The 72,089-nt window shown below is 43.4% G+C and overlaps 2 protein-coding genes across 2 annotated transcripts; one reads left to right on the plus strand and one right to left on the minus strand.

Annotated features, from left to right (window-relative positions):
- Nucleotides 1-17,149: 17,149 nt before the first annotated feature.
- Nucleotides 17,150-31,178, plus strand: SMAD5 (SMAD family member 5). Its single transcript, XM_028718095.2, has 7 exons — nt 17,150-17,306; nt 19,685-20,214; nt 21,206-21,457; nt 24,716-24,835; nt 25,636-25,857; nt 26,398-26,654; nt 27,532-31,178. Exons 2-7 carry the CDS (start codon nt 19,812-19,814, stop codon nt 27,673-27,675), a joined length of 1,398 nt encoding a protein of 465 aa, XP_028573928.1. The 5' UTR covers nt 17,150-17,306; nt 19,685-19,811; the 3' UTR covers nt 27,676-31,178.
- Nucleotides 31,179-48,118: 16,940 nt separating this feature from the next.
- SMIM32 (small integral membrane protein 32) lies at nt 48,119-49,912 on the minus strand. Its single transcript, XM_028718096.2, has one exon. The coding sequence runs from the start codon at nt 48,711-48,713 to the stop codon at nt 48,393-48,395; it is 321 nt and encodes a 106-aa protein (XP_028573929.1). The 5' UTR covers nt 48,714-49,912; the 3' UTR covers nt 48,119-48,392.
- Between the last annotated feature and the right edge of the window lie 22,177 nt (nt 49,913-72,089).

Raw genomic sequence — 72,089 nt, forward strand, 5'->3', positions numbered from 1 at the left:
ACCACTTTAGCTAATGGGGCCTCCCGCTGCCGCCACGTGGTTTCTGTTCTCCTCCTGAAGCAAAGTTCTTAACCTGAGGTACTATTTCTGGGTTAGCAGAGTCTGTAACCTGAAGTGTCTGTAACCTGAAGTGTCTGTAACCCGAGGTACCACTGTACCTACTTTGCCTCTGTCTTCACCCAAAATGAAAGCAATGCCCAACCTGGTGATAACAGAATAAATGGTGCATGGAATCAGCTGCAGTCCAAGATAGGAAAACAAGTGGAAAGATATTTTAAATGAATGCAAATTTCCAGAGCCTGATCAGATGCACTCAGGGGTACTTAAGGAGCTTGCCATAGGAGCCAGCTCCTAGGGGCCAAGATCCCTTCATGTCCCTCCCCAAAATATTCAAATATTCATTGCCATTCAAATGCTTGCAACCAATACCAGGAAAGGGCCTAAAGGTAAAGGTAAAGGTACCCCTGCCCGTATGGGCCAGTCTTGACAGACTCTAGGGTTGTGCGCCCATCTCACTCAAGAGGCCGGGGGCCAGCGCTGTCCGGAGACACTTCCGGGTCACGTGGCCAGCATGACATCGCTGCTCTGGCGAGCCAGAGCCGCACACGGAAACGCTGTTTACCTTCCCGCTAGTAAGCGGTCCCTATTTATCTACTTGCACCTGGGGGTGCTTTCGAACTGCTAGGTTGGCAGGCGCTGGGACCGAACAATGGGAGCGCACCCCGCCACGGGGATTCGAACCGCCAACCTTTTGATCAGCAAGCCCTAGGCGCTGAGGCTTTTACCCACAGCGCCACCCGTGTCCCAGGAAAGGGCCTAGAACTCATAATTAAACAGCTGATCTGTGAGCACTTAGAAAAGGATGCTGTGATTATTAGGACTCAGTCTGGGTTTCTCCAGAACAAATCACACCATACAAATCTCATTTCTTTTTGGGGGGAATAGAATTACAAGCTTGGTGGATTGGGGGAGTGCTCTGGACATAGAGTATATTTTGATTGTGTAAGGCTTTTGACAAGTCCCCCATGATCTTCTTCCAGAGAAGCTGGTAAAATGTGAGCTGGACGAGGTAACTGTTGGGTAGATTTGTAGCTGGTTGACTGACTGAACTCAAGAGTGCTCACTTATGGTTCCTTGCCATCCTGGAAAAAAGAATTTGGATTCAATATGGCTTTAATATTCAATATATTAATATGGCTTTAATATTCAATTTCAATTTCGATTCAATTTCGCCTGCCAACCTAGCAGTTCGAAAGCACCCCCGGGTGCAAGTAGATAAATAGGGACCGCTTACTAGCGGGAAGGTAAACGGCGTTCCGTGTGCTGCGCTGGCTCGCCAGATGCAGCTTTGTCACGCTGGCCACGTGACCCAGAAGTGTCTGCGGACAGCGCTGGCTCCCGGCCTATAGAGTGAGATGAGCGCACAACCCTAGAGTCTGGCAAGACTGGCCTGAATGGGCAGGGGTACCTTTACCTTTACCTTATGGCTTTAACAAATTGGAGAAACTAACAATATGAACTTCAACAGAGTCAAATGTAAGGTTCTGCACTTAGGCAGGAAGAACCAGATGCAGAAATATAAGATGGGGGATGCCTGGCTTGCCAGTAGCACATGTGAAAAGGATCTAGGTAACTTAATAGACCACAAGCTTAACGTGAGTCAACAGTGTGATGCAGCAGCAAAAAAGGCCAATGTTTTCCAGGCTGCATCAACAGAAGTCTAGTGTCCAGGTCAAGAGAAGTAATAATACTGATTAATTCTGCCTTGGTCAGACCACACCTGGAGTATTGTGTCCAGTTCTGGGGGCACCACAATTTTAAAAGTTGGAATGTGTGCTGAGGAGGGTGACCCAGATGATCAAGGGTTTGGAAACCAAGCCTTATGAGCAACAGTTGAGGGAACTGGGTATGCTTCGCCTGGATCAGAGGAGATGGAGAGGAGAAATGATAGCCATTTTCAAATATCCAAGGGTGTCATATGGAAGATACAGCAAGCTTCTTTTCTCCTGTTCTGGAGGCTAGGACCTGAACCGATGGCTTCCAGGTACAAGAAAGGAGATTCCAACAAAACATCAAGAAAAACTTTCTGGCAATAAGAGCTGTACAACAGTGAAATGGACTTCCTTGGAAGATGGTGGACTCTCCTTCACTGGAGGTTTTTAAGCAGAAGTTGGATGGCCATCTGTCATGGATGCTTTAGCTGAGATTCCTGCAGTGCAGGGGGCTAGACCAATGACCCGTGGGGCCCCTTTGAACCCTACAATTCTATGATTCTATGAACACGATATGATTAGCCCATGGGGGCACTTTCCATAATTGCTGTTGCTAGGTGAACTTTAAAGTACCTTTCCTTAAATGAAACTCATTATAGCAACAATTCTGGCTTGTCTGCCTCCCGAAGATGTAACTGAATGCAATTATGGGACTAATATTGAAATCTGAGAAATAGAAAACCATGTTCATTAAACCTGCAAGTTTAACAGTTCTAAGCCTTGGATAGACTTCTAATTGATTGTCAGCTCACAAAAAGAACAAAGCAAGCTGGGATAACCAATTTCTCTGATTCTACAGATCATAACTTACAGGAGTTAAGGACAACTTGTGCAGTTGTACAATACAGGTTCCAGTCTTTGTTAGAGATTTTATTTTTTCCCCAGAGTCAGTGTTGACTTCAAGATTTGCTGATTATTTATTTATTTATTTATTTGCTTATAGCAGAGGGTATAGGCCCCTTTTCAGCCCGAGCATCACATTCCTTCCCGGGCAACCTTCCAAGAGCCACATACCAGGAGGTGATGCAACAAATCAGAACCTAAGAAGAGCCCTGCTGGATCAGGCAATAGGACCATCTACTTCCAGCATCCTGTTCTCTCCAAAGGCCAGCCAGGTGCCTCTGGTGGGCCCCAAAACAGGAGCTGAGTGCAACAGCGCTCTCCCCACTTGTGATTCCCTCCACTGATATTCAGAGGCATGCTGCCTCCGACAGTGGAGGAAGGATGTAGTCATTTGGCTATTAGCCCATGACAGCCTTATCCTCCATGCATTTGTCTTGTTTTTCAAAGCCTTCCAAGTTGATGGCCATCTTAGAACATGTGCATGATCAGCCCCGATGCTGTCAAAACAGAGCAGTTGACATCTAACAGATTGGGGATCCAGCAAGTCCCGTGCTGGCTCAGACACTCTCTGGAATGCCCATTTTGGGGTACTCCAAGGACTGCCACCAGCAGGGACCCTTCTGGCAACCAGGCAGTTAGCAGAAGGGGAAGTTCCACACTGGGCACCTCCACCCAGCCCATCAAGTCTTGAGCCAGCCTGGTGCCAAGGGGGGGGGGGATTGAATTATATCCTAATTTGCATATACAGTTTGTTTAATTCTTAAAGCTTTATTGATTTTGTTGGATAAAAGTGACGATTCATAGGGAAACAATCCAAAAAGAGCCACCTACCTGGCAAATTTCACACATTTTACTTCTTTCTGCGAAAAAGCAGCAGGATCTGATACTAGGCTTTCATACCACTTTTCCTATAATGGCATCAAAGTGAGCTACGTTGTTATTCATGCTTGGTTGTTAATAATTTCACCCTAAGAAATCCCAGCCACCAACACCATTTTCTGTTGCAGGAGAGGACTAGGTTAAGTGTGCATCTGCTGACAAGCATGAACCAGCCAACTCTGCAAACATTTTTTCCATGTATCTATGATTTTAAGATAATTAGGTGGAACTCTATTGCCTTGGGAAAACCAATCCTAGTACATCATTTTCCAGATAGCAGGGCTTCTGTCATCTTCCTTCTTAAAATACCCTTCATTCTCACATATTCTGTCATCTGGTTCATAGCTCAATAAATATAGTATTTTTGTGCTTTTGGACTGAATCTGAAGAGAATCACCTCTGTTCTCTAACATGATCTGTCACTAAACCCTTGCGGAATGGAATTAGTCATCAACTGGTATATAAACGTTGTGTGCTGTTTACATCACGGATCCTTCCCCTCCCTTCACCCCACATTCATTTCCATTCCAACTTGTCCTCATCACACTCAGTGCTGTTTCTGTCCATCGTGGTAGAATTTACATAAGTAGTTGTGTAATTAACGAATTGTGTTATTATGCTATTCCACATCATTTATTTCAGTGCAAAAGAAACACAGTGGGAATTATGGTGGACTGAGCATATTTGCTGCATTGATTTTCATTCCAAGCGTGGAACAAATCAGCAAACATGAGCAATTTCTGCTTCTGTTGGAATTCTCCTGCATCCCCAGCTCCTCATCCCCCAAAGCCTCTGTAAAGGGTCAGGAGCTGTGTCTTATGGGCTGCTGTATGATGATAGAGAGGATGGGGAAGTTATGCAAAATCAGGTAGAAGTACCTTGTGTGGATGCAGCTTCGCTTGCTCAATGTGATTTCTTTCTCCCCCAGCAGCTCCTGTGTCAGAGGCCACTTTGTTCAGGAGAGGCCATGGGCTATGGTGGTGGTGGGGCAGGGAAAAATGCATTGTACAAATGGCCTTCTGATAATAACACAACCTTTGGATACCGCCCATTATGCCTAGATGCCTTTTTCAGATTTCCTCCCAGCACAAAATAAAGCCACAGAAAATACAGTTTTAAATGGAAGGAGGGTGTGTGTGTGTGTGTGTGTGTGTGTGTGTACAAAGGAGCTTCTTAACACCTTCTTTATGTCACTATATATCAAATGCCCTCCCCCAAATGCTTTGCATTCTGACAGTGAAAAGATACAGGTATGCAACATGTTTTAAATCCTGCCAACCTGAGATTATGAATCCCATATCTTCTCTCTTGCCAACAAGAAGAGCACTCAACCTAAGCCCTAAGCATTTTGGAGTGCTGGAGCGCACATGTTTCGCAGATGAAATAACTTCATTCCAGGACACTTCGTTAAAAAAAGGGAAAGCAATCATGAAGTAACAAGCAAAGCGAGGAGTTAACAAGAGCAGAGGGTAACTGAATTTGGGCAACTGGGTTAACAAGACATATCCTTCAGGTGAGGCAGACTCACTGGTGAGAGAAACATAAACAGATGTGGAATCTGGCACTTGAAACCGAAAGGCAGTTCGTAATTAAGTAATGTTGGCACAAAAACCATGGCTGAGGATGTTGCTTCTGAACATGAAAGAACAACTGTTCTGTTCTGGTGCCACACCCAGTACAGGCCTTAATGAGCCCAAGCATCAGAAAAATTCTTCTCAGGTATTTGTGGTTCCTAAAAAGAATTGTTATTTCTAATATTTATAGGAATAAAAACTCTTTACATGCCATATCATATAAATTAATTACACCATCATATCTGAGCTCTTGAGGACCACCTAAAACCTAGATTGAGCCACTCAAGATTTCCTGGGCTTTGGTCAATGGCATTTCATAGAGCAGCCGTTGACTCATAAGCCCTAAAATGGTAGCAATATCAGTTAGGCCCACTGATTTAGAAATATTAATAGCATTTGAAATATTCTCGCCTATTCCAAAGTCCATGATTGCAAATTAGCTTGTTCAGCAGAGTTGCTACATAACCAGCCTTTGATAACGTTGACCATCTTCCAGTCTCTAAGGCTATGTACATGTTAGCAGCTAGGTTGTTCTTTTTCTCAATTCAGATCAAAGCTGGTTTGAGGGGGAATGCAGCATTTCATAAGAAATGACAGGATAGATATAGGTTGTGGTTAATGTCACGTACACACAGCTTCCCCAACCAGCGATGGGAGTACACCGGGTGCAAAGTAAATGGACATGTGTACCCAGCTGAAGTCTGCAATCCTACAGTATACTTACTTACCTAGGAGTAAGCCGCATTGAACTCAAGACTTACTGATGAATAAACATGTTTGGGACTGAGGGATTTTCAACATGACTGGCAGCAAAGTATCCAGGATTTTAGCCCTACCTAGACGCGGGTGGCACTGTGGGTTAAACCACTGAGCCTCTTGGGCTTGCCAATCAGAAGGTCAGCGGTTCAAATTCCCATGACGGGGTGAGCTCCCGTTCCTCGGTCCCTGCTCCTGCCAACCTGGCAGTTCGAAAGCACATCAAAGTGCAAGTAGATAAATAGGTACCGCTCCGGCGGGAAGGTAAACGGCGTTTCCGTGCGCTGCTCTGGTTCGCCAGAAGCGGCTTAGTCATGCTGGCCACATGACCCGGAAGCTGTACGCCGGCTCCCTCAGCCAATAAAGCGAGATGAGCGCCACAATCCCAGAGTCGGTCATGACTGGACCTAATGGTCAGGGGTCCCTTTACCTTTAGAGACACCAAAAATTAAACCTGGGACCTTGTGCATGCAAATCACGTGCTCTGTCACTGAGCTCAGGGGTGTAGGAAGGAGGGTGTGGGGGGTGCGGTCGGCCCCGGGTGTCTTCCTTGAGGGGGGTGACAAAATGGCACACCACAGGGGTGGCACTTTCCGCGGGGCCTAGCCTGCAGTGTGCCCAAGCCATGCTTCTGTCCTGGGAGTGACGCCGTGGCTCAGGGTCCAGCACTTCCCAAAATGACAGCGTGGGGCTAGTGTCCACCAGGCAGACTCCGTGCGCAGCTCACCGTGCCGCCTCCCGGGCACATCACCCCGCCCATATGGGCTGCCCCACTTCTACCACTCTGGGTGCCAGAGCAGCTAGCTATGCCCCTGAGTTACAGCCTTCATGCCTAAGCAGCAGCGCTGGGGAAGAGCAGTGTCCATGGGGGTAGGTAGAGCTGTAGAGAGGAAGAGAATACAACCTTATACCTTGCTGCAGGGTCAACAGCAGACAGGATCTGCGAGGAAATAATAAATATGTTATTAAGATATTTTATAAGCAATTCTTTAAAAGGCCATCTTTATGTGACCCATCTACCAGCCTTGAGCAAAGCCCAGAAACAGGCTTGGAGGACGGTATTCTACGCAGTTTGGTGCATCAGCAACGTGCAGGAAAATCTAATGAGTGTTATTGAGTTCTCTGCATACACACACAACAACAAAATCCAACATTGCATGTTTGTCTACAAGTACAAACACCCAAACCCCACCCACATTCCACTCTGGAACTGCTGAAATGGCATGCATAGAAGTGCTGCAATAATTATAGTTTATAACTCTTCTGTATATTAATCTGGCACCTGAGATCTAATCACATGGTTTCGAAGGCTATATTTTTCCCAGGGTGTTTGAACATGGTGCAGCATTCCGGAATGAACTCTTGTGTTGGGCCTGCTTGTGGTTTGCAATACTTATGGGCCAACATGATGCTGTCTTTTTATCAAATCTTTAAGAGCGCCCTACTTCTTCTTCTTCTTTTTGGAAATCATTTTTATTTGATTTTGCAAATACAATTTTGTAACAATCCAAATGCATATCCATATATAGAGATTATTCTGAATCTCGAGACACCCCCTCCATCCCCTTCATGGATCCTATTGTCAACATTTACAACTGCATATTATTCCATAGTCTATATTTTATATCAATCCATATTGTCCATAATGTTTGTTACATTGCAAGTGAGATTAAAATCCTGCTGATGTTTTCATCTGCTTGCAGTGGTCTCTTAAATAAATATAAATTCCCCCCACTCTGTTTTACAGTTTTTGTCCTCTTGGTCCCTGAGCTTTCCAGACAGCTTTGCCATCTTGGCGTAGTCCATCAGCTTCACTTGCCATTCCTATCTGGTAGGGACTTACAGTGGTGCCTCGCAAGACGAAATTAATTCGTTCCACGAGTTTTGTCGTCTTGCGATTTTTTTCGTCTTGCGAAGCACGGTGTCGGGAAAGTTTTGGAAAAGCTTCAAAAATCACCAAAGTCTTTAAAAACCTCAAAAAAGGCTACCACACCGCGTTCTATGAGTTGCTCCTCGAAGTCAAGTCGCAACTATATTAACGGTGTTAAGAAAAAGGAAACAAACTTGCAAGACGTTTCCGTCTTGCGAAGCAAGCCCATAGGGAAAATCGTCTTGCGAAGCAGCTCAAAAAACAAAAAACCCTTTCGTCTTGCGAGTTTTCCGTCTTGCGAGGCATTCGTCTTGCGAGGTACCACTGTATTCTTTCCATCTCTGGGCTAGTAGCATCTGAGTGGCTATTGTCACATACATAAAATGTCTTTTCTGCTCCTTTGAATGTTGGTACCTATAATTCCTAATAAAAAAAGCTTCTGGTTTTTTAAAACAAAAGTTATTTTGAATATTTTTTTCATTTCATTACAGTGGTACCTCGGGTTAAGAACTCAATTTGTTCTGGAGGTCCGTTCTTAACCTGAAACTGTTCTTAACCTGAGGTACCACTTTAGCTAATGGGGCCTCCCGCTGCCTCCGCGCCGCCACTGCGCAATTTCTGTTCTCATCCTGAAGAAAGTTCTTAATCCAAGGTACTATTTCTGGGTGAGCGGAGCCTGTAACCAGAAGCGTTTGTAACCTAAAGCGTCTTTAACCCGAGGTACCACTGTATATATGATCTCCCAGAAAGCTTTAGTTACCTTACATGACCACTCTAAGAGTGCCCTACTAACTTTCTCCAACTGTTGTTGCTTCATGAACTTGCGCAGAAAGGAGCATATCAGAGTAGCAGATTCTCTGCTGTTGTTGTCTCAGCAATTCCATGTGCAAACTCCCATTGAATTTACTTCTTAGGATTTCCTTCTAAGTGAACATGCATGAGACTGCACTGCCGGTGGCTATTTTAAAAAGTGATACAAGAACACGATCTTTCATTCTTACAAAGCATCAGCTGTCTTGAATAATCCAGGATTTTATTAATAGGGCATTATCCGGCATTTTGCTGGTGTCTTTTTGGGCTCCTGTCATTTCTTTTTGCACTCTTCCATCCCTGAGTGGAGAAAACTTTAAGAAAATGTTTCCTTGTGAGAGGAAGGCTAGAAAGCATGTCTTGATTTCATGTTAATTGTTTACAGAATGATCAGGTTGAACACAAATTATAATGTCACAAATGCAAGGCTGCCTCCAGACTGTCAGTGTTTTCTGGGAGGGATTCAAGTGCATATTGGAAATTTAAATTTGAGAAATTCAAGTGGATTAAAGTGCTCTGACACCCTGACACAACAAATCCCCATTTTTGAAACATGGACTTTTCGCAGTCAGGAAAGTGACAGGGAAACGCATTGAAGTGGAGGATGAACAAAAAATTAATGGGAAGATGTATAATGGCCCAGCAAGTAGCACTGTGGAGATGGATCCTGCTCTACAAAGTTCCTGAGTAATTAATAAATTAATTTAAAAGTTTTTTTCTGGATTTTTTCTTATGTCAAATTTATTTTTCTGTAGAATATAGAAATAACAGCATCTTTAAGGACACCATGTGAGTCAACAGGAAAACTGTTTCCTATGAATTCAGGATATAAAATGTTATGTTCATAAGGAAATGCCCTTTCCACCCCAACTCTCCATGTGTAAAAAATGAATTGCCTTTCTCCATATGTGACATTCAACTGTGTTAGATCATCTCACCCTTTACATACCCAACCAATCACTACATTCTGCAGGAGGAGGCACCCTGCAGACACCATCCTATAAGAAGGTCCATTCTGCACAATGTTGGAATAGGGCTTTTAATGTGATGGCCCCTACGCTTTGGAACTCCCTCCCATTGTATAACAGACAGGCACCTTCTCTATTGTATTTTTGGCACCTGTTAAAGATGTTCCTTTTGAAGACAAAGAAGAAGAAGAAGAAGAAGAAGAAGAAGAAGAAGAAGAAGAAGAAGAAGAAGAAGAAGATATCTAAATGGAGATCTTTATTCCACTTGGATTTGAAATAATTTTATGTATGCTATATGCAATTGTTTTAACTATTTTTATATATTTAACTGTTTTATATATTCTCTCAAAAGAAAACTTTGTAAAGGCTACCCTCAAAACCCAAGAACACAGAGAATTACCGGGGGGGGGGGGATAAAGACATTTATTAAAATATTGAGTTATCAAAGAAAACTTATGTTTTATCATTATGAAAGATGGTTTAGTTGCATCACTTTATCATCTCACTCAAAGCACCTGGAATCTTCCATTGAGCTTATTGTTTTGTTTGTTACAAAGTTAAGTACTTTTGTTTTTTATACTGATCCTAGGATGAAGGGCAGTATAAAAATACAGTGGTACAGTACCTCAGTTACCGAACGTAATCTGTTCCGGAAGACCGTTTGGCTTCTGAAACATTTGACAACTGAGGCGCAAAGGGGGGTCTGCAAAGACAATGGAGAAAACTGGGGGGAAAACAAAACACAGCGGAAGCCATTTGACCTCCGGGGCGCGTTCAAAAATGGAAGCATTTACTTCCGGGTTTTCGGCATTCGGAAGCTGAAACGTTCAGCTTCTGAGATGCTTGAAAACTGAGGTACCACTGTATAATAATAATAATAATAATAATAATAATAATAATAATAATAGACAATACTATGGCTGCATGCTACCGCATGAGGCATTGGCCTGCCTCAATCCCAAACTGTGGACAGCACAGAAAAAAGGAATTTAATTTCTGCTTTATAAAAAAAGGCATATCAGCAGAATTAAAACAAGTCAAGATGCAGTCCAAACTTATAAGGTACTTCCAAGGAATTACCTTGGCAAGATTCCACATTCATTTTAATCTAATTGTTACTGTTGTCAGAGCAAATAAAACAAATTTATGCAATCACCCTATCTATTCCATTCTGCAAGTAATCTGACAGATAGCCCTATGCTTAACTCAGTGCAAAACAGACTGTAGGTTTTGTCTGTCCTTTTGAGAAGATTATAAGGACTTGTTAAATCCTCTCTCCTCTACAGAGGTAAACTTGTCTCATAACCTGCCTTACAATAGTGTCTGTCTATGACTATGGCTGCTATAATTTGGAATCAGAGGGTTGTGAAGTGTACATTTAATTTAATGAAGTTAAGTAACTTTCCAGACAGTGGTTCTATTTTATAAATCTAAACTGGGGGAAGTCTTGCCAATAAATCCCAAGGTGTGTCCATATCTTAAATTCTGTATTTAGTCTGAGTTTTGGCAGACGAGGGCCTCAGCTAGATTAAACAGAAAACCACAATGCTGATTAAACCTAGTGACTACGTACTACAGCCAAAAACTTTGTCTAAGCTTCTTTAAAACAGACATGTTCCCCAAGACAGATGGGAATTTGCTGTTTTCTGTAAACTGTAGCTTGATCCAAAAAATGTATAATGCAAAGGTTCTTAAAAAGCAACAGAACATTCTTGAGTCTCCACCCTAAGGGGAGGAGGTTGTTTTTTTGCAGAAAGATCCCAGAAATGTCGCTTGGACAATTTCAAGCTCTTTTGTATTGTCCAAACACAATATTCTGGTACATCAAGCAAGGGTTGACCACTTATTCTTTAACTGATTGCATGCTAAAGTGAGGGATGATTTTGGCACTGGCTGGGAACCAGTTCTCATCTAATTTGAGGACATTCTGCTTTGAGCTGTCCCTGAAAGGTGTGAGAGGGCTGAGGTAGGTTGCTGAATTACCTTGCGAGTGACAATTTGTTGAGAATGATGTATATGAAGACCACAATGTGTCTTCAGTTTTAAAATAGAGGTGGCTCATTAGAGCAGGGGTCCTCAAACTAAGGTCTGAGGGCTGTATAAGGCCCGAGGGACTCGTTTATCCAGCCCGCGGCAACCCCCACAGTCCGCTGCCTCCACCTGCTCTTACCGGCGCTGCTCTGCGCAGCTGCCCACTTCCAGGTCGGAGGAGCACTGGAAATAGCTTGTACGCATGCGCAAGCGTTATTTCCAGTGCTCATCTGGGTCGGAGGAGGCCTGTGCACATGCGCACAAGCTATTTCCGGTGCTCCTCCGACCCGGATGTGCGCCAGAAATAGCATGTGCGCATGCATATGGGCACGTGCTCCCCCGCCTTCTGGCCCGCGGCGTGATTGGCGCTGGAGACACCGGCCCAAGGCGCGGTAAGTTTGCCAACCCCTGCATTAGAGGGAAGGATGCAATAGCATCTTCTCAGCAGTGGCAGGTGTTAAATAGTGGGTAGACATGGCAGACGACACAGCGGTTTCTCCAAAGCAGCTCTTTATTTTGTAACCTGGAACAGAAACTGAACAGCAAACAGCTCAGCCGGCCTGCTTTTATAGGCAGCCAGCTGTCAACATTGTAGCAACAACAACCCAGGGTTTCCTGCCTAAAATAACTGACGTGGACCTGAGTGAAAACTATCTACAGTATCCCCCCTGCTGGCCCAGGGTGAGAACTTCAGTACATAACAGCAGGTTTCTTTGCTTTTACAACTGTGCCATATGTACATTTCTTACAACTACACGGCCTGGGAAAGTAATGCCTCCCTTTCTGCCCCTTTCACCTCAGCCAACCAAAGGAGTGAAACATGAATACTAGATGAATTATTGGAGAACTTTGGTCAACTCCTCCATTCTCTTCTACACCAGAGGCATTTTGGAACAATCTTCCATCATTTCCACGAGAGAAAAAGAAAGCTCTATCCCTCAGATAACTTTTCATTTTGTAATATAATTACGGCTTCCCTAGCCATCACAAACAGAATGAGGTTGGCTGTACTGTGTAGGGTGTATGCATGCTCAGAAAAATAACTTAGCCACAAACACACAGATTAACGAATGCCACATTGCATTAAAAGAGCAGGATATAAATGTTCTGAAATAAATAACCAGATGTTCATAATATGCTTGCGTCCACATATCACTGTCCATGCAACAAATATGTAGAAAAGTCAACATTTTTGCATGAGGTGGGAAGCCAGTGTGATGTTGGGCTGTGGTTAGGGAGTCTTGAATTAAATCCTCATGCAGACACGAGGTTCACACTTAATGGTCTTCAGCAAATTCAGCTTAAAATACCATGTAAAGGTACCCCTGCCCGTACAGGCCAGTCGTGTCCGACTCTAGGGTTGTGCGCCCATCTCACTTAAGAGGCTGGGGGCCAGCGCTGTCCGGAGACACTTCCGGGTCACGTGGCCAGCATGACGAAGCTGCTCTGGCGAGCCAGCGCAGCACACGGAAACGCTGTTTACCTTCCCGCTAGTAAGCGGTCCCTATTTATTTACTTGCACTTAGGGGTGCTTTCAAACTGCTAGGTGGGCAGGAGCTGGGACCGAAAGACAGGAGCTCACCCCGCCGCGGGGATTCGAACCGCCGACCGTGCGATCGGCAAGTCCTAGGCACTGAGGTTTTACCCACAGCGCCACCCGCGTCCCTAAAATACCATGTAGGAGGTGTTTAAGGATAAAATGGGATAGCCCATGTATCCAATCTTGAGCTCTTTGCAGCAATGGTAGGGTCAACTGTGATTCATTTTTAAAAGGCAGGGGTTCAAAGGCATGCACACCAAGTCCTTCTGTGTGCACACTGGGGATGGCTGTTCTTTCTTTCTGGCAGCAGTGTACCCCATTTAGGCATTGAAAAGGAGGAGTTAAAAAGCCCCTGTGTATGTCTAGAACAGCATATGCAACACTCTGGATTCCAGATTACATATTGCAAAGCTTCTTGTTTATTCCCAAGCACTAATAGAAACTGATATGTAATGAAAAGAAGCAACAAGTTGGGTACAACCACATAGTGACCTTCTTATAGCTTCAAACACATAAAAAACTTGGAAAATCGTTGATGGGTTTTTGTGTTATGAACATTATAGTTCAGATTCTCCTCCCCCATTGCCATGCTGAAGATTGACACACATTGACACTGTTTGTGATCAGTGCTGATAACTGAGCTGTACAGACGTTTATATGTGGTTTATAGCTCAGTCCAAGAACATAGAAAGAGATTTATGGTATTAAGGCTAAAGTAAAAGTGGAACTACATTCAAAGTGATAGGAATAATTCCCCCCGTTTTTTCATTTTGTAATCTCCAGTAAACCAATCATTTCCCCTATATCTATCTAGTAAGTGAAAATGCCTCCTAGAGTTATAATTCACAACTTGCAAAGTGTTCAAATATCACTTGATTAACACACTTGAAAAAATGCTTCATTATGATAATGCATTCAGCACATTAGTGGCAGAAGTCTGGCCTGTAACAGGATTTGTATTGGAAATCACGCTTGCAAAACTTAGGTGGGTTTCCCATCTCTCTCCCCCCCCCCCCGCCCCCATTTTCCATTACATTGACAATCTGCTTCCTCTTAAAGCACAAGTAATGTGATGTAGCACTTAGAAGCAAAAATGTCAATGTAAGCATTCTCCAACACAATATTTTAATAAACTCATGGCATTCTGGTTAAAATTAAATTAATTTAATATTTTTTAATACAGAACTTTCATCTAGTCACTTCAATGATATTTAAATAAAAAATGTTGCCACATAGGGGAAATGAATGTTATTAAGAGTACAGAGGAGCGAGCAAACAAGTACACAAACAATGATCAGATGGGCTGGGAGGAGAAACCCTCTTTGCTAATATGTGCTGGATGCTGCAACAAATGCCATACCTTTCAATCTTCTTAATCAACTCATATGCATTTACAGTCCCCAAAAAACGAAGCATAGCTTGGGTTCCCATCTCAGATTAGTTTCCATTTCAATATTTATCTGTGGCATATAACATGAGCCTATAATTTTATCACTCTGCTTCAGCTAGTTTTATCAGGAATATTTGTGCGGGTTTTTTTTTTAATCAAAACCTTCTTGTGACAATGCAGTTATATACTGTTAGCACTTCCTCTGCTTGGCCAGTGATTATTGGCAAGGTTGAAGGCTTTGTCTGCCAAATTTGTATCCCTGTTGATGGACCAGCAAGCTTGAGCCTGCTGGGAACTGTCATCCTTAACAGAGGGTTTTGTTTTTTTCTCATCAGACAATGGTCTCTACGTATGAGGCAGTGTCTCTGTGTTCTGGGTCAATGGATTTTGCACGCTGACAAATCCAGAATGTCTTTTTTCATTCTTTATATTGCTGGTCTTCTCTGAGGTATGTTAGAAGGCTTACCTTTTGCTAACAATCTCTGCATTTCCTCAGCTTTAAAATGTGGAAGTGCTTGTGTCTGATCAGCAGCCAGCTCTGCTGTGTGTTCCTCACAATTCTGGGAAAATGTTTAGAAATACAGTCATACCTCGGGTTGAATGTGCTTCAGGTTAAGCGCGTTCGGGTTGTGCTCCGCGGCAACCCGGAAGTAACGGAGCACATTACTTCTGGTTTTTGCCGCTTGCGCATGCGCAGATGCTCAAAATGACGTTACACACATGCGTGGAAGCGCCAAAACGCGCTGTCGTTTCTTGCGTTCCATTCGGGATGTGAACAAGGCTCCGGAACGGATCCCGTTCACATCCTGAGGTACCACTGTAATGATTTGTTTTGGTCTTTGCTGGCTTGACATATTTTGCAAATGTATCCATTTTACAGTGGTACCTCTGGTCACCTACTTAATTTGTTCTGGAGGTCCGTCCTTAACCTGAAACTGTTCTTAACCTGAAGCACCACTTTAGCTAATGGGGCCTCCTGCTGCTGCCGCACGATTTCTGTTCTCATCCTGAAGCAAAGTTCTTAACCCAAGGCACTATTTCTGGGTTAGCAGAGTCTGTAATCTGAAGCGTCTATAACCTGAAGCATATGTAACCCGAGGTACCACCGTATTTCAAAGATCCTAATACCTTTCAAATGTATTGTTGCGTGCCACCCAAATCTCTGAGTGGTTGTGAGATTCCAGGGGTTCCAGGGCGTGCTTTACCCAGGATTCATGGTTCCTTTTGGAAATGAGGCCCAGTGGAGACAGTGGTATCTTTATGATCACAGATATATACAAACTGAGCCTGCGATAGTGGGGTTCACAGCATTAACCCCCCCCAAAAGGGTCTCGTTTCTTCCATAGCCATAGCCTTGCATTCAAACAGAAATCAACCATTGCTCTGCCTCTCTGCTTTCCAGCTTTTCCTCTCAGTGACATCACACTCCTTTACTCTAAATAACAATGTAAACAGTACATAAAATTCAAAACCACATGGCATGTGATATGGCTAAACTTCTAAGTAAGATGTATGGAGTTCATATTGTCTGAAAATCATACTTGGGGCCTCTTCCATTGGAGCTATTTCCATGTTCATACAGGTAGAGAGAATAACTGATTTCTTTTAGAAAGAGAGGAATCAATGCACTCTGCATAATTGCACACTTTCCTAAATAAGAGGCTGTACAAGCACCTACTGCAACGGCAACTTCCAAACAAACTGCAGCCATACCATGTAAAAAATATTACCAGCCACCACTGTCTGGCAGTTGTTGCTGACTTTCACAAGCCAGGGATCCAGTTACAGATGGGTAGCCGTGTTGGTCTGCCATAGTCAAAACAAAAAAAAATCCTTCCAGTAGCACCTTAAAGACCAACTAAGTTAGTTCTTGGTATGAGCTTTCGTGTGCATGCACACTTCTTCAGATACACACTCAAGCCTGTGTATCTGAAGAAGTGTGCATGCACACGAAAGCTCATACCAAGAACTAACTTAGTTGGTCTTTAAGCCAGGGTTGTTATGCCTGTGCAGCTGTGCCACACACAGTGCTATTTTCCTAGAAAAAGAGATGCCAGAAATATAAATGTACATGTAGGTGCCAAAATCCCAAGGGAGCAGAAAATATTATTTATGTATGCGACCAGTTGCACAGATGTTATTGGCCCAGAGATTGAAAACGGACGAAGTCCCAGCCAGAGAAGAATGGCAGATTAAATTGATGGACTACGCCAAAATGGCAAAAATGACCGGAAGAATCATAAATCAGGAAGACCAAAATTTTAATAAGGGAATAGAGAAAAGTTATCATTTACCTTAAAACCCATTGTAAACCGTTAAAATCGTTAGAAGGATCTGAATAACACTTGTAGTTCAATGGTGAATTTTGGAGATAATGGAAATGTAAAAGATTTGGATTATTATAAAAGACGCAGGAGGAAATGATTAATACAAGGACCCACAAAGGGGAGGAGGGAAGTCTACGTTTGTGATTGTAAAACTTTAATTAAAAACCTAAATAAATAAATTACTTCAGTAATTAAGTACTGATCTAAACAACGTGCTAGTAAGTATCCTCAGGTGAAAGCAATTCAAACGTTATCCACCCAAAAGCATGCAGCTGCGCAAGCGACCCGCTTTTACACGCTGCCTCTCCTTTTGCCCCCGCCCAACTACAGAGAGCTCCCGCCCTCCCCTCCTCGCACGCCACTGGCCGAAGGCGGCTGAGTGGCAGCGCAGGCCGAGCCAGCCAGCGCTTGCCTCTTGCTGGTCACGTGAGCTCTTTGCTCTCGTGAGCCTGCTCGGCTCCTCCTCCTCTTCTCCCCCCCCTCCGATCGGACCGTGGTCCCCTTGGCTTGGGGCTTCTCCTGCCCTCCTTCGCCGCTCGTCGGGCGGTAAGTAGGTTCTTTGGGTTGGGGGGGGGGGGGAGGCAGAAGGAGCCTCCGTTCGTTCCTTCCGCTCTCTCTCTCTCTCTCTCTTCCCTCCCCCCTGAACTCTGCTTCCGCGGAGGGTTCTCCTCGCTTCAAGCGCGGCGGGCTGGGGAGCCGCAGTTGGCTTGGGGAGAAGGCGCAGAGCCCGGCCTCGCGCCGCGGCGGAGGCTCCCTTTGTGTGTGTGTGCGCGCGCGCAAGGGAAGCAAGAGAGGAAGAGCCTCCTCGTGAGTAAGCAAGCAAGCGGCTGGCAGATTCTAAGCCCCCCTCCCACGGGTGGGACTCCAGCCTGGCTGCGCGGCCTGCGCTAGTACCAAACAGGAGTACGTTATGTGGGGCTGCTGCAACGTACAAAATGCTTTTTTTGGGGGGGGGGGAATGCATTGGCCGGAGCTTTTTTCTGCAGCAAATGGGGTGCAAAGCATGCTCCAGGCCCGTGCTGGGAAGTTTAGGTGGGGACTCTTATCTCTCGCGACTGAATGGATTTCCGTTCTCTTTCCTCCAGACAAACACATACCCCACGTTTTTCTACATGCAATGGGTTTTTTTGCTTGTGTGTTGAGGCCTGTGAGCCCCCAAGGTGCACCCCTAGGACAGAGGCATCTTGTTCAGGAAGGCTGGATGTTGGCTGGGGAAATTGCCGCGTCCCTTTCCCCCTTGGGTCCTGCATTTGGTTTGTTGTGGTAATGCGATAGGAGGAGCAGCCAATATGGTGTCCTCCAGATGTTGGGACTCCAACTCCCAGCAGTCCCAGCCAGCGTGGCCCGTGTTCAGAGATGGTGGGAGGTGTGTACTCCAGCAACGCCTGGAGGGCATATTGCTCATACGCAGTGTATATTTGGGATTGGCAGCAACCGTGGCGCCCATATCAGTTTTCTTAACTAGGGAAGCATGGTGAGCGATACAGGTGAGTGCTGCTCCTAGGTGCACTTTGTGTGCATCTTGTCTAGGCATGCAAACTGCAGTCCCACTTCTGGAGAGATGAAGGTGACAGACTGCAGATGTTGGAAAGTGGCTTCCTTCTGATGAGGAAGGGAGCACAATGCTCTGCTGTGTTCCCTTGCCTAGCAGAACAGGTAGCTGCTGTTCCTACGTGTGTTTTCATATGTAACAAGGTAGGTAACAGGGAAGCACCTAGCTTTCCTTTGCTGAGTATTACAGATTTGGAGGGGGGACTGAAAATGTTCCAGAGCAAGCTAGCTGTTTTGACTTGCTATGGTTTATCAGAAGTCCCAAAGACAATATTTGGCAGTTTCTGTAGCAGAACCGGAACTCACTTTGTTATTGACATCCTTTTTCTTTGTTTAGGGCTTGCTTTTTGCCAGCTGCCTATTGTCTGTGTCTGTACTTGTTGAGTATTCTTCTGGGATTTTATGAGGTCTTATCAACATGTTGCCACAGCACACTAGTTCCGTTTGTCATCATTACTCCCCTTTTATTTTTAATTTATTTTTAAGTTGCAGTTGGTCCTTGTTGGTAATATAAAAGGAGCAATTCGTTACTGTTACCTGTGTTGTTTTAATATATAATATAACTGTTTTGAAGCAACGAGCGATTGGTATTTATTCCAACACAGCTCTTAATATGCATTTCTTTGGTTTTGACACAGGAATTAAAACACATAAGGAGAACAGAAGTGACTTTTAAACTGGTTCTTTCACATTGCACTGCACTAGTTCTGTTACATAGTGCTTAGTTATTAATGGCAAGTGTTCTTCTGAACCACCAATGTATTGAAGCTTTCCTCCTAATAGATGTAACTGTCCTAATAAGGGACATCAATCTTTGGGTTGGTTTCAGACTTACAGCACAGTCTTGATCATGACTACAGTGGTACCTCTGGTTGCGAACGGGATCCGTTCCGGAGGCCCGTTTGCAACATGAAAAGAACACGCGTCTGCGCGTGTGCGGGTTGCGATTCGCCGCTTCTGCGCATGCACGTGACATCGTTTTGTGCGTCTGCGCATGCACGGGCAGCGAAACACGGAAGTAACCCGGACGTAACATGAGGTATGACTGTACTCAGAACTAAGATATGCTGAATTTAGTGGACTCACTCCCACCTAAGTGTGGTTAGGACTGCAGTCTTCTTCATGCTTAGAGAAATCATGACTTAACTTGATTTCAGTGGGTCTGCTGTAAGCATGACTGAAGTAGATACAACCCTTTTGGCTTGTATGTAGTGTGAAAATGGGAAATATTAAAAAACCAGTTACTGAATCTACTTTATAGTGTGTGATATAAATGGAATAGCCTTTATAAGTTCCTGGTTAGCCTATATCTCTTTGTCTTAGTCTCTCTGGTAAGATGGCAAAAACTAATGGACTGTAATTATTTCTAACAGGCCTAAGAAGAAACTTCACTGGATTAAAGAAAAAACCCAGTTGCTGCTGTACAGCAGCAGCTACCCAGCTGCTGTTGTGCCTGAGAATCTTCAGTTCAGTTCCAAAACTTGCTTGAACACTTGTCAAATGACGTCAATGGCCAGCCTGTTCTCTTTTACTAGCCCAGCTGTAAAGCGTCTTTTGGGCTGGAAACAAGGCGATGAAGAGGAAAAATGGGCAGAAAAAGCAGTCGATGCTCTGGTTAAAAAACTGAAAAAGAAAAAAGGAGCCATGGAGGAGCTGGAGAAAGCACTGAGCAGTCCTGGACAACCCAGTAAATGCGTTACTATTCCTCGTTCGTTAGATGGGCGACTTCAAGTTTCTCACCGCAAGGGCCTTCCTCATGTTATTTACTGTCGTGTTTGGCGTTGGCCTGACCTGCAGAGTCATCACGAGCTGAAGCCGTTGGACGTTTGTGAATTTCCTTTTGGATCTAAGCAGAAGGAAGTCTGCATCAATCCATATCATTACAAAAGGGTAGAGAGCCCAGGTGCGTTTGAATATTATGGCATTGCTTTCATCACAAAGTATTCAAACTGTAATGTGATTTACAGTGCATGGCTACTTGGAAGATAGTGCCATTGTGTTGAGTGAGACTTGACTCCCAGGAAAGCACGTATAGGTTTGCTGTCAGGTGAAGATTGGTGTATCTGAACTTTCTTTTACAAAGTGAAATTATTATTTATTAAATTTGTATACCCCTCGTCATCTGAAGATCTCAGGGTGGTTCACAGCATAAAAATACAAGTTCAAAATACACAGTAAAACCAAGAACAAACCAAACAAATACCCCTTCCCCAAAAACCCCACATTTAAACGGATAAAGGATGTTGAAGAGGAATGTTCTATTCTGGCACCTAATGGTGTATAATGAGGGCGCCAGGTGAGCCACCCTGGGGACGAGCGTTCCACAAATAGGGAACCACTGCAGAAAAGGCCTGTTCTTGTGTTTCCACCTTCTGGACCTCTTGTGGAGGAGGCACACAAAGAAGGGCATCATGATGATTGCAGGGTCCTGGTAGGCCCACATGGGGAGAGGCGGTCCTTGAGGTTTCTTTTGTCTTGGGGAACATTGATGCTATATGTCTACCTTGCATTGTCCCATCTGTTAAACTTTATGCTTTTTGAAATGTGATTTCTGATACTAAACATAGAAGCAAGCTTTTTTGCTCTGACCCTATCCACCACTGGCATGTGGTCCCCCAAAAGTTGCTCAGAATGCAGTGTACCCCATGGCCTGGAAATGTTTCCCCACCCCTGACATTCACCATTTGTTAGTGAGAGGCACCTCTTACCTTGTTGGATTGCTATGGGACATGCAACCAGATTTTTCCAGTGTTTTGACAGTGTGTGCTTACGGCATGTTCTTCTGTCTGTGTCTTCAGCACTTAGCACTTCTACTTCTATAGGCAAATGGATGTCTTCAGGGCTGTTAACTAAAACCACTAATCTTAGGTTTATATTGTTTTCTTCCTTTTCAGTTCTGCCTCCAGTATTGGTGCCAAGGCATAGTGAATTCAACCCACAGCACAGCCTTCTGGTTCAGTTCAGGAACCTGAGTCACAATGAACCGCACATGCCACACAATGCTACTTTTCCAGATTCGTTCCAGCAGCCTAACAGCACTCCATTTCCCATTTCTCCAAGTAGTCCGTATCCACCTTCTCCAGGCGGCAGTACTTACCCAAATTCGCCAGCCAGTTCTGGACCTTCTAGTCCATTTCAGCTACCAGGTAAAAGCCTATCTGTGTGACGCTAATTGAAAAGTAAAACTTGTAGTATGAAGCCAGAGGGAGGTAGAATTACATTTCAGAGTTCCTGCTATGCATTTTGTCATATTTATTATGGACACATCATTTGAAGCTTTGGAATTACCGTAGATTCCAGCGTATTAGGCGACTGGGCATATTAGATGACCCCCCAAATTGGCAGCTGCAATTTGGGGATTTGTCTTATAAGCCAAGTCACCTAATACACTGGGCAGCAACAGGGGACAGGCTCAGCTCTGCGCTGGGCGGCTTTCTCCCAGCGTGGAGCTGAGCCCACTGCTGCTGCTTCGGAACCACCGCAGCAGCAGTGGGGGGCGGGCGCTGCTCCGCGCCGCCCATACCCGGCTTATAAGGCAACCCCTGACTTTGGATAAGATTCTCCGGGGTTCAAAAGTCGCCTTATATGCTGGAATCTATGGTAATCTTGTGAAGGAATTAAAGAAAATTAAAGAGAACAAATAATTCAGCCATTTGAGAATTTTGCTGTTTTATGTATTTCTGCATACACTTCTGATTTGAATGGGTAGTGGGACAGAAGACACAAGACTAAGAGTTTGGAGAAAGCATAAACCATTCTACTGTTATTTATTTAGTGTGACCCATATGCATGGTGCTACACAAACAATGAGAGGAAAGGTCTCTGTCCCGGCTTAATGTAGACAGCGACACTAGGGAGACAATTGAGGAAAAAGAGGGGAATGGAAGTGAGGCATGCAGGAGAAGATTGTATGGTTATTGCAGTTGCATGTACTTTTATTTTAGTTATGGAGAACATAGGAGCTAGGAGGTTGTGCCCAAAGTCTTCAAGGAAAAGGTGGGGTTTCTGAGAGTGTGTTGTGTTTTGAATGTAGTAAAATAGGTGAATGTAGTAAAATAGGGAGAAAAAGTTGTGTTGCTTCCTAGGTTGGCCAAGCATGGTGAAGCTGAATGAGTGGGTATCATATGTTTGTTGGGATATAAAAGCAAAAAGATCAGGTTGTGCAAGGCTTTGGTGAGGTTTGAAAATAAGGGTGAGAAATTTATGCTGGCTCTAGGAATAAACAGGAAGGGAGTGTAGAAGTTCAAGGAAGGGCATCACATGGTCAGAGTGGTGAGAGAGGTGAATGTTTTTGATAACAGTTCTGGATAAAGGTGAGAGGACAAAGTCGAGGCAATAGAAAGTCAGGAAGTAGTAGATTTCCATAGTCTAGGCAAAACTAGAGCCTGGACCCACTCTGCACATTAGTTGAGGATTCCCATGAATGGTTCCTCCACAAACGCATGGGTGCCTTTGAAATTAGTTAGTGTTAGTATTGAAGACCAGTGGATATGAACTGCTAAAACTGGTGTGGGGAACCTTTCAGCCTCCAGGTGTCAGTGAACTACAAGTCCCATCATCCCTGGCCATTGTCCATGTTGTGGGGGATTGATGGGAATTGTAATTCAGTAACATCTGAAGGGTGAAAGGTTCCCCACACCTGTGCTGCAACTTGATGATCGCTTCGGTCTGCCATGTTATTGTATTGGCCCGGGGTTTGTTGTACAGTGGTACCTCGGGTTACAGACGCTGCAGACTCCGCTAACCCAGAAATAGTGCTTCAGGTTAAGAACTTTGCTTTATGATAAGAACAGAAATCGGGCTCCGGCGGCGCAGTGGCAGCAGGAGGCCCCATTAGCTAAAGTGGTGCTTCAGGTTAAGAACAGTTTCAGGTTAAGAACGGACCTCCGGAACGAATTAAGTACTTTACCCGAGGTACCACTGTATATGCACTGTAATGTATGTCTCTTGGAAGCACCCAAAAAACATTTCAGATAATAAGATAAAGACCAAGGTATGGACCAGAATTTTTGCTGAGGTGACAGAGAAGGACGACTTTTATTTGTTTGTTTGTTTGTTTTCTGTAACGTTACAAAGGGAGCACTAACATTACACAGCAGTGATACACTAAATTGCGGATTATGTGGTAAAGCAAGAGAAGTCAAAGAGAAAGCCAAGGCTATGTGCCTACTCAGCAGGGTAGGTGGCGATAATGTCACTGGACATGGAAAGTGAGGTGATAAAAGAAGGGCTTGAGAGGAAAGACAAGAAGCTTGCCCTCCACATATTGAACTTGAGATGTTGACAAAACATCCAAACCAAAATATGAAAAGTACTTGGAGATGGGAGATTGGATGAAGGGAGGAAATTCAGGGTAAAGATGAAGAACGCTATCAGAAGCCTATAGATTGTACTGAAACTCATGGAATGGGATACACCTGGTGAGAGGGTGTTGGGGACAGCAAGAGAGCTAAAAACAGATCCACGAGGAAGTGTCTCCCCATATGTAGAGATCAAAAGAATGATTATACAGGTGAAGAGCTAAGTGGGGACTTAGGGCAAGAGTCATCAGCTATATATCACATGCCTCACAGATGACTAAGATTACAGAGATAATTGAATTGGTAGGCTATTTTTTTTGGTAAGGGCAGTTTTAGGAAAGTGCTGGGAGGAAAAGCCAAGTTTGAGAGCAGAATTGGAGATAAATTTTTGTTTGTTTTAGAATAGGAGAAACAGGGAAGTTACCACAATTGGGAGTTATAGCAGTGATGGAGATACAACAATCTGGGAACAGTGCTGCCACTTCAGACTGCGAAATGGGGATCGGAAGCTTAAATGATCCTCCACATTAAACTCCAAGCACGCACTCACACACATGAAGCACATAGGGAGGGGAAGACCAGGTGGCTTTACAGAAAAGAGAAGGGCAGGGAACTAGGGAGTGGTAAATCACTGCAATGGCAAAATTGGAAGCAACATCTTATAGGTTGTTCTAAATATACTGAATTTTGTTTGATCCCATTGATGTTGGTGACACTGCTTCCAAACATTTTTAGTTAATAGTCTCAGTGTGAGAACCTGACCAAGACTGCCCTCCTGATGATGATCACTGGAGCAGGAAGAATGAGATGGGCAAAACTTATTGGTTAGGTTGTGGCCCAGAGGGCTGTAGAGTGGGGAAAGTACATGTGCACATAGGGGAAAGAAACACAGACAATCTGGTCAACCAAGTATTTAGAAAGCAGTTTATTTATAGAGAAAGATTTCAAAGGAAGTAGAAAAATTGAAGGTGGAGAGTGAGGAGGTAGTAAGGAAGGATGACCCTGAAGTGGGAGGAACAATTGATTTTGTAGGGGTAACAGGAGCTGTGATTAGGCTGGATTAAATGTTCTCACTTTGCTCAAATTCCTTATTTTTCTTTATAGCAGATACACCACCACCAGCATATATGCCTCCTGAAGATCAAATGGGGCAAGATAATTCACAGTCTATGGACACAAGCAATAATATGATCTCTCAGATAATGCCAAATATTTCCAGTAGAGGTGAGGTGAACAATGCATTTTGTAGACTTGTCAATATTTTGCAGTTGAAATTCTATAGAGAAGAGAATAGCCTACCAAGCAAAAGTGCCTTTTCCCCCAGCTGCCACTTATCCCTGCCCCTTAAAAGCACATTGGCACTGAAGGCTTTGGATGGGCAGCATCCAATTTTGCTTTTCAGCCATGGGTAATTGTGTTATGGGTTGAGGATGTTAGTGTTTGAGGGTTGGATAGGTAGTGAGTTTGCAGGGATGTGGACAGAGCAGCACCAGAGGGACCTTTATAGGGGGAGCAAAAAATATTTGTAGCCTGCCCTTCCTCCCAAAGGAGCCCAGGGTTGGACCAAGTTATCAGCATTTCAGAATAAACTGCTGCATGTATTGAATATTTCAGTATTAAGTGAACAACCAGTCAGCCAAACTAATAACTTTTAATTGTGTATATATAAAGACTGTCTTTGTTTCTAAGTGTGGGCGCTTTAAATGGCCACGTTCTTGAAACTCCATTTTTTATGGACTTGAGCTGTGGCCTAAAGAAATAAGTAATTCAGCATGATTAAAACAAATTATTTTTCATGGTCCCAAGTTGGCGTAATGTACTGCTTGTGAACATGAACTATGCCATGCCACTGTCATCAGAGACTTGGTTACTTTGCAGAGCTGTTGGAATATTTTGGAGGGGGTATCCATGAAACTCTTTGAGCTCCTAGGAATAAAGGCATTAATAACTATTACTGTATGGGAGAGACTATTGCTTTAGGTGTTGGAAATACTGAAATCCGTATGTTTTGCTTTTGTTCATAGATGTTCACCCTGTGGCCTATGAAGAGCCCAAGCACTGGTGTTCAATTGTGTATTATGAATTAAACAATCGAGTTGGGGAGGCATTTCTTGCATCTTCCACTAGTATTTTAGTAGACGGTTTTACAGATCCTTCTAATAACAAGAACAGGTTCTGCTTAGGTTTGCTCTCCAATGTCAATCGCAACTCAACAATTGAGAACACCAGGAGACACATTGGAAAAGGTAATATGGAAATGCGCTTTGTATGATCATAAGAAACCTTCCTTCACCTAACTTTGTCGTGTTCATTAATCTCAGTGGGTCTACTATGAGTAAAAAGTAGCTGAATACCACTTAATGTTTCTAAGAGAAGCATTTTCAGTGAACAAATCTCCACACCCACGTATAGTGTGATTCTACAGATTGCACACCAAAGACAAATCTTGCAGCCTTCTGATCAGATGCTTTGATCTAACCTGCCAAATGGCTCATGATTCTGAATAACAGTTTCCTAGCAATAGAATACCAGCAATATTTAGGTAATCTCGGTTAAAAACATTATTTGTTGGAGAATCTTATTCTTTGATTCATGGAAGGAGGACATCTAGTGGCTGATATTCAGTGGCAGAAATGCAAGTATACTCTGATGTGTTAGAATAACTGGAAACCATTCCTACTGGAGCCTTTTAAAAATAGGAACTCGGCTAGACTTTCTGACATCTGTAACATTTCTGCAAATAACCCTGTTAAATGTTTGGGTTTCTCTCACTCCCCTGACTCCAGGTGTTCATCTCTACTATGTTGGTGGTGAAGTCTATGCCGAATGCCTGAGTGACAGCAGCATATTTGTACAGAGTCGGAATTGCAACTACCATCATGGATTTCACCCTACAACTGTCTGCAAAATTCCTAGCGGCTGCAGCCTGAAGATTTTTAACAACCAGGAGTTCGCTCAGCTTCTAGCCCAGTCGGTCAATCATGGATTTGAGGCAGTATACGAGCTCACCAAAATGTGCACAATTCGGATGAGTTTTGTGAAGGTAAGGGGTGTGAACCAGCCATAACTTGTGCATTTGAGTGATTTTTGAAGTATATTCCCCAGGACAATAACTTTAATGGGAAATCTTCTGTGGCTTTGAGGGCTTCTTCCCCATATGTAATCTAGAAAAGTCACAGAAGTAACCCATCGTCCCTCAGAATGGGGAATGACGCAGAGGGAGTGACCCTGTTTCTGGGTACTGCTTCTGGTTGCATGCAAATAGAGTGCGCATAAATGGGGAGATGCCTGTATTTCAAACAAGCACGTCCTCCTTATCGATGTAACAGGCTCTGAAGCAGGTGTCAATTGGACAGATGCATTCTCTCAATCGTCATTTGCAGGCCTTTCCAATAGGATGAGGCTTCGTTTGAATAAACCGTCATTCTTCTCCATCTGCAAAACCTAGTAGACAACGTATACTGGGAATCCTACTGAACAGTAGGATTTTTTCTGTGGGAGGAATAGAAGCATATGGTATCCTGCCATCCCTCCATAAACCTATATAGTGGTGCCTCGGGTTAAGAACTTAATTCATTCTGGAGGTCCGTTCTTAACCTGAAACCATTCTTAACCTGAGGCACCACTTTAGCTAATGGGGCCTCCCGCTGACGTGGGAACACGATTTCTGTTCTCATCCTGAAGCAAAGTTCTTAACCCGAGGTACTATTTCTGGGTTGGCGGAGTCTGTAACCTGAAGCGTCTGTAACCCGAGGTACCACTGTATTCCCTTTTCTCTGACGTGTCACACTTTGTTTGAGGGGTGTGTGTGTGTGTGTTACTCATTTTTTAATTTCTAATGAATTTACTAGACTAATCAACACTGGCTGTTTTAAGAGTGATTCTTGGATATACACTAAATGTCTGCCCATTTTTTGTAGGGATGGGGAGCAGAATATCATCGGCAAGATGTCACAAGCACTCCATGCTGGATAGAAATCCATCTTCATGGGCCTCTGCAGTGGCTGGATAAAGTACTCACCCAGATGGGATCCCCTCTTAATCCCATCTCTTCTGTTTCATAGTGCCAAAGAAGTTTTTTCAACCATAACTTTAGTGACCATTTTCTAATTCTACAGACACTTCCAGTGTGGATACTGTAAGAACATACTACACATTAGCTTTCTTCTAGCAATGACCAATTCCATTGTTTTTTATCGCTCTTCGTTTGATTTTTTGATATTAAGGAAACAGCCAAGTTGGGAAGAAAACTGAGAATTCAGGATTTTATTTTTCCTTGATACACATATTTAATAATCATCAACTCCACTGAAAATATTTTTATGTGTCTTCTAGGAACACATTTTGAACTGGTTCTTTTTTTTCGGAGGGGGGAGGGAATAACATTTATCTTTTTCCTAAATTTGTTTATTTCCAGTTTACAAGTTTTTAATGTTGTATAATGGATAATGTCCGTAAACAAAGCTAGCTTTATTACACCCAAGATTGCCTTTAGCTTGAGTAAATAATGTGACTTAAGTATATACATGTTAAAAACACGTTACAGATAGTGGTATTAGAATGCATTACTGCAAGTTCTGTGGTAAATAGTGGTTTTATCTATACCCCAGTTCAATTTAATACTGCCTCTACAGTGCAATTGTATGCATGTATACTCAATGGAACATTGAGCTACTGGAACTTACTCCCAGACAAGTGTAAATAGGATGCTGTCTTTAGTCAATTGTTCTTAAACATTTGATTCAAGACACTCTGTTTTGCTTAGACTAGTCAGTATTTTCCCTTGACTTACATTCATGCTGTGGGCTAGGCCTTGACAAAGTGTAGCTTTTTAGGAAATCCACGCCTTTTATAGTGCAAAACAGTGCCATTTTGTAGATAACATTATGAGGCATTGCTCACCTTTCCATTTTATTTTGCCTCTCTGTAGCTGATATCCTGGAGGCTTCCTAATGTCACACTTGGTTTTAATAATCACACACACACACAGTATTAATGAATGTCCTTCCTAATGTTACTGCTGGTTTTAATAATTCCCCTCCTCCAGTATTAATTACAACCGTGGTGTACTTTACATTTATAACCAGAATATCAGGACTCTCACTTTGCTAAGTGATGCAGAATGTTTGCCTTTTAAATTACTGAGGCAGACTAGGCCTTCGATAACAAAAAGATCATTGCCATTTGGTGGCTGGAGCCTAATAGAAGAAGTCAAGGATCTTAAGCCCTCATATAACACAGCAGCTCTTCAGCATCATCTGTCAAATGAATTGTCAGTTTTATGGCCTTTTGTTAATAAACCTACTAAAGGGCTCTAACTGATGCAGAGATGAATGGTAGGATTTTGGTGAATATGGATGTGAATGTGGAAGTCCTCCTGTCTTAAGAGGCTACTGATGGTGTCCATTCAGGCATATTTCTTTATCAGTACAAGCGGCGGGGGGAGGGGGGGATGTATGCCTAAGTATCCAGCAATTACCAGTGCAGTTAAATCTGATAAAGTTTCTGGAAGTTCTCCCTTCCCTCAGCAACCCAAGAAGGCCTGTATTCTTTTGCCATGTATTTTCGTTTGCTTTAGGATGCTAAAGCCAACGCTAAGTACCATACTAAATGCATTGGCTTCTGAAGATGTGGTCCACCAAAAATAGTTCTCAGTGAGCCTTTCCCCAGTAACAGCAGTTAAAGCTACGCTTTCTCTATGGGACCACCTGTTTCTAGTCCTATGTGGATTCTATCCAGACTACAGGTGGTGGTGGTTGCCTTCATTTTAAAGCTTAGCATTCTGAGGATGCTGAAGCCTTTACCCAGAATTGGTGGTGGCAGAACGCAATTTCTAGTCCCTATGGCTTTGAAGATAGCCTTCTAGCTTACAGAGCTGTGTAGGATTTCCAGTGATGGTCGAGGCTTTGATGCCCTGTGTAGCAACTTGGCTTCCCACTGAAACAGAATAAAAGGATGCAAATCCGAAGTCTGGCTTTACTGGGATGGGATATGTTTTTCCCTAGCCAGCTTTGATCAATAGCTGTTCCCTGCCCTCTTACCAAGATGTGATGTCTGGCTGTGCCTTTAGCTATAGCTGGTGGAGGGGATTTCTCAGGGGAACGAAATCTAGAGAGAGTAAATGGAGCAGGAATGGCCAGAAGGGTAGGCTGTGGTCTGCTTGTTGATACTGGGATTCTTGCAGAAAATGTCGATTGGCTGTGATCTAATCCAGCAAAGCACTTCTTATGTTAAGTGAGTGTATACTTGAGATCACTGAACACAGGTGAAACAGTTGAGACATCAGAGTATGTATTTGTGCTTTATAAATTTTAAAACCAATTCGTGGTGGGGAAAATAGGCCACACAAGACTGAAGTTGACTTCTCCCAAATTTAAAAGATCAGCTACTTTAAAGACTCCTGGAATTGCTTTGCTGATCACACAGAGCTAGCTATCTGTAGTCTCTGGTTAGATGGTGAGAGGAGTGTTAATCATGTTCCCACAACTCCTTAAATGCTGGTAAGCTCAGTATTGGCCGTAGTCACTGCCATACTTTATTGCAGGAAGTGAACTCTTAATTGTGTATTCTATGGTGACATGTTTGTGAAGAAACTTTCAAAACTCTAGAAGACTATGAAAAGGCTACTTGGTTATTAGCAAATGTGATCGTGTGGAACATCTGGACATAGTCATGTTTGTAAATTTTAATGGATCTACTCCAAGTCAAACTTAGTTGAATGCCACCCATCAGTGCCACGGAAGTTGTGTTGTGCTTATATGGTAGTCCTGCCAGGGTCTTCAAGAGTTTACATATTATAATAAATACTTTGAAATTGCCTTAAAGGGAAAACAAATATGACTTTCACAAAGTTGTACCATTCTTTTGTATACATACTAGTTTCTACTTGATTTTAGAAGCAAAAAAACCCACCCTTTCCCAGTCTTTCTTTTTTTTAAAAAGAGAAGTAGATGGTCTTATTTTGTTGCCTTATATTTTAGTCAACTCCTTACTTAAAACTACAGCCAATATTTGCCTTTGCTGGGCATGCTGCTAGCTAAGCAAGATCTGCTGGGGTGTTCTCCTGTGCAAACCTCACGGAAATTACCAGGAGCTGCACAGGGGGAATTGCTCCCCAGAAGTTGTAGTGGCTCCAGATGTTCTGTGTTTGCACTTGACCACCTTGCCTATATAACACTAAAGATGATACCATCTTTTAACACATTTCATTGAATTAAAAACAATAAATGATTTGCAAGTTAATTCTGCCGTGTTAAAAGATTTGGCCTTTGTAACTAACTTCCTGAAGATTCCTACTCTTTAAGCCATCTAAAAGCCTTAAGAGTGTTTGCCAGGTACCAGTACTAACCAGACCTCCTCACTTTGCATGCAGTCTGAGCAATATTACTCTGTGTATGCAGTCAAAAAATATATGTATTGCACTTTTCAAGAGCAAGAATAGTACATAAATTGCTAGTGCATTTTTTTTGGGGGGGGGAGACTATTACCAGCAATGATATGAGTAAACTTGCTCCTGGTTTTCCCTTTATCCTTTGGAGGGAGAAACTTATTAAATGCTGATACATCAGCTTGTCTTTTTGTTGTGATTCTCCATCTCTAAGATTTACTTGTATATTCAGACTGAGTTGCCAATTATTTAGTTCTGTTTCAGTGGATGTGTAGGCATCTGACATAGGTTTCACTACAAGCTTGCATTATGGTGTATGTAAGAATGGAAGGAGACTTATTTGTTTCCAGATTTAGCTTGAGTCACGGTGTTCTCATTTTTGTAGAAACTGAGTAGACTATCTCATTCTTGCAGTTTACAACTTTTTATGCCTATCGCTGGCCTCTTTTGGCCATCTCTCTTTTGGGGGAGAGTAAATGGCAGTGGATACCATCCAACCACCCATGGAGGATATGTGCTTTGACTTTGTTCTCAATAATACTTCTGGTGGGTATTAAGAGGTACTAGACAAATTAACTTCAGCGTAAATTGCAAGTTTTCATTGGAAAATTGATTTAACTATATTGTGCAAGATTCTTGTTGCATCTGGCTAGATTGCTGACTTGCTGAAGGGACCAAAATGTGCCTCTGGATTAATTTATTTTAAAAAATTCTAAAATGCCCTACTTTCTTTCTACTTCGTCTTCACAATAACTAAAGTTGGTTCTACAGCAAGCATGGATGAATTCAGGTTTGAATCTTCTGGCTGAATTAAGAATTCAAACATCTCACATCCAAAATTTCTGTTCTCTTGCGGCATCACACTTTCTACTCCTACAGATAATCTATGTAAAATGCTGTTTCACAAAAGTAACTATGTAACAGCCTTGTAATTTGAATATTTTTTTAAAAACCATGCATTTATTTCACAGTATTACTAATGTTTACCTGATAAAAACAGACGGTCTTGTAGTCTGTGCCTGGAAAACATCTAAATATGTCAAACACTTTCTCCCTCAAGCTAATAAAGAGTTATTATTGCCTGAATTGTTGCTAGATAGCAGTATTTTAAAATAAAAACAACCTTTTTGGGCAGCACAATGTTTTGACCTGTCTCTGCCTGCATTGCAAATAATTCCTGAACTCTCTGGAATGGTGAGATGTGGTGGGATAATGGCAGGATCACTCCCGAGGGCCCTCTTCAGTTAAGTAGAGTTCAGAAGGCACCGTTGTTTTCCAAATTGCTCTGGGCAATGAAATGGGACTGGGTGATGACCATTGCATCATTAGTGAACTGCCCAATGGAGCTTTTTCACATGGCAATGGGGCTGGTTAGTAGCCATCATCCATGGGTATTAGACATCCCAGCCTGCTGTGTCCATTCCAAACTCAGTGCCATGTTGGAGCAGACCTTGGAAAAGCTATTGGAGCATTGTCTGTTCTACATTTGTGGGATCAGTTGCAGTTCTTGCAGCCTGAGAACATGGGCAGGATGCTGGCAGGAATTCGGCTAACCAACCATGTGGTCTCTTGACCCTGCCCATACTGCGTAGTGGGAAGCTGCTGATTTGGGTGGGTGCAGGAGTAGTTGTTCCCTCCCTAGGAGGGTGTGATGCCCACCACTTTGAAGAAAGGGGTGGTATAGCTGCTGAAGAAGCTCTTCCTGGGCATGTTGGATAGCTATCGTCCAGTGGTCAGTGTCCCTTTTGGGGGGCAAGGTGGTTGCAGTGGTTGTGGTTGACCAACTGCAGATGTATTTGGATTTAGTGGGCTATCCAGACCCATTTCAGTCACAGCTGGGGGTGTGATGGAGAAACAGTCCTGGTTGTCCTGCTCCTTTGCTTCAGAAAGAATTGCGGGGAGTGTACCCTCTTGATTCCTTTTAATTTCTCTGCAACATTTGGTGATGTTGATCATGGTATCTTCCTGGAATGACTCTGTGTTGGAGGCACTGTATTGCATTGGTTCTTCTACTGCCTGCAGTGTTATTTCCAAAGAGTAGCATTAAAGGACTACTACTTGGACCCATGGCATTTACGCTGTAGTGCCCCTCTTGTCCCCCAAGTAAGTGGTGTACAGAATTAAAACAAGCCATAAAGCAATACCAGTGTAAAACTCAAATCAGCAATCACTGCAAAGTGTCTCCAATCACAGTTTTCTGCTGCATTTGGTGTCCAGCATAAAAGTCCTGGGAGTTGGGCCCGCCTGCTAACAGCACCTCTGGCTGTGGAAGAATAAATGTGTGAGCTTTAGTGAGCTTGTTTTCCTCCCCACCAGCACCCATTGGATGCTCTGGGGCATCTCAGTTTTGGCCAACGCTCGCTTGTTTGAAGGAGGGGAGGGGGATAATTTAAGCTGGAATTTCTGACGTGTGACAGCAAGACCCTTTGCACCTCACAGTGAGTGCTAACTCCTCATCACCCAGGTGGCAGTGCCATCAATCGACAGGCGCTTTGTGTGGATTTAGTAAGTACAGCAAATCTAGAACGATTCCTACAGGAAGAGCGTTTTGCGTGGGTCTAAAATATTGAATTTCGCCTTTTAATGTGCCAGCTTCAGTAAGCTTTGGAGCTGATTTGACAAAATATTTACAGAGCTTCGTATTCATCTTGCTTAAGCCACGGTTGGCATATAAAACATTTTTAAAACACAGCCCGTCGGTGAAACTGGCCTTGCTAGCAAATCAGTTTAATTGGGTTCTTAAATCATCGAACTTCAAGCTTTATCCAAGGCATTTCAACTGTCTGGCAGTGCATGTTTTTAAATCTGTGAGGGTTTCAAATGCAATATTTATCTGAATTGTGAAGGGGAGGAGAGCAGGTGTTTTATGAAGCACCAGACTCAACATTTTTGCTTAATTGGAATCTTTAGTCTTTGGAGTACTCTTTTTATTGAGATAGCTTTTGTTACATATTTCTATCCCATAATAATTAGTCAAAATAACGCCCAGCCCTAGAGCAGCTAAAGTGAGTATATAATACCATGCATGTAAATAAGTCAATGAGTGAGACCATCTCTCTCCCCTCCTCTACCTATTCTATTGACTTGGGGCGGATGAGATATAAAATGATCACTGGAATCTCTGAATAACCCATGCTTTAGTTTCAATGGTCTTATTGAACTGTGAAAGATACGTTTTAAATCCAACCCAAAGTTTTAATGCAGAGACACCTGGAATTAAATTCCATTGAAATGAACGTGTTCAGGCTTGACTGACACTTGGATGTTTGATAGTCCACAGCAGTCACTTGCATGCATGAATGGACCATCACATACAGCATGTGCACATTGCCTCATTCTTCCACGCTTTTCAATTGATACAGTTCACACGTTCAGTTACCATTGATTAAAAGACTTCTATACTGCCCTTTGTCAATAATACCAGGGTGGTTGACAATGCGGTACAATGCCAATATAATCAACACATTATAGTATAAGAAAATGCATCACAATCCACCCAGGTACCACCCAGGCTCAATTATTTACTGCCCATAAATGTATGTATTGTACTTGTGTGTATAAAGTAGCCGAATGTAGCAGACTCCATTGAAACTTTTATTACATAAAATTTATGCACTGCTTGATTGTAAAACAGACAAAAAACAAACAAACCTCAAAGTGGTTTAGAAAAAAGATGAAATGATGAAATTGTCACTAAGGAAAATCAACGATAAATGTTTTTCGCAGGCGCCAAAATGAGTACAGTGAAGGTGCCTGCCTGATATCAATAGGCAGCGAGTTCCAAAGTACAGATGCTGCCATTTTCCTTTTGTGAAGAGAGAGAGGCACTCATATGCAGGTCATATACCGTATTTTTCGCTCTAGAAGACGCACCAGACCACAAGAGGCACCTAGTTTTTGGAGGAGGAAAACAAGGGAAAAAAAATTCTGAATCTCAGAAGCCAGAACAGCAAGAGGGATCGCTGCGCAGTGAAAGCAGCAATCCCTCTTGCTGTTCTGGCTTCTGGGATAGCTGTGCAGCCTGCATTCGCTCCATAAGACGCACACACATTTCCCCTTACTTTTTAGGAGGGAAAAAGTGAGTCCGAGCAAAAAATATGGTATCTGCTGATGGCAGAGCAGGGCTACACTTTTAGCCCCATCAGCTCTTCATATACTATTCAAGGGTGTCTGCAGAGGAATCCGAAAGCTGAAGCACCTACTCATCAGTTGTATATATGGAACTGGTTTTGCATGGTGCTTTGTGTTTTATAACAGTATTGTTTGTGTTTGTAACTGCAGCCAGCCCTGGGACCTTATGGTAAAGGGGTAGGTAAGAAATTGAATAAATTAACAAATAGATAAGTAACACCTGAACAGGCTACAGTGTCACACTGCATTTATAAACCAGCACTTATTTTCATGTACATACATCCAGGAGTGCATCCGCTTTGTTGCTTGGGAAGGTTATGGAGCTTTCTCTGTTTGGCTTGCTTACAAGCTCTGAAATTTTTTTGTTTCAAAAATAGCATGTTTATCTGTGGAAGAAATGTCCTGGCATGTGTTCTTCAGAAACTGTTGGCATGAGTAATCAGCAAGCAGGGCTCTACTTATAGCACTGGGCTCTAATTTTAAGGAAGAAATGAAAATCTCCCAATTCTGTGAGGTGTCTTCTCCATCCATTTGCAAAAATAGAATCCTAAAAATTACTCAGGCTCTTTCAATTCCTCTTGGCAATATTATTGAACATTGTGTTAGACTAACATTTGTATGTGGTGACGTTTGTCTGTGGAATTGCTGTAGGGTTGAGTCCTGTTGTTATTAGATTCCCCCCTCAACATGAGTTCCCAGGGAAAATTAAAAGAATTTAAACATAGAAGATGTTTCAGAAGCAATCAAGAGGGTAAGGTGGGTGTCTATAGCTATATCCTTGGGATCAATAGTTACCTCTTCTGCAGACAATGAATTTACAGTACAGTGGTACCTTGGTTGTCGAACTTAATCCGCTCGAAAACTAAGGCGCGGCTTCCGATTGGCTGCAGGAACTTCCTGACCTCAAGCAGAAGCCGCATCAGACGTTCAGCTTCCAAAAAAGTTCGCAAATGGGAACACTTACTTCTGGGTTTGTGGTGTTCAGGAGCCGATTTGTTCAGGCGCAAAGCCATTCGACAACCAAGGTCCCACTGTACTTCCTGTTGTATGTCTGTCAACATAAAGATCTTGGGTGGTTTCTAGAGTTGCCTTTCTGCAGATGGGAGGGTTCCTTCTGCTCTTACCAGAGATTGCACTCCAGTGGAGGCTCCTGAGGGAGAAAGGGATAGGAAGCGATAATGCCCTACAACCACCACCCTTTCACCACTGTTGGAATGAGCAGAAATGCCGCCCACTTCAGTGTGGGTGTCCCATGAATGGAGTTGCACTCAGCTGAACTCTGGAATGAGGACCAATAGTTGGAGCACTGAACAGAACTGGAAATGGTAAGAAAGGAGGACCCTGATTCAGCTTCTGAAGATGACTCAGGACTAGGGCTAAACTAGTGTATAGGGCCAGCTCATCCATGAGGCGGCCACCTCAAACAGTGGAATCCCGTGGGGTGGTGCTCCTGTGGGTGTCCCTGCCACCGCTGCCAGGGTTGTGTGGTGGCAGCTTCCGGAATTATCTCAACTCTCACAAGATCTCATGGAACTCTCGAGATACTACCAGAAGTCACAGCTTCACAACTCTGGTAAGCGAGGCTTCGGTGAGGGAGGTGGCATCTTCCTGTTCTGCTTCAGGTGGCTAAACAGGTCAGGTCGCCTCTGCTAGTGTACCTCTCAGTTTACCCACTTCAGAACTGAGAAATAAGAGCAGTGAGTACAAGCCAAGGTAGCAATAAGTGCTCAATTCTCCTTTGCATTGAGGGTAGAGGAACATTTGCCAGCCTAAGGTTGGGTTAAGCTAGGCTGATTTGGACCGGCAAATCCCATCAAACCTTGACCTGCATATGGTTCACACAGGGTAACTGTCTCCATTCTACCCTCTCAGCTCCCTCAAATAGGTTTGCTTATTTTGATCATGCATGCCCCATCCTTTCAATGCATTTGCATCACTCACGGTGACTCACAGTGATTAAAAACAAAGCAATCCAATAAAAGGAGAACAAAAGTGTAAGAACAGAGATCAGTTTGGTAAACAGCATTCTAAAATGATAGCCTACGAACATCATATCAAAAGCATGACAAATCTTTATCAGGCGTGTTTTAATCAGTTAACAGAAACCGTGGAAGAGCAGGGTTCAATGGATCTCATGGGGAAGGCATGCCACAATCTGAGAGTGGCTGCTGAGAGGGTCCTCTTAGCATGTTTCAGCCAGTGATGAGTGATGGAAAAGAAAGACCTTTCCAATAGATCTCAGGGAGTGGGCAGGCTGATAGAGGAGATGGACTCTCAAGTATCCTGCATGAGTCAAATAGTTGTTTTTTAATTTGTATAATCTTAGCAGGGGCTTCTCATGAAGAGTAACTGCACTTGAGAATTTACCCTACACCACTGAGAACAGCTGCAGTATGAACCTCAGAATGGGTATAATACATACTTTGGACCAACCATAGCCAGCAAGATTTCTCTCTCTCTCTCTCTCTCTCTCCCTCTCCCTCTCCCTCCCCCCCCCTCTCTCTCTCCAGGTAAATGAGGAAAGTGGGTGATGGAGATAACTCAGGGACATGACAGAATGCACAACAACTCCACCCTGCCTTAGGGTTGGGCATCTAAACTTAAATGCATGAGTGGCACGTCCGATTGAAAACCTTGCAGTCTTTTTTAAAAAATCAACAATTTGGCTCACAAATCTGTTGTAGCAAGATAACATTAATGATTGATTCTGGCTAAATAATATGAATATGTGTGGGATTAAATTAGCTTAGTCCACTTTTTTGCTTTAAATTTTTATCTACATTTTAATATATCCGTATATATAAAAAATAAAATGCAACAAAGAAATTTATCATCCTCAATGCAGAATGACGGCTATGCGGGGGTTACTCTATTTCTTATTACATGTACTCTGGCCACCCTTTTTATTTTAAACATATTTTATGGGCTGAAGGAGACAGATTATATCTTTACTCTCCAAGATAAGCTATTTTTTAAAAAACAAAAAAACAAAAAGCCTATGCTCCACTTTTTAGCTTTGAAATAAATATTCATCTCATTTTAAATCACTTTCTTTCACTTAAGCAAAAGAAATATCCTCAAATAGGTAATTATTGCTGAGAAATGGGTGGATGAGGACATGCTTTTCATCTCTCTCCCTCTCTCCACTGTGGGTATTTTAACCAACCAACCAACCATAAAAAAAAAAAAAAAAAAAAAAAACAATTTCTAAAATAGGCTTAACCAAGTAATTGAAACTCAATGGAGTAAATGGCTTTAATTAGTAGACTGGCACCTATCCAAACTAGGGAGCTCTTTTCACAGCCTTTACATATTTACTCAGAAGCCTCACTAAGTTCAGTGACGCCTTCTCCTAGGCAGGTGGGAGCAGGATTGCAGCCTTGATAACTATAGCCCTGGTAAGCATTAGCTACCGGTGCAGGTTCTTATGTGCAGGTGTGGGTCATCAGTGGGGATAAACACACTAGCCCGTGGAGGGTGGTGCCCATTGGCAATGATAGGGCAGAAGCCTAGAAGGCCAAACGTAGGTGGAGCCAGAGCCAATTAATTCAACTTTTGTCTCCATTGTCCTCTGCTGAGTCCTACAAGGGCAAAAGAGACTAAAGGAGGGAGCAGACAGAGTCTCCCTCTGGGCTGGTTGCAAGTAAGAAGGCAAGTGGACTAGGAGGAATCAAAGACTGAGGTTGGTGGGGTAGTGACGCATTTGCCCTAAAGGATTAGCCTCCACTGGCCCAAACTCTGTCCACCTTACATGCCAATTTTTGTCTCCTCCCAAGGAGTTGGAAGTCTGCACTGAGAATTGCTTGTATATATGGAGGTTCCCCATGCATTTTGAAATTTTCAGTGTGTTCCTCCCCACTGACCCTCCTTCACACTATAGTTTCCATGTTTAGTAACACCTGATGAGGGCAGCAGTGGATTGTAGCTTGGTCTTACTAAATTCACTAGCCTACATATAGTATATAACGCTGTCTGCGTCTGCATTGGAATTGTTTTCATTGCTTTTGAACCTTTTTTAAAAAATATTTTTTTAATTAAATTTTCCATTTTAACAATCCAATCAAATCACATTAAATATTCCAAATTATACAAATACATATCATATACAGTGGTGCCTCGCAAGACGAAAGTAATTCGTTCCGCGAGTTTTGTCATCTTGCGATTTTTTTCGTCTTGCGAAGCACGGTGTCGGAAAAGTTTTACAAAAGCTTCAAAAATCACCAAAGTCTTCAAAAACCTCAAAACAGGCTACCACACCGCGTGCTATGAGTTGCTCCTCGAAGTCAAGTCGCAACTGTATTAACGGTGTTAAGAAAAAGGAAACAAACTTGCAAGACGTTTCCGTCTTGCGAAGCAAGCCCATAGGGAAAATCGTCTTGCGAAGCAGCTCAAAAAACAAAAAACCCTTTCGTCTTGCGAGTTTTCTGTCTTGCGAGGCATTCGTCTTGCGAGGTACCACTGTAGTCCAAATATTCTGCCAAATTATAAATTTTTGCTTTTGAACTGTTTCATTTGTTATATCGCTTGTCTTTTCTCCACTTGGGGCATCTTTGGGAGGAAGAGCAGGATATAAATTTAATCCATCATAAATAATAGTAAAATGAATGTTACGATGTGTGCCAGAAACTCAGATGCTGTACCCTAGATATAAAGAGCTGGCAAGTCAAAGCCATTTGATCTATCCAAGTGCTTGTGTCTATGGCTCAGAAGAAGCCTCTGAGCAAGATCTGAGAACATGACTTGGTCACGGTGCACTTGAAGAGCACAGGCTGTGTGTGCACCAATTCCATGGTGTGAATCCGTAGAGAGTTCTGAGAGTGCTTAGCTTCATTGTCACAGCCCATTCAGATGTGTGAGTCATTACTTAATGTTGCTGTACTGTTCAAGGAATGAGCCAATCTCCTCTGATTGATCAGTCTGGCTCCTGGAGCCATATGCTTATGCAGGGATGTTAAGTGCCAAGAATCCTGGATCTGATAAAAGCATTTAAGGATAGAAGCAACAGGTAAATTGGCTGGGAAGGTAAGGTATAAGGAGATGGTAGTTCGAGCAGCAGGATTTCGGAACTTCATCATTGGTACTTAACGCCCATTACTAAGACAGGAATTCATACCTTTTTCTGAGTAACGGTGATTTATGCTTAGGAGTGTAGGAGTAGAATAGAAGAGGGCAAAGCTGTTTTGGTGCAGATTATTCTGAACTTTCAAACAATGCAGCCTTTGGGATTCAATGAAATGGGAATCTCAATCATGATGAGGGCTGGCCCTACCGTTAGGTAGAGGGAGGCAGCAGATGTTGGGGTTGAGGAGCTGCAGTGAGCTGGTGGAGGGCAAAGCTGTCTGGAGGACAAAGCCTTCTTCCATTCACCCTCTAAGCTAATATGCTGTCTTCAGGAGGATGTTTTCCTGCCACCAATATTGAAATAAGATTTAACCATCCTACTGGTTGGCTTCTGTGGAGCGGGGATTGTGGCAATTTGAGGTTTGCTTCAGGCAACCCAATATCTTGGGCTGGTCCTGATCATGAAAATAAAAAGCCAATGGGCTACTGCTGGGTCCCATTGATTTCAATGGGTCTGCTCTAAGCATGCGCTACGACTCAGCCCAATCCATTCTTTCACTTTCTGTGCTATAATGATAATGAGACTAATGTGATCATTTTTTTAAATACTGTAAAAATGTTCGTATATAGATGACTATTAACTTCGTTAATGAAAAGAAATTGCCATTCAAATCAATGGGATTAAAGCAGGTTTTAATGACAGTTGTTTCCTATTAAGCAGGCTTAAAATTGCCAGCAGACAATATATCCTTGACTTATTAGGGGTTAAATATATAGTAACTGTTAGCAAAGGATTCTGTTTTCTGTGTCTCCATTTGAATTTGCTTAAAATCACCACCTTGCACTGAGATGGGGGACTGCAGTACGGGCTCTTCTTAGTCTAATAAAAATGGTTCTGTTAGAATGGAGAGGTGATGCACAGAAACCCCGATGAAATAATTCAATGGATTTGTTATGGTTCCACACTGTGATCTCATCATCTCTTAAGATAATTGCATTTGTACCAAAGGATGCATAAAAGTATTGCTCTAGATATTGGTAGAACAAACAAAAGGTTATAAGCACCAAATTTACACAGCTAATTTGCATTATGGGTTTGAGGAAAGCAATAACTGAAACTGTACTGGAAACTTAAGTGCTTAATCCAGCTTTATACATTAATCTAGCTCCAACGACTATTGGCCACAGGAAATGGCTATTAAATATTACCAAACCAAAGCTTGCGCCAAATAATGCAGTTTCTGATGCATACATGGCTTACAATACCAACAGCCATTCAGAGCTGAAAGTTTTGCCTTCTGTACTAGCTAGTCATGCTGTTCTTGGTTTTCAGGGCTATGTGGGGAGGCAAGAAACAGGTAGCCAGGAATCACATCTATTTGGTTACTTTTGGAGGGCAAGAACACTGGAGACTGAGCATGCTTATGCAAGCTGAGTGGAGGCATGCAGCTTAGCACTTCTACAGACAGAAGATCCAAAATCCTTTATCTCCAGCAAAGCACCCAGCTATGGCTTATTGTCTTGCTTTACCTGGGACAGTCCTTTGTTTGAAGGCATCCTCTGAAGAGCTGTCTGGTCCAAGTATGGCTTAAAGGGAAGAGAGAGGTTTAGGGCCTTGAAGGCACCGGTCAGCAGTTCATGCCTGGACAGCAGACCCCCTAAATTCACGGTACCTTGCCAAATAAACTCACAAGTAAAATACAATTATCTTTGCTTCCCATTCCCAAACAATGCAAAATCATGCTATAAGTGAGGCTTAAGTAAGACATACAAAAACCAACAAATTTTAGGTCAGCTGAGATCGTTTGGGGTGTAGTAATTTTAATGTGCTGCTGAAGTATCTCTAAAGATAAAGAACAGCTGAAAATGGCTGGCCTGTGGCCTTCCAGGTGTTGTACTAAAAGTCCCATCAGCCCCAGCCAGCTTGGGTAATGGTCAAGGGTGATGGGACTTGTTATCCGGCAACCAGGTATATCACCTCACCTCAATGAGGTCTTGAATTTCTGTACAGTTTTCCAACAAAAAGGAACAGCCTCTTTGGTTAACATTAATTCCCTGAAGTAAAGAGTGTTGCTGTAGTAAAGGAGTTGAAGTCTTCTTCACATTACCTCTAAATATTGTCCACAATGCCCCCTGATATAGCACTTAGCGCATGTAGCAGTCGGGGGTACAATCCAAGCACTGTTCTAGGTCTGCATTTTTGTTATATTGCACTTTAAGAAACCAGAATAATCTTGCCTTTGGCACTGAAGAGCCTAACTTTTGAGCACCACCACAAATGTTTTGTTTATTTCCTCTTCTTTTTGCACTACAGACTTTGAGGTTTCAAAGCACAAATAACTAGGTATCGAAATAGACCCACTTTTCACGGGATCATTAAAAAGGAAGTCCTTCATCAAGACAGCATCCAACAGAGCACTGCTGTGTGTTGTGATGGCGAAGAGCTAAAATCCTCCTCCCTTTCAATGGGGCCACCCACTCCTATATAAATACCAGGTCCCACTGTACAATGTATCTCTGCAGGAAAGCGGAACTCTTCCTCTGGCTCAGTTTCTCCAGCTGCTAGTCATTGAAATCTGCTTTTGTAAAAGTTGGAAGGCAAGGAACACCCCCAAAACGACCCCACTGACAATTGATTCTCCCCCCCCTCTATTTTTAACGTTCAGTAAAACGTTTACCAAAAGCACCTTTTTGTACAGGTCATTAAATGAAGGTGAAAATACTGAAATCTCGAAGGTACATTTTGACGCTGCATTTTTGGGCAATGGCTTTCCCTGCTTCAGAAGAGGTTGTCAGCCAGTTTCTGATGTGTAGGGTTTCCTGTTTCACTAACTGATCATTACTGGATCATGTGGTTAAAGATATACTCCTCCTTATAGAGTCTGTTTAATTCAGTACATCTAATTAATAGCATCTTTGGAAGCTTTCCCACCTGAGATACTTTACCACAGCCTTTCAACAATCTGTTGCCCTTCAGGTGTTTTTGGACTACAACTCCCGTCACCCATCTGGAGGGCAGCAGGGTGGCCAAGGCTACTTTAACAGGAGCCCTGGAGATTGAAGTTGCGGCTTACTAAGCACAAAGCATATCCACTCAGGGCCTCAGCTGTGCCTCTCTAATTGCATCTTGGGTGATTGAGACGTGACAGTGTGTGACACACCTACCCATTTGCAATTCTGCTTCTGTTATTTCCCCCCTTCCTTCCCTGCATAATCACTGCAATAATGTATTTTTGCTTAAAGCTACAAAGGCCAGAATAGCACCACTGAGTCTTAAACTGCACAGCCATCCTTTACAATAGAAATAGCTTGAAATCTGTGACCCAGGAGAAAGAAAATATACAAACCACCAGGGATTTATTTGTTTCCTTACATTTATATCCAACCTTTTTCTGTTATGGAACACATATATTTGCTTCCCAGGAGGTCTCCCATCCGACCACTGACCAAATCCAGCCTTGCATATATGCTTTCAGACCCATTTGGAGTAGGAATGTTACCTGCTGTTAAATCGGGGAAAATATTGCTACACACCATCCCAATCTCAGAGTGGTGAGAGATTCCAGCAGTTCCAGGAGCTCACCTGGGGTTCATGTTTCCTTTTGGAAAATGAGGCACAGTGAACACTGTGGTGTCTTTATGATATATGGTTTATTTATGCATATATACAACCTGAGCTTGACACGGGTGGCGCTGTGGGTTAAACCACAGAGCCTAGGACTTGCTGATCAGAGGGTCGGCGGTTCGAATCCCCGTGATGGGGTGAGCTCCCGTTGCTTGGTCCCTGCTCCTGCCAACCTAGCAGTTCGAAAGCATGTCAAAGTGCAAGTAAATAAATAGGTACCGCTGCAGCAGGAAGGTAAACGCTGTTTCCATGCACTGCTCTGGTTCGCCAGAAGCGGCTTAGTCATGCTGGCCACATGACCCGGAAGCTGTACGCCGGCTCCCTTGGCCAATAAAGCGAGATGAGCACTGCAACCCCAGAGTCGGCCACGACTGGACCTAATGGTCAGGGGTCCCTTTATCTTTACAACCTGAGCTTACGATGGAGGGGTTCACAGCATCAACACCCCAAAAGTGTCTTCTTTCTCCTGTAGCCACAGCCTTGGACTCAAACATAAATCAGCTGTGGCTTTTCCTCTTTCTTTCCATCTTCTCTAGCTTTTCAGCTGGCTGCCTTTCTCCTCTGTGACATCACTCCTACACATCTACTCTAAACTCTGGCTTTATCTGTTGAGGGAGCGAGGTCCCCCACCCATTGGCTGCCTCTTACAAGCTCTTTGATGCTTAGTTCTCTTAATGGCCCATCATTTAGAGGGGCTGAATCCAGAGTAGTCCAATACTTGGCTTAACACCCAAACTTAATGAAATTCTGACACTTTCTGGTTCCAGGAATTTAGAGGAGCCTGGCACCCACAAACTTATCAACAGTATATTGCAGGATGATGTGTTGTTGATATCATGCCAGACAGTCCTTATACTATCAAAATCCAGGCACTCACTGTTATTTAATTTCTGGCAAAGATCACATAACTCTGTTGTGCCTTGGTATCCAAACAGCTCAAGGCAAAATATGGAACACAAAGGTCAGTGGTGCATCAACACACAATCAATCTGGCTTTTTGTTGATTCAGCCCAAGGCTACATTTCTGTGGGAACTCACTAGCCATTATGTCATTGCTGATTTCAATAGCACTACTCCAATATGAATTCCCACAAGATCATGGCTATGTGAGCAAGAGAGAGAACAAATGTGTGCACACATGCACACACACCAAAACACACAGAGAGAATATGCTGTCATGCCCAGCACTGCAGCTCCACTGGACAAAATAGAGCCTCCTCTGCCTTCCTGTTCCCCTCCAGTCCTCCCCTCAAAATCTGTTCCCCATCCCAGAGCAGATTTGGGTGGTACATGGGGGAAGCAGCACTATGCGCATGGAAGATTGTATACAAACCTGCTGTTTTACAACAGTGGCCAACCTGCTGTCTCTAGGAAGTCTACAAGGAGATGAAGGCAAAAATTCTTAATCTGGTCCATTCTAAGAAAGCAAGATGAAGAGAGAGAGCTCACAGATGCAGTGATAATGTTTTCCTTGGCCTCTGGGAACCTCTGACATGTTATTTCATGTCCTCAATGCATTGGTGCCATTTCTTTTCCCCATTGCAATGGTTGAAGCACTGAAGGGGAAGTGAAAATGCAAGAACACACAGAAGTTCTTCAGGCAGGCAATTTAGCTAGTCATTTTGTCTCTTATGTTCTTACTGTAAGTGCTAAACTACCTTGATTTAGACAGGTAGCTGTTATTGCCCAAATTGTCAAGTAAAATTGATTATTATTTTTTGCATAGCTTCTGTTGATGGTTTACTTAAAAAAAATTAAAAAGAGTACAATACATATATTTGTTTTGTGCAAATTTACTATTGCGTTTACTTTAGACTACTTTTTAAATTGGTGTGTTCAGAATCATGACACTAGTGTCTTAAGTCAGAGGTGATTTAACGCCATGTTTAGGCTGAGTGAAATCTTGGTTGATGATTTAATTGACATCATATACATAATCATAGCTTAGGAGCCAAACCATTATTAAATAAGTGGGAACATAAAAAAATTAGAAGCTTGTTCTGTGTCTGCAACTACCAAGATGTATAAACAACGGAACAGCCTGCAAGGCTTTTCAGATATTTCTTTTCAATTTTAACACACAGATCAGAAAATGCAAACACATTTTAAGGCACACAGTTTTTCCATCTTACACAGTTTGGTGTTTCTCTGAGTTTAGCTCATCACCGTTCCTCCTTAGTACAGCAGATCTCAAACCAACACTTCCAGAATATTCAAGTCTTTATGCCTGAAATCTTTTATCTGAGCATGCCTAGAAGGAATCTTTTATACATGCAAACTGTTACTCTCTACCGAACACTATGTAGTTCCCAGAATCAACAGCGAACCTGACACCTGTGTCTGTCTTGTGGAAATTCCTCACCACTGCAGTGCTTGCGAGTGAGAAAAGCCATACAAAATGCTCCCTTCTTTTCTAAAAGATATTACTATTGCTCAATAAATTGTGATCCACCGCAATCCTAGCTTTTGATTAGTTGCCAGCTTGAGGTCTAGATTTGATTTAAACCCTCTGCACTTGCATGTATATTGTCATTTTGATGTGTAGACCAACATAGCCAACAGACACACCCACTGACATTCTTATCATTGTAGCCTCCTCAATCGCTAAGGAGCAACACAGGCATAAGAAGCTGTAGCAACTGTACTTACATCTTCTGTTTGTGCTGCAAGACATGCTTATCACATATATTGATTTCACACTGGAGTAGCTGAATTCACACCCCATGTGTACTACGTCTGCATATTGAGATGTGCTCATTCATGTTCATGACTTGGCAAGGCTCTTCAAATCCTAGTTAGTGATAACAGGCCATCAAAATGCAGGTTTTATTATAATACTTGAGGTTACAGATCAAAGCCATAAATAATTCCAGTGTCCTCCATGGTGCTGACGAGCAAGTTAAAAACACACTTGCGGTTTGTGATGGAAGCAACCTGCACACGAAAGCTCATACCAAGAACTAACTTAGTTGGTCTTTAAGGTGCTACTGGAAGGAATTTTTTTTGTTTTGACTATGGCAGACCAACACGGCTACCCATCTGTAACTGTATCTATCAGCTTGTTATAGCAGTTATATGATCACTGACAAATAGGCTGGTCTGTTTTAATAATAATATTGTGCTTTAATCCTGGAAGAAAAAAGGGGTCAGGCTGCAATCCTAAACCTATTTACCTGGGAGTTAGTGCTACTGAATGCAGTGGGACTTTCCTCTTGCGCTAACATGGTTAGAATTGTAGCCTTAATAGTACTGAATTAACCAGTTTAATATGTTTTATATCTTTCTATTTTTTGAATTTTGCACCAGTGGCTTAACATTCTCTCTCTTTTCATTACAGTGTAACCTTTTAAAAAAACACCTCACTAGGTGACAACATTCTTATTAGTCATCCTCCTCCAGTTCATTTCAATTCTTAATTGAGTAATTTTATCCCCTTGTAAACATTTAACCATTATTAGTTTAAAGCCGCAGGTCTTTTCCTTGGCTTAACAAAGAAAAGGACAATATATGTAAGATAAAAAGTCTAAACAGACTTAGGGGGAAATGTGTGCAGTGAAACAAACTGCAAAAAAGTTATGGAATACCCCTTTTCTTTAGTTAGTGCTGGATAGTCATGGTTTGTGGGTTTTATATTTTATTACTTGGCGGCCTTATCTGTCTCATTGCTCAACACCTTGCAGAATAATGCGGAGAATAGCGATACAAACCTAATTATAACCTCAAAATTTAACACCATAGAAAAAGGTTCAATAATGACAGTTGATGTAACCATAGCAGGCATCCAGCCAGACCTGAGATTTCAGAATGGGCTCCCCCCCCATATGAAAACTAGAGAGTTCTGGGTGGATGAAAAAACCCTAATTTCCTTGGCGGAGAGCTGCTAAGAATATAGTTGTATCCAGTGTTGGTCCTACTTAAGAGTAGACCCCATTGGGCCCATTAATTTCAATTGGTCTACTCTGAGTAGGACTATCACTTGCTACCATGGACAGCAGCCCCCCAAATCAAGTAAATAATAATAAAAAAAACACTTAACTAACCAATTGTATCACAGATAACTCGGTTCTGCCCCCCTAACATAAATCTTGCCAAAGTCCATGCTGGCTACCACCCATGATTCACAAGCGTAGTCGGTAATGCCATCGCCAGAGGGTAACTGCATGTCTATGTCATCAGTGCAAGCATCACTATATGAAAACTGAACTTCGTCAATGTTGAAATTTGCATCCAGGCTTTGAAACCGCAGTCTGAAATACTGTGGTCTGTGGTCTTGAGATACATCACAACACCTTACTCGTATAACTCCACATTAGGTATTTTTATTTACATCCATTTTTTGCCATGCCTCAAGCAGTCCACGTTATTACCTCCTCCCTCACCACCCGCCTTCCGACAATGTTTCCTCTGGCTTGCTTTAAGAAAAATCATATTTATATGTGGCAGGATTTTCCCCGGGGGCAAATGAAAACAGGATGCCATTCTACAGTGCGTTGGGTTCGCAAGACCCTTGTATATCACAACAAAGCTCATATCAGACATTCTCTCTCCCCCCCTCCCCAATTTCCTAAGTCTGAGGATTAAACAGCTTGCGTTTTCCACGGGCTCCTCGCTTCTCTCAGCGACCTGTCGTAAGGTAGAGAGGCGAAAAAAGAATTCTTCAGCTGGCAGTTAATGAAAAGTACAATGATGGTCACCGCCAGGAGCAGGAAGAAGAACAGGACGATGTAAGTCACCAGATCCGGCTTATTGATCTCGCCTTCTTTTAACGCCCGGGCGGTCGACATGTAAAGAGCCGACGAGCTGACGGGTCTCTGGGTGCTCCCGACGTAGGGCGTGTTGGTCTGCATGAGGAGGTGAGGGTCAGTCACGCTGGTGGCATTGAGAAATTGCCCATACATTGTCCTGTTCAGATCATCAGGGAAGTCACTGGGTGGGCTTTTCGGGTTTGCTTTTTAAGCCAGGCAGCCACTTTCTGTCCTGGGAAAAGGGTCGGGTTATTTCCTTTTAAAAAACTCCTTGAAGATCGCATAAGACAAGAACCAGGCTCAAATCTGAGGTCGCCTCCCAATCTTCTTGCTGCCCTTCCTTCTCTGCGCGTCTCGTGGGGACCTGTCGCGTGGAGAGGAGGAAGTTGGCAACTCCAGCAGGAAAAGCCCGACCAGCCCGGGGAAGCCAAGACCCAAGAAGCCGCGCTTAGGCAAACAGCGGAGGTAGATCTCTCTCGCCGGCCCGCCAAGCAGAGGCAGGCGATCACTCACTTGCTCCGAAGGGAAGTCGTCCTAGATCCCCGCAGGGCTTTCCAAGGAGAGCTGCCCCCAAGATCAAGACAAATCCACGTCCGCCAGAAGAAGCAACTTCTTCTTTGACATCTTTTGGGGGGTCCGGCGACGGTTCCCTTCCTTGCTGTGGAGCGAGGGCTTCTCTGGAGCATCGGTTGGCTTCTGGGCGAACCCTAAGCCGAAGCTGTCTTCTTTTTTGGGGGGAGGGGGGTGCTGGTGGAAGGAAAGTACAAATCGGGAACTTCTGACTCCGCCGCGAAGGAAGCCTTTCCCTCGGATCCTCCTGCTAGGCTGGGGTGAGGAAACGGAGCCCCAGACGGATTTCCAGACGTGACTTTCTCTCCCCCGTCTCTCCGCCGAGACTGGACTGCGGCAGCGCCGCTGGGGGAAAGAACTGCACGCCCGCGTCGCCTCTTTCCGGGGTCTGTGATGTTTTGCAGGTAGGCTCGACGTTACAAAGGCAAGAAGAAACAGGTCCGCGCCATCAGGCTTTGGAGAGGCTGCTTTGGGGACGAGAGAGAAGATAAGGAGACAAACGAATCACTCAAGAAACCTCCACACGTACAGAAGAATCCAGGCAACTCGGCGTGGTGGGAGATTTTCCTTCTCTGCCCTCGACTTTCTGCTCTTGCGCAAGGGACTCTCGGCGGGACGCAAGACGCGTCTCTCTTCCCTGGGGAGTCCCGGCCATGAGCGCGCTCATGCTGCGTCGTCGGATTGGCTTGTTGGAGGGGAATCAGCCCCTGGCGCTCCACCAGCCTCTCTCCCGCGCTCCGCCTCACGTCGAGCCATCCCCTAAGCAGCTCTAAGCCTTCCTTGGAACGCATCGCACAACTTCGAGCACATGAAAGGGGGGGGGCGGCACCGTTAGAACCCCAAGGCGGGTTACAACAATGTGGACAATAATAATAATAATAATAATAATGCGAGATTATAATCAGTTGAAGCCATTTCCAATCCAAGGAATTGATAGTGGCTCCTAATTAGGGAGCTAGGAGAGCAGAGTTCGAATCGCCACTCGCCCAGGAAGCTCGCTGGGTGACCTTGGGCCAGTCACTGCCTCTCAGCCTAAGGGTTGTTGTTGGGATTAAATGGGGGGGGGGGCAGGTTTGCCTCCTTGAGCTCCTTGGAAGGAAAATGTGGGATATATAAATGCAATTGCGCAAGGGACACACACACACACACACACAGAGAGAGAGAGAGAGAGAGAGAGAGAGAGAGAGAGAGAGAGAGAGAGAGAGATTAGCACTAAAGCTAAACAACAAAGGTGTCCTGTGCACCTCAATGGGAACTCTGTTGCTTAGGGAGGAAGAAGAAGAAGAAGAAGAGTTTGGATTTGATATCCCGCCTTTCACTCCCCTTCAGGAGTCTCAAAGCGGCTAACAATCTCCTTTCCCTTCCTCCCCCACAACAAACACTCTGTGAGGTGAGTGGGGCTGAGAGACTTCAAAGAAGTGTGACTGGCCCAAGGTCACCCAGCAGCTGCATGTGGAGGAGCGGAGACGCGAACCCGGTTACCCAGATTACGTTACTTCCGCTCTTAACCACTACACCACAATGGGAGGACACAAAAGCCCTGCCCTCCATGCTAAAACACTAAGAAAATGCATTTCGAAGAAGGCTTAACAAACTGCACCAAAGTTGCCCTACCAGCCAGGATAATAAAAAGGTAAAGGGACCCCTGACCTTTAGGTCCAGTTGTGACTGACTCTGGGGTTGCAGCGCTCATCTCACTTTATTGGCCAAGGGAGCCGGCGTACATCTTCCGGGTCATGTGGCCAGCATGACGAACCAGAGCAGCGCACGGAAGCACTGTTTACCTTCCCGCCAGAGCGGTACCTACCGTATTTATCTACTTGCACTTTGTGCTTTCGAACTGCTAGGTGGGCAGGAGCAGGGACCGAGCAATGGGAGCTCACCCCGTTGCAGGGATTCAAACCTCTGACCTTCTGATTGACAAGCCCTAGGCTCTGTGGTTTAACCCACAGCACCACCCACGTCCCCTAGCCAGGATAGTACCCTACTCCAAAGCCATGAATTGCCACTGAAGTGCTCTGCATCTTTGCTCTTCTCTGCACAGCTCAAAGCACTTTGACACACCTTCACTCAGTTGCAGCCCAATGCACCCTCTAAGGCCTTTATCCACACAGTATATTTAGACTGGGGCTTGCCTTGTGGCCTTCCAGAAAGGTCAGAAGGGCTCTGCAACTTCAGCCAGGGTATATCTGGACTCCTAAACCACAAACTAAAGCCGATTAAATTTAAAGGAGAGTGTGGAATAGAGGCTAAGTGACTGAGCTATGAACAAGGAAATCCCCAAAGGCCTGCATTGTGGAGAAAGAGACAGTTCTGGCCACAGGAGGATGGGTAAAGGGTGGAGGGACATGAGAAAGGAGAGCAGTTAGAGCAGGGTTGCCAACCTTTTTGTGCCAGTCTGCACATTTGGAAATTTGGAGGAAGCGCCGTGGGTGCCAGTCACAAAACGATCACCCGGGAGACATGACACAACACAAAATGGCTGCCGCATCTGAAAAGAGCAGGAAAAAAGAGATGGATACAATGTGATGTGGGCATATCCACCCAGCCCCCAAACAGTGGGGGAAAGGTACCTACAACGCTTGGTCTCTTTGCATCTCTTCAGAATGGATGGGAGGGTGGATGTACAATCCTGGCAGCCACTGAAATGTGGGCATGGTTCAGTGTTTGAGAGGTCTTGTCAGTGCAAACAGAGCAGGAAGAGCAAGAACTTTCTCTTGCATCGTGGGGTTTTCAGGTATTATTTCTGGAGACCTTTTGTGGGTGCCATAGGAGCTGCTGGTGGACATACTGGTTCCCCCAGCTGCCATGTTGGTGACTGCAGAGCTAGAGCCGTGCTAGAGCTAGAGCTGAATCCTACCAGTGTCTAAGTTTTCAGACTACATAGAACTCTTCATCAGATTTAACCTTTTGTGCGCTTCTTCCCCAAGTGGGGAGAAGAAGACTTTACCAATAGGAAAACCTAATCTTGGTATTATGTATACATAAAAAGAGAAGAACATAGTTCTACTACTCACTAATGTGTCACTATACCTGCTTTCTTGCCTGCATACTTTACAGTAGAAAAAAAGGCAAAGAACCAGAACTGGAAGATGTCTTTTAGGAGAATCCTAGCCCTATCCCCATAATAACACTAGAAAATATGCTACTGTGAGAAAGCCGGAGGAATATATCCCTTGCGATCCTGCCAGTAAATCTGTCATGCACATATGCATATAGCAAAAAGCTAGTCATTCTGCCCTTTGCTAGCAAACATTGTATTAAAGCTCTGAAGTCCTTCGCTTGACCTACAGCTATGCCAGTTTAGACAAACGCATATAGAGCCATAAAATGGAACTTGTTCATTGTTGTGGTTTAGGCACCAAACCTCATTCTGGGATAAAAATCAGAGTAGTGAATTACAACCAACCTGTCTGAACAGTGTATACAAAGCATATTAATCTCTTTCTGACATGTTCTTGCCACCTACCTATTTATGATATACAAGCTGATGAGAAGCCTTTAACTATGCCAGACATAACTTGGGGTAATGCCAATAAATTGCCAGCTTAATTTCAGAAAGCTTAATTGACCATAAAAAATCTAAATGAAAAGGAGTTCATCTTTTTTTAAAAAAACAACAACAACAGAAACAGAAACAAAACACCAGGAGCTTCTTTTCGGCTTAGAGTAGCTAGTAGGATTTTCCTTGTAGTTTGTTAATGACGATGCTGTAAACCTGTGTGTGTGTGGGAAACCCCACCCATTGTGGAATTGGTGATGATGGTACCCACGTTGGATGTCTTTAAAAAGGGATGATACACTTTCATGGAGGATAAGGCTATAAATGGCTACTAGTCATGATGGCTATAACCAACCCCAGGATGAGAACCTCCTAATACCAGTTTCTAGAGAAGAACCACAGAGATAGCTATTACCTTCATGTCCTATTTGAGGCTTTCCAGGGGTGCCTGGTTCAAACAATGTAAGAAATAGGATACTGGATTAGAGAAGCCTTTGGACTGATCCAGCAGGACTTTCCTTATGCTTTTAGCTTGTAAGCATTGCCAGGGATTCAGGACTTAGACCATATCATGGGATGGGGGAATTTAACCCTTCATTCCACAACGTGGTCCTGAACAATAAAATCTGGCTATAAAATGTACTAGAATACCTGGGCATATTTTTTTTAATCACCTGACTCCAAAAGTACATCAAAATTGTTAGACGGGCTCCTCAGGGGAAGGAAAGCCATGTTCAATGTGCCACAATCAATAAGATCCTCTCTCTCTCGCTGTCCACCAATGAGATTTCACCCTCAGCAGAGTGTCATTACAGCAAAGTGTTGCTTTCTGTTATTTAAGAAGTTTCATCTGTGAAAGAGGTGAGAGATTGGGGGGGGGGGGCAGAAAAAAATGTACATGCTGAGAATGTGACCAGATTGTATGCATAAAGATCTCCTTAGAAATCATTTGAATCTCTTTCATATAGATAATGGGGTAGATATATAAAATGAACTCTGGTAGATATTGGACTCTGGATCTGGTCACTCCCTGAATGGTCTCCACTCAGACATCACCTGAATCTCATCCTAGGAGGGGCTAGGATGGACTTAAGAATACCTAGCTCTGTGCTGGATTTAGACCTTAACAAATAAGTCTCTTATACGCTCTCCTTCCGAGGAAATTGGCTTGCACAATGCTCCCAAGAACATCTTACTGTTCAGGGAAGCAGAAAGCACAATGCAGGTTTGCCAGTATGTGTCATCTGCTAAGTTTGTCTTTGGTGGCTGGGTGAACTGCTTAGTTCATTCTGGAGTTAGATGTGATAATTCATGTGAAGGAAGAAAAAAAAATATCCCCCGTGATAAGGTTACCACCACATTACTACCTCATAAAAATGCTTGCAAAGCGAGCTCCTTTAAATGGATGAACTCACTTGACTACTCTTCATTGCTTTGCTACTTCTGCTGCTGTGAGGGGAAATATGCAATCTTTGGAAGTACCAGTACAGATTAATAGCTAAGCTGGGAATTGAATGCAGCCATCCATACACACAAGCATTCCTGGAGCAGGTCTGCCTAAGGACTTGTGAGGCTCAAATGCTCCTCTTGCAGACAAGATGCTTCAAGGCGCTATTGATCGAAACCTGCTATTATATATTTCCCCACAGGCTTGCTATTAAAGCTGATGCCTGACACCATGTTTATCAGCCACAGTTTAAACTTTCAGCTGCATACCACACACTTTGGGTTCTTAGAGGAGAGGTCATGCATAAACAAAGCTGGGAGGAGATAAATGGACTTGGCAAGGAGAGGGATTTCTTGTGATGGTTTCATTCTAAGGACTAAGTTTTGATTAAAGTCTTGGCTGAGCCAGACCCATGACTCTCATTTTATGCAAGCTGGCATGAATCTGCAACATTAGAAGCAAGTGGTTACAGAGAAGTGGAATTGTAGTGCCTGTAAGCTCTGGGGCTCCCTCTCTGGCCTTTATAGTTAAAATATTTTGGGTGGCAGGAATAAGGCAAGATCTCCACCAAAGACAATTTCAGAGCTGTTACCAGGGTCATCCCAAGTTACTTTGGCACCTGGGGTAGAAAATTCCACAAACACAGAGTCCTGATAGCTGTTGTTATCAGGAAACCAGGAAACAAAAACAAAACAATAACTAATAATTTTCTGATCTTTCATAATGCCCTAAATCAGCTGGCTGAGATGGCTGCTTCACTATGCCAAATGACAGGACAGGCCGACTAGTGGTCTGGGTCACCGTAAGGAAGCTCATACTTGTATCAACTTCCAGAAAACTGTGTTAGACTGGGGGAAGGAAGGAGTTTTCTAAAAGGTGGCTGGCTGCCTCCACGCTTAGAAAGTAGCCATGGACCCCACAGGACTTGCTCAGTGGGACACACATGTAGTACAAAACATTTCCCATCCCTCAGAATACATCAATGTAGCCCTACATACATTTTAATACATGCATGGATGTGGAAAAGATGCCTATAAAACCACCAAATTATTCTGATGCTATGCCAAGTTTATCACATGGATGGAGTTCCCCTAATGAGCCCTGTCAGCAAGAACTTCTGCTTGCGCAACAGGGCTCCCCCCATGTCCATTAGCCGCACAAAATTAGATCTGTAAGGTCGGGAGAACCCCCTAGAACAGCGCCTAAGATTTCAGATTAAAACTGCAGAGTGGAAGGAAAGGAGGACCTTTTTCTACCTCCCCACTTCCAGCTACTCTCCGAAAACTGGAGAAGAGACCCTCTTAAGAATATTAGGGGGGTGGGCAGAGCAAGGACTAGACCCTGTGAAAAATTAACATAATATTTTAGCTGCAGTTCATTCATTTTCAGCTTTGTATTCTTGTTATAAAAAAGCGTGCCTAGACATTCTGTTGTTGCGCCCATAACCTAGGTTTAAGGTGCCATTTAGCTCCTAGCTTTTATATGTCTGTTTCTAACATTTCCCCCTCTGTGTCAAATAACTGGGGTCGAATAAGTGTTGTTTACTTTTTATGATACATGGAAGATGGATCTCCCTCAGGAGGTTCTGGACTCTCCTTCCTTGCAGGTTTCTAAGCAGAGGTTGGACAGCCATCTGTCATGGATGCTTTAGATGAGTTTCCTACATTGCAGGAGGTTGCACTAGAACAGGGGTCAGCAAACATTTTCAGCAGGGAGCCGGTCCACTATCCCTCAGACCTTGTGGGGGGCCGGACTAGATTTTGAAAAAAAGATGAATGAATTCCTGTGCCCCACAAATAACCCAGAGATGCATTTTAAATAAAAGCACACATTCTACTCATGTAAAAACACGCTGATTCCCAGACTGTCCATGGGCCGGATTTAGAAGGTGATTGGGCTGGATCCAGCCCCCGGGCCTTAGTTTGCCTACCCATGGGTTAGAAAGATGACCTTTGGAGTCCCTTCCAGCTCTGTGATTCTATGTTTTTCAGCTTCAGCAATATTTCATTAGGTTCCTATCACTTTATGTAACTGTATTTTGTATAAGTTATAAAAACTATAAATAAAACATGTTCTATCTACAAGAAAAACATTTAAATATCTACTTTCCTACCTGTAGGGTGGGGGAGGGCACAGGAAAGAAACCAGATCGGAAGGGGGCCACGGTCAGAAAAAGGTTGGGAAACACTGCTCTATGTTGTTGGACTCTGAATATATTTTGCTTACAAATCAAGGTTTGCCAGGTTTTTGCTCCGTCTGCATTGTAAACTTGTAGCGGCAGAGTGTGCTCCAATTTGATAATCTGAACATGTGGTAAAACCAATCAAGAACCACTTTGCTACATATTCAGAGCTGCTAACCATGAACCTAGCAGCTCACCGACATCACTCTAAAATGTTTATGTGAATTGCACCAAATAAGGACCCACACTTCGCTGGACTCGGCAATTGCGTGTGCACAGTGCACGCTTTGTTGTTTTTAAAACCATTTTTGTCCATTTGAGGAAGAAAAGCATGTTTGTGCTAGGTCTTGGCCGGTTAACATCACCCAAGTGAAATATGCAAAGAAGGAAAGAGATATTAAATGAATTACATTAATAGTTTTCCATTTGAGTAAGTTGAGGAGAAGAAACACTGTTTCCCACAGGGAGCTATTTATTATTGTTGCCAACGTGAGTAGAAAATCCATTTGCTGGTAAAGTGAGAGAAGGGGCTGGCGGAGGGAATGTTAATCTGTGGACTTTTCCCCATCACTCCGCTACTTTATGGACCTGTCTCCACCATGTTGGCAGGAGTAATAAATCGAAGGGTGGGAGTGGCAGTTCATCTTTGTCCTTGTAAGCAAAGCCTTGTGCAAAAACTGGAAGACACATTTCCTTAGAAAAACCTCACAAATACTGAATGGGTTTTCTAGTGATTCAAACACATTTATTTCTTTATCAGTGGCAGAAAATTGGGCATGGGGTTCTTTTGCAGGCAAAGGTGGACGCCTGCCTTTAATCATCTATAGCTCTTTCCTAAACATAGATTGTTTGGAAATATCTTTTGTTAGTTTTTTCTAGTCTTGTGCTGTTAAAAATCCCAACAGTGCCATCCTGGGCACCTCTGTTCAGAAGTAAAACCCACTGAGTTCAGTGGGACTTACTCCCATGTAAGTAGGTATCTTTCTTCTTTTCTTTTCTTTGGCAATCACTCGTAGCCAAGTAAGATTGTCTTCCATAAATACAGTTTTAAGAATGAGTCCGTAAGTGACTATGGAGGCCAATTCTGGATCCACACGTCCTTCCACAGTGGGGACATTGGTTTCCAGGCAGGAGTTGATCACGGTGTGGATTTGCCAAGTGTGCCTTCCTCTTAGCACGTTTCTCCCTTGTGTCCTGAGTTCGAGTGTCTTCAAAGCCCATGACACCTTTGGTAAAGGCTGTTCTCCAGCTGGAGCACTCGCAGACCAGTGTTTCCCAGTTGTCAGTGTTTATACTACATTTTTAAAGATTTGCTTTGGGACAGTCTTTAAACCTCTTTTGATGACCACCAGCATTACACTTTCCATTTTTAAGTTCGGAATAGAGTAGTTGCTTTGGAAGATGATCATCAGGCATCCGCACAACATGACCAGTCCAACGAAGTTGATGTTGAAGAATAATTGCTTCCACACTGGTGATCTTTGCTTCTTCCAGTACACTGATATTAGTTTGCCTGTCTTCCCAAGTGATATGTAAAATTTATTGGAGACACCGTTGATGGAATCTTTCAAGGAGTTGGAGATGGCATTTATAAGTGGTCCATGTTTCACAAGCATATAGTAAAGTTGGTAGTACTATAGCCTTATAAACAAGCATTTTGGTTTCCCAGCGAATGTCCCAGTCCTCAAACACTCTGCACTTCAGTCGGGAGAAAGCCGCACTCGCAGAGCTCAGGTGATGCTGGATTTCAGCATCAATGTTGGCTCTTATGGAAAGATAACTGCTTAGGTAGGAGAAGTGATTGATATTTTCCAACGTTACACCATTGAGTTGGATTTGTGGTGCTGCAGAGGAGTTATTTTGTAGTTGTTGGTGCAGCACTTTCGTTTTTTGGATGTTGAGTGATAGGCCAAGCTTTTCGTAAGCTTCTGCAAAGATATTTAAGATGGTTTGGAGGTCTTCCTCTAAGCATGCACACACTACGTTGTCATCAGCATACTGAAGCTCTATGACTGAAGTTATGGTAACCTTACTCTTGATTAAAGCTTGGGGGGGGGGGCTGTTGGAAGAGAAGACCAGCTGTAGGTGGAGCCAGAGCTAACAACATGCAGAGCTGCCCCCTGATTGGCAAGTTATAAGACCGGCAGATGGTGATTGGTTCAAGACAGACTGAGGATGCTAGGGCAGTGCCCCATTTGCCCTAATGGACCACCCTTCACCGATAAAGCATTGAGACACACACCTCTCTATATATTACAGCCCAACTAGTGATGTCCATCAATTCAAGTGGTCCTTGTGGGAAAATAAGAGCATATGGATTGCCTTCTTATAGATTTTCTGGGCAGCAGGCAGCATGTGAACTGCCATGTGTAAGCATACCTTCTGGGAGTATGTGCAAACTTGGAATCCGTCTCACCACCACTTCCAGTTCCACAAACACAAGTGATTTGTGCTGCTGCAAGCACTGGATGTAGATCCCCAACCCCTCACTCTGGCCAGGAGCCTTTTCTTTGTTTGAGACATTTCTTATTCCAGTTTTCAGTGAACAGCAGGCAACAAAGATTTATAAGCAATAAAACAACACGATAAAATCAACACAGTAAAAATGAACACAGCAGCCAGAGCACCAGTGCACTTGATCTAAAAATGCCTGGGCAAAAAGAAAAGGGGGGAGGGGTATTTACCTGGTTTCAAATTTGACATCAGGCAAGCCATTGTGGAGAATCAGGGCATGGCAATTGGAAGGACACAGATCACTAACTGCCCCGCCTCTGAAGATGGGGGTATAAAGGAAAGGCTTTACTCTCCAGTCTGGCTAGGCCAGCCATTTAAGGGAACCACACTTTATGTTCCCTCTAACCTCAAGCAGAAGTGAAACCTGGAGGTTCAAAGCATATGCTGATGAGGGGAAACAGAGAGAACATCCAACTTTCCTGTCCCTCACCAGAACCTTCTCCGTAAAACCCATGGAATATGCACACAGCCTGATGAAGTCAAATGATCTAGACATGTGCAGGGAAATAGCCCTTTGAGACTGCTACAAATGCATAGAGAACCCCAACAGCTAATATTAAGTGGTTTTGTTAAAAGGTTTAAGAAAGCACAAGGGGAAAAGAAACAGTTCAAGCCTACCTGTCCTATTGTACACAGGCTTCTGGTCTCATATGTAAGATAGTAGCATTGAAGGTCAGATGGAGACTGCAGGATGAGGGACTGTTGGCAGCAGGTGGTCTCTCATTGACAGGTGATTGTGGCTGTTACCCAGAAATATTTTCACCTTTCCTGCTTGATGGAATCATTCCACAGTTGTGTACTGAAGGGGAGATGTGATGCCTCCATCTAGTCAAGATGGAGGACCAGAATACTGAGTAATGTTAAATGATGGGCTGGTTCAGGGCAGGACACTGTTGAGGGCTGGGAACCATTTAGGGCTTTTAAAGATTGAAACCAGCATTTTCAGTTGCACCTAGACATGACCTGAGAGTCAATGTTCAAATCAATAATCTAGCCACTGTGTTTTGAACCTATTGAAAAGTCAAAGGCAACATACAATTTTGTGGTGATTCACAAAGTTCAATTCAGAGTGTGCTCTCTATGTGGAAATCTGATTACCATACAAATAGCCCTTTCTGCATCACAATCCTAATTTTTATTATGTGAATGCCTATATCTTAAGACCTATTGGACTCGCAATTTGTTATTCTCTCACCCCACCCCCTGCTGTTTTGGCCTTTCAAATAAATAATCCTGTCAGCTCACTGTTTACCCCTCAAGCTTTCTAGCAGAGAGGTGACCATTTTCAGCTGGTTGTCATTTTTCAAATTCTGTGTCATTTTAATTGTTAGGATTCTAGCTGACTAGGACAGTTTAAGCTTATTCCATCTATTGATCTCAATTTTTTTCAAGTAGGGATTCATATTTCATTTTTGCCATTTTGTGTTTTCTCTCTGCCATGAGCCCAAGCAAAATCACCTCTCCAAAGATGCTGTTTTCATGCCAAAGGAAGCCTCCATCATAACCAAAAGGCTTCCCTTGAAATGCAAATAGCCAAGTTGCAGGGAACCAGGCAGAGGGCCTTCTCGGTAGTGGCACCTGCCCTGTGGAACGCCCTCCCACCAGATGTCAAAGAGAACAACTACTACCAGACTTTTAGAAGACATCTGAAGGCAGCCCTGTTTAGGGAAGCTTTTAATGTTTGATGCATGGGGAAGCCCAGCCAGATGGGTGGGGTATAAATAATAAATTATTATTATTATTATTATTATTATTATTATTATTATTATTATTATTAATAGCAGCTTTGAAGAGGTGATTTCTCTTGAGATCCTGGCAGGAAGGGAAAGAGTTAAAAAACAACAACCCCATGCTCTACACCCCAGGGATCATGTAACTTCCAGGCCTTTCGAGTCCTGGGGACTCTCCCTAGGCCACACCCCCTTCCTCCCCAGGACACACTCCTCACTGGCCATCATTTGTACACTTCTTGACTGTTTATACTAGGCTTGAATGTGTCCCTTGTGCTTGCCTGGTTGGACGAAAAAGAGGGTTGTGTGAGAGTGTGTAGAAACTAGCCTACTGTACAAAAGTAAAAGTCACATTTGTTGTTCTGTTCACTTTTGCATCTGACCCCTCTTGTCACTGGCATGTGGTACCCAGAAAGTTGTCCCGAAGGGAATGTGTCCCTCAGCCTAAAAATGGACCCCCATATCTGTCATAGACCCAAAGATGCTCAGTCTTACCTTTGGCTCCTATTTACTTAACAGAAAATGTGCATGCCTAGTTTGGCCCTGAGGCTAGATAGACAGCCTTGGGAGGTTTCTTGGCTTGCCATAGCAAAACTAGCAAAACCAAATGCCACACGGCACACTTTTATTTTACACACAAAACAGCATCCTCTGTCCTTGGAAGCTTTGAAGATATGGGAAGGATGTAAGTCAATTTGCTGGAAATGATTTCTGTTTTGATCCATCCTTGTAATGTTGATGTTAAACTCGTCCTCTATATGTTTCCTCCCCCACAAGATGTGCTGAAGTGAAAGGAAAATAATAATAAACTCTCTAACCCAATCTCTCAAAATAGAATCTTGCACAGTGCTGTAGTATACCTAAAAACAAAAACGAAAAAACCCCATTGAGAATCAGTTTTTTAAAAAAATCATTTATGTGCTTAAATGTCTTGTTCTTTCTATGCATAGAACAAAGAACCTGAAGAAGAAGAAGAAGAAGAAGAAGAAGAAGAAGAAGAAGAAGAAGAAGAAGAAGAAGAAGAAGAGTGGAACTGCTGTAAGTGGATATAAGGAACCTTTCTAGTTCATGGGCTGCATGTGACCCATGGAGGCTTCTCAATCTGTCCACAGCCTCCCATCTTTGTACCCTCAGCACAGCAATTAGGCTTGGAAAAAGCCTGCTGCAGGAACCAAGTGGAGGCTTTTAAAGTTTCACTGCCATGTGGGGAAATCAACCTTCTCTTCTTTGAGCACAGCAAATAAGACAAACCACAATTAAGCTGGCGGCCGGGGTGTGTGTGTGTGAGCTTCCTATTGGCTTCAACTGGAGTTTTTTTCCTTCTTCTAAGCCTAAGTGGCAACTCTTCATAGTGTTTGTTTGGAGAAGGGTTGCAGCTCAGTGGTTGAGCATCTGCTATGCTCGCAGAAAGTTCCAGGTTTGATTTCCAGCATTTCCAGGTAAAGCCGATCATGTCACCTGCTTGAAATCCTGGACAGCTGCCGTCAATCCCTGTGAGCAGTCCTGCGCCAGTTGGACCAATGGTCTAGCGCCATATAAGGCAACTATCTATATTTCTATGTGTGTGCTCCATGTGGCATGTTTCGAGTGGTGTGTATTCATGATGCCTGTATATGTGTGGGAGCAAGTGACCGTGAGAGACCTTCCTGCAGATTCCTATGGATAAAGAAAATCAAAGCAGGGGTTCTGCAGGGGCTCTGGAGCTTCTGCTGTCTTCTGAATAGTAGGCTTTGCTTTTTGGTTAGTCTTAGGCAATTCAGTATTAACTTTCAAAAATTTAGAAAGAGTTCTGCTGACTACATTAGACTGCAGCATATGTCAAATTTTTTTTTCTATCAGTGTAGGTAAAAAGAAACTATTTTTTTTTAAAAAAAAAACAACCCTGAGGTTTGAGGGCATGTATTGACTCTAGGTAAGGCGGTAAGAGCTGTTTGAATGGACTCCCTTGGAAGGTGGTGGACTTTCCTTCACTGAAGGTTTCAAAACAGAAGGTGGATAGACACCTGTCAAGGGATTATTTAGCTGTGATTCCTGCATTGCAGGGGTTGGACTAGATGACCCTTGGGGTCCCTTCCAACTCTATAATTGTATGATTCTAGGATAAGGTCACTGGAAGGACAGATTGTGAAGCTGAGGCTCCAATACTCTGGCCACCTCATGAGAAGAGAAGACTCCCTGGAAAAGACCCTGATGTTGGGAAAGATGGAGGGCACAAGGAGAAGGGGACGACAGAGGACGAGATGGTTGGACAGTGTTCTTGAAGCTACCAGCATGAGTTTGACCAAACTGTGGGAGGCATTGGAAGACAGGAGTGCCTGGCGTGCTCTGGTCCATGGGGTCACGAGGAGTCGGACACGACAAAATGACTAAACAACAACAACAGGATAAGGTATGCCTTCAGACCTCAGAGTTTGGGGCCAGTACATATTATTTCCTAAGTTTACATTTCCATGAATAAATTATTTTACCCATTGTGCCCTGTGAAAAATTTTCCCATGCTAATGTACATCTAGAAGAAAGCAAAAACGCACAACACAGAGAATATCTGTGTACCATCCAAAGTTATTGTTGCTTGGCAGAGAAACGTTTGGCAGCGGGGAACATTTTTCTAATTCTGGAGATATGATTCTCTCTTTTTTCCACGAGGAAGTTAGATCCTGTTCTCCTGGGGCATATACAGCACTGCTATGCTATATTAAAATTTTATAGCATAGATTATTAAAGGATGAGCCAATATTGCTGAGAATCACCACCGTGGGGCCTTTAACTTTGATGAGTAGTGAAATTACTGATCTGTGGCTATCTTCTAAATAATTTTTGTAAGAGGAAATCTTGTGTCATTGCTGTTGATTTTAAAATTGCTTCTTCCTTTAAGCTAAACAAATCAAACTGCTATGAATACACAAATCAACGTTGAAGCACTGAGTCAGGCAGAAAGCCTTTTTAATTGAATGGCCTAGTAATTAGCACTGTGTTTGTTTGTTTGTTTGGGGGTTAAATATAGTAAGCTCTATCAACCACAGTCCCAAATGGCTGCCTGGTGATCTCTGCGCAAATATGACTCCTACCCCAGATGTACTGGACAACCAGTTCCCTAAATTTCCATAACAGCTTTGGGAGTGGATTCTGATGTAGTAGTCATAAGAATTTTTAGCATCTACATAACTCTTCTGAGAGTTCAAAGCACAGTACGCAGACCACATTAGTAATCTTTACAGCAACCTTGTAAGGCTTTGCAGATGGGTGCCCTCTGAGGCTAAGGGCTGAGTCAATTGCCTAATGCTAGTTAATGACTTCACTTCCTGATTTGCCCTCTTAGTTACTACTCTGTGCCAATTGTTTATTTTGGTTTGATCACTGAATTAAAAATCAATGGGCAAAATTCAGTTCCAATTGCCCATTCATCTCCCTCAGCCTCCAGGCCAGTAGTTGAGGAACCATTACAGAGATTTCAGAAAAGTCAGGTATTATTATTATTATTATTATTATTATTATTATTATTATTATTACATTAGAAGAAAAAGGATTTATTTTTTGGTATCTCTAATTCTGGCTGAATAATGACAATGTTGTGTGGTGCCATGCCAAAATATCTGGGGGGGGGGGGGGAAGCCCAGCAACTGTACCACTATAACTGGTAAGTGCAGAAAGGACCTAAAGCATGGATAGGCAACCTAAGGTCTAGGGGCTGGATCCGGCCCAATTGCCTTCTAAATTTGGCCCGCAGAGAGTCCGGGAATCAGCGTGTTTTTACATGAGTAGAATGTGCCCTTTTATTAAAGATGCATCTCTGGGTTATTTGTGGGGCATAGGAATTCATTGTTTTCCCCCCTTCAAAATATAGTCCGGCCCCCCACAAGGTCTGAGGGACAGTGGATCGGCCCCCTGCTGAAAAAAGTTTGCTGACCCCTGACCTCAAGCCTATCCAGTAGACCCATTGGAATTAATGGACCTTAGTTAGCCATGCCCATTAACTTCAATGGATCTTATACTGGTAGGACTAGCAAGGGATACAACCCAGTACTACCAATGCTGAGCTAGACATACCAATGTTCTGGCAGGAGGCAGCTCCTATGTTCCTAAGAGAAAGTTAGGTCATGTTAGCTGGTCACCTCAGACAGAGCATTTGGGGTGTTGTGAAAGGGAAGATTTGATTGGCCTTGCGCATTGTACACCATGACTGGGGGGGTGGCAGGGAGGACATCAGTAGCTGCTCTACCTCAGTCAGCAAAATGCCTCTGGCAGTCCCGATTACCCCTCATGTGAGGGTTTATTTATGCAGGTAGGCCGGCTGCAGCAATGCCCTCAGCTGGCTCTGGTGCAAGACGCTTTGTGTTTTGATGGCTTCTGAATTGAGGATTTAAGACCCCAAAGCGTGTGTTTACTGGAAGCAAAAACATTAAGTGAGAGTTTATTTTAAATCAAAGCTCTGCTGCAGCCCAGACGGGATCTTTCCTTTGGCCTGCCTTTCCTGGAAGCCACAAGGCATATGGGAAAGGGGCAGTGTGCACCCACACAATTTATTCCCTTTCATGCATCCAGGTCACCCATTTCAATAAACTTGGAGAGAAGGGCTGGAGAAAGGAAGCAGGTGGCTTCAGATCAAAAAGCTGCCAGTTGCCTATTACTGTATGGTATTAAAACTGTGGATGGTGTCCAGGTGGCTGTAGGAAGTCAATTTAGACACGTAATTGCTCAGGCAAATTCATAAGTGAGGGCAGCTCAGAACAGAAGCCCCCCTTAGAAGCAGGTGGTGGTGGTATCCCTCTGAATACCACTTGCTGGGAATCACAAATAGGGAGAGTGCTGTTGTGCCCATGTCCTCCTTGTGGGCTTTCAGTAGGCATCTGGTTGACACTGAGAACAGGATGCTGGACAATGATGAGCCTTTGGTCCAATCTAGTGGGGCTCTTCTTACATTACACACACAAAAACCCACCTCACCCCACTATGGACCTTTGTAAAACCAGGGGTGGCTTGCACAAGTTTTTTGTCCCTGCCCCACCACTTTCCCTTCCCTTGGAATTATCTTATTCCAAGCTGGGTTCTCTGGAGGCCTTGATCCTTGGCACCTAAACACACCCATGCTTTGCCCCGTGTGCTAGGATGCCAGGGGAACAAAATTCATATGGACTCAAGAGCCATATGATTCCCAAACTTCCTTGCCTGGAATGCTGCAGTTGCAGCACTGGAACTGCTTTGGACTTGGGTCGAGGCTGGCAGTTCCCCTGCACAGGGTGCTGAACCAAGGGGTTGCAAAATTGAGAAGATCCATTTTGGCTTTGTACAAGGGCGCCATATTACAAAAGTTTTCCAAAGTCCATCCCTAATTGGAGGAGCCAGAGTGGGATTGGGACAGAAAGTGAGATAGACAGGGTGGCTGGTGGCGATAGCCTACAGTTGTGATACCATTGGACAGGTAGGTGCCAGCAGTTTCCAGCTTCAGTGGCACAGAAGATGGCAAACACTGAAAGCAGAGGAGCAACATCTCAAGCAGAGCAAATGGGCTTTTCAACATCCTTCTAGGTGTGTACTTGCCTTCCAGGCTTTTTTGGGAGCCTGCATGATAAATGGTCCCTAGTTCCCACTCAATATCTGCCAGTTTTTGGCAACTCCTGCCATTAATTTGATTCTGAATTGATTTTAGAATGAATCGATTTTAGAATGTATTTTAATTAACTGACTGTGATTTTATGTAAACTGTGTTACTTTTATTGTTGTAAGCTGCTCTGAGCCTGGCTCCGGCTGAGGAGGGCGGGATATAAATAAAAATTTATTATTATTATCTGCTTATTATCCTGTAGCCACAATGTTGGTCACAATGTTAGCAAAATGACCCTTGCTGCAATCCTAACCCGCTGGTTCAACAGGACTTATTTTTTAGTAGATGTGGTTAGGATTGCACTGCAAGTTGCTTACTTATTCATTTCTCATGGGACTGTAGGGGATCCATTAAATGCAGTTCTACTCTGAATGGGAAAGAGAAGACAGCAGGTAGATCAGAAAGGAGTGGCCATTGTTGCTGTCAATGGTGGCGCCGAACTTTTAGTAATGATGCTGGTTGGATATCTGAAGGCAAAACATTTGTGTGAACACAATTTCAGTGGCTGCTGATGTCTGGCGCTAACAAACAGTAATTTCTTTACATGCAAATCTTCTCCTCTGTGCCATTCTATCTCCCGTTCCCCGTTTGCCTCTCTAAGCTTCACTTGCTTTATTGTGGCGATGATTGCCTGCCCAGCATTGCCAATTACTTCTGTCAATTAGATTCTGAAGTACATTCTCACTAAACTCAACTTGCCTCTTGCTCGCAAACATTATTGCAGCTTTCCTTTCTAATAGAATTCTGGGTTGGATTGTTTCCGTCACATTAATATGCAGCTCCTGGAGTGATTGCCGAGCTTTTCCTAGCAGTGCACGAAGGAACGTTTTAAAAGCACTCTATGACAAAAGAAGTTAACCACAATACACAGCTTCCTGTGTCGCCACAATGAATATACAGCAAATGGTAGGTGGCCACAGGACTCAGGGAGGCTGGCGGAGTCCTTGATTTCCATTAAAGAATTTGTTTTCATGTTCAGGTGCTTCAAAGGTGGTAGTTTCCTGCATTTTGTCGGTACCTTTGTTTGCTTTCAGACACCACTGCCATGGCTGGCTCCAGGTTTGAGGGGTTCTCAGCAAAATACCCACTTGTGGCTCCCCCCCCCATCGGTGAAACCCCTCCTATGTGAAAGAGGGCATACTTGACAGCATTTGCAGCTGGGGAATGCCATTTTAATTTCTCACCAGGCCACTAGAGTGCCTGGGAAATTAAAATGGTGACTCAGACACCTGGAATTGATAAGAGCACAGGAACATTAATTTTCAAAAGGACTCCACACAGAAGTTAGGTGTGGTCCCTGCTAGAGTTCTGGGGGTCTGAACAACTACTCAAGGATGATCTGTGCCTGACTCCTCTGCCACCTCTGGGAAAACAGATTGTTTATCTATCATTTATTTTACAGCATCTCACATTATATCCATTTCAAAGCAGGGCAGAATGTGCAGGAGTACTCGTAAAAGTATTGACGAGGTGGTCTAAAGGCTGCAATGCAGACCACCTCATAGGTACTTTTATTTTATTTTATTATTTACATTTGTATTTCCACAGAGAGACACACAGAATCCTTTCCCCATGTAGAATTGGGAGGGGCTGGACTTTAATGAGTCTGTCCATCCTTACTTCAGAGCTTCCCCATGTATTTCTAGCCAAGACTCTGCAAAGCAGGAGTATTGTGGCATCTGGCTTGTTCCTGGAGACCATGGAAAGTTATTTCTAGACAAACTCAGTAGAGAGTATTCACTCTGTGGACCTGAAGCCATTATAAGACAACTGATATCCATCAATTTTTTCAGAACATATTCAAACCTATACTTGTGGGTTTGTTTGTTTTTTGAAGACTCAAAGAATGGGCAAGATAGCAAGGACAAGCATCTACAAAGAATAAATGGTTGATATTTAATGGGTTTGTTTTTTTAGTGAGGAAAGGCAAAATAACCTACACAAAGCCTAAGGGAGAGAAAACTGCTGTCTGGCTCCAGTGAAAAATATAGAACTAGGAACGTCAAAGTAATCATAATAAAGATAGCCATGGACACAAAGCAATTTACAATGGCATACCCTGTGAAGATTGATGTTGTGCATTAGTACATGTGGATTGGGTGGTGGTGACAACAATGTGTGAAGGTTCTGTTAAAAGGCAGCGGTTAAACTAGATTATTCTATGATCCAATGGGTACAAACTGTTATTGTAAACTGCAAATCTCTTGAGCAAAACAGCCTTGCTTTTATTTTAAATACTCCCCCCCATTTCAAAATAACATTGCAAAAAAAGATTGTCTAGCTACATCTGATGAGTTTGAAACAAACATTGTAAGGGACTTTGGAAACATGGCGTTGTTTTGTTGTTAGAATGTAGCTGCTAGAACTCTGTTACTCTGATTTACAAAGTATCGGCTCCAGTATTGAATCAAAGAGCCCCTCTTCGTAGCCTGTGCAATTATTTAGAAATGGCAGAAAGCCATTGTGAAATGGCTCACATTGTTATGAGTGAATTATTTCTATCTCCTTGTGCCTAAACTTTTGAATGGATTTGGCTAAGCAAATTGATTGCAAAAGAAAACATCCCAGAAGCTATGAGACGGAGTCATCTAACTCATTCCACTAGTGGAAGCCAGTGCATGGACTTCCGCTAGTGCAATGGGGAATCCTCCCTTTCTTTGTCCCTTGAACCGCCTGCGTCTTCTCCAGCTGCACTCTGAATGGCTGGGAGAACCCCAATAACAGTGTATGCAGGAAGCACTATGTTGAATTGAACTCTAATAGTCATCTTAGTTTAAGGTGGCAATCTGCCTTCCCTGCTGAGCTATGAGCCAGTTCCTGGCTTGCTCCCTTCATCATCCTCTTACTGATTTTCTCAAGTCTGGGGATGCAAGTGTATCAGGAACCCATCGCTTGTGATATTTGGGAAATAGACTGAATAGAACTACTCTGTAATTCTGGCAAATCATTCTGACAGACTTGGCAATGCTCAACTCCATTCTGAAAAGTGAGTCATTTTGCAGGGCTGAGTTTCTTCAGGAAGCTCCCGCTTCCACTTTGTTCAGAATGCAGTTTTTACATGTAACTGCCTTTGGTACCTATCACAGGGCTAGGAAGATTACGGGAAGAAATGACACCTCATGACACATCTTCAGTTGCCTTTCTTCCACACTGACTAGTAGTGCCAATTTGATCAGACAGCAGTGGTGCAATGATATATAATGATAGCTGGAACTGGTAAAATAAAACCCTTGTTTAAGAAATGTCAAAATAGTTGAAGTTCTCCATTTCTGACTTTCTTCCTCACTTCCTCCCTCCTGAGTTTCCAACACCTTCTCAAGCATTATTCTTCCATGTGACTAATTACCTTGAACTTTCTGCTTCGTGATATGGTACCGTTATATGTTCAATTAGTTCACATTTGTGATAGTACCAGATATTAAGAAGATCACATTCCGAAGCTTTAAAACCTCACAAATGCATTGCCCTTCCAATAATAGAATCATAGAGCTGGGAGGGGCCTCAAATATCTTCTTGCACCAAACCCTGCCGATACAGAAAATCACTGCTATAGCATCCCTGACAGGTGGGCATTCAGCTTCTGCTTGACAAGCCACCATGTTCCTAAGCACTCTGTCCCAGCACCAGCCTGGATTCTTTTTCTTGTAACATGAACCTGTTGGATTGGGTCATGCCCTCTGGATCAACAGAAAACAAATGTGCAGCATCAAGTGTGTGAAAGCTCTTCAAGTTCTTGTAAGATGGCAATCATGTCTTATCCCGGCTAAACATAACCCAATCCCTTTAAATTCTTCTCATAAGAAACATTTTCAGTTTTAAAAGTCAAGTTAGAATATAGGAACATAGGAAGCTGCATTATACTGAGTCAGACCAATGGTTCTTCTAGCTCAGACTTTGTCTCTACACTGACTGTCAGTGGCTCTCTAGGGCAGGGGTCAGCAAAGTTTTGCAGCAGGGGGCCAGTCCACTGTCCCTCAGACCTTGTAGGGGGCCGGACTATATTTTGGGGAAAAAATATATGAATGAATTCCTATGCCCCACAAATAACCCAGAGATGAATTTTGAATAAAAGGACACAATTCTACTCATGTAAAAACACGCTGATTCACGGGGCCAGATTTAGAAGGCGATTGGGCTGGATCTGGCCCCTGGGCCTTAGTTTGCCTACCCATGCTGTTGGGTTTCAGACTGGGTCTCTCCCAGCACTTAACTGGAGATGTTGGAGATCAAAATCAGGACCTTCTGCATACAAAAACAGTTGCTCTGCCGTTGAGTTGCAGCTTTCTAAAAGCGATCTACTGCCCTAGATATTTGTTATTGCTCCTTGCTGTATTTCACACTTGGATGGGCCATTCACAGTTCATTACTGAAACAGCTCTTGCTTCTGCTGCCAATATCATCACCCCTCATGCTTCTGTGCCTGGCCCTAAAGAGATTAAAACCTATCTCCTGCCTGAGCATATTTACTCTCCTCTCTTTGGAGGAATATAATGCAGTCATGCTTGTTAGAAATACGTATTAGAGGAGCTAGGGGGAAAGGCCACTACGAGAGCCAGGGGAAAGGAAATGTCTTTCTCGGAAGAATATTTAGCCCAGCAATGATGACTCAAGAAAATCCAAATGTTGCCTTCCATGGCTGCATAAAAAATAATAAACCCAATAGCTGGCTACCTCTTAATAGTACCCCAAAGTCTGCCCTCTGAGCTGACCCACCTTACCCTGCCCAACTATGACTGGTTGTTTACTTCAGAGCTATATCTGTTAAATCTAAAGGAAGAAATTACATGCACTGCATGACTCAATTGCACAAATGCAAATTATATTATAAACATTCCACAGCCAGTCCTTGGGCTGTGGAATGCTCTCCTCAAGAGGTTCACTGGCTAGAGATGTGAAGGCCTGTGGAAAAAAACCAGATTTTTTTAAAAGGCACCCCCCCCACCTTTCTGTGTGTCCCCATTTTTTCTGGGTCTTCACATCTCTATGCCTGGCAGCTTTTAAGTGCCAGGTGCATTCTTGTTTTCCAAAAAGACACATTCTTGTTTCCCCTTCCAAATTTGATATCCCATGATTAAGTGACTGGATCTGTCAGCGAAGAGGTCCACCTATCTTACATATGCACCCGAGATATCTGATGTAGGGAATAGCAATAAACTTCCCTACCTTGTCCAAAAGTTCTCTTCCTCACCACCTTCAATTAACTCTCCTCTAATTCTGGCTGTTGGGACGCGGGTGGCGCTGTGGGTAAAAGCCTCAGCGCCTAGGGCTTGCCGATCGAAAGGTCGGCAGTTCGAATCCCCGCGGCGGGGTGCGCTCCCGTTGTTCGGTCCCAGCGCCTGCCAACCTAGCAGTTCGAAAGCACTCCCGGGTGCAAGTAGATAAATAGGGACCGCTTACTGGCGGGAAGGTAAACGGCGTTTCCGTGTGCGGCTCTGGCTCGCCAGAGCAGCGATGTCATGCTGGCCACATGACCCGGAAGTGTCTCCGGACAGCGCTGGCCCCCGGCCTCTTGAGTGAGATGGGCGCACAACCCTAGAGTCTGTCAAGACTGGCCCGTACGGGCAGGGGTACCTTGACCTTTAATTCTGGCTGTTGGTAGTGTGAATTGTCAGTCTCCTTAGACACATATTTAACACTGACCAACTTGTGCTCTTCTTCACTGGTGCTTCACAGGTGAGCTGATAAATGTGGTTTAAAATGTTCTGCAAAACCATCTGGCATCGTTTCAGAGAAAATGTGGGATTATATATATGCACAGTGGGACAGATATAATTACATCCTGCAGTCTTTAATATTTTAATGTTTTCATTTCATGGATCAGTTTTATGCCGGCTTATTAAGAAGTCTGGTTTTAGAGGGTGTTATCTATGCACCACTTCCCTAGCTTTGTTCAGAGCACGCAATCTATTTCCGAATGCTGGTTTGGTAAGGGTGTGCGTTTTTCATAATGATTTTTGTGTTGCATCCTTAAGATGGATTTGC

Source organism: Podarcis muralis, chromosome 2 (genome assembly GCF_964188315.1).
Source record: "Podarcis muralis chromosome 2, rPodMur119.hap1.1, whole genome shotgun sequence".
Taxonomy (NCBI): Eukaryota; Metazoa; Chordata; class Lepidosauria; order Squamata; family Lacertidae; genus Podarcis; species Podarcis muralis.

Bases quoted from the DNA above. Each gene is read 5' to 3' on its own strand.
- SMAD5 (XM_028718095.2), top strand. From the start codon at position 19,812: ATGACGTCAATGGCCAGCCTGTTCTCTTTTACTAGCCCAGCTGTAAAG. The intron at 20,215-21,205 runs GTGCGTTTGAAT...CTTCCTTTTCAG, and splicing joins CAAAAGGGTAGAGAGCCCAG to TTCTGCCTCCAGTATTGGTG. The intron at 26,655-27,531 runs GTAAGGGGTGTG...CATTTTTTGTAG, and splicing joins TTCGGATGAGTTTTGTGAAG to GGATGGGGAGCAGAATATCA.
- SMIM32 (XM_028718096.2), bottom strand. From the start codon at position 48,713: ATGTATGGGCAATTTCTCAATGCCACCAGCGTGACTGACCCTCACCTC.